The sequence below is a fragment of the Euleptes europaea genome, chromosome 10, assembly GCF_029931775.1.
Source record: "Euleptes europaea isolate rEulEur1 chromosome 10, rEulEur1.hap1, whole genome shotgun sequence".
Taxonomy (NCBI): Eukaryota; Metazoa; Chordata; class Lepidosauria; order Squamata; family Sphaerodactylidae; genus Euleptes; species Euleptes europaea.
In genome coordinates this window covers 54,534,671-54,606,759 of record NC_079321.1, presented here as the reverse complement: position 1 = coordinate 54,606,759, position 72,089 = coordinate 54,534,671, and the positions used below count along the sequence as shown (strand labels likewise).

At 41.5% G+C, this 72,089-nt stretch overlaps 1 protein-coding gene across 4 annotated transcripts; it reads left to right on the top strand.

Annotated features, from left to right (window-relative positions):
* The first annotated feature begins 13,994 nt into the window (after positions 1–13,994).
* On the top strand, positions 13,995–45,462 carry MAP3K7 (mitogen-activated protein kinase kinase kinase 7). 4 transcript variants are annotated; one of them, XM_056856483.1, is made up of 17 exons: positions 13,995–14,090; positions 16,625–16,735; positions 18,393–18,458; positions 19,058–19,103; positions 19,968–20,106; positions 20,606–20,730; positions 21,449–21,577; positions 22,581–22,711; positions 23,193–23,274; positions 24,213–24,364; positions 25,046–25,205; positions 28,712–28,792; positions 34,650–34,714; positions 38,589–38,703; positions 40,730–40,791; positions 41,500–41,615; positions 45,017–45,462. In XM_056856483.1, exons 1-17 carry the CDS (start codon positions 14,001–14,003, stop codon positions 45,195–45,197), a joined length of 1,851 nt encoding a protein of 616 aa, XP_056712461.1. In that variant the 5' UTR covers positions 13,995–14,000; the 3' UTR covers positions 45,198–45,462. The 4 variants fall into 4 exon arrangements, with proteins under 4 accessions (XP_056712461.1, XP_056712459.1, XP_056712463.1 ...); XM_056856481.1 differs by having other exon boundaries at positions 34,647–34,714; XM_056856485.1 differs by lacking the exon at positions 28,712–28,792.
* The last annotated feature ends 26,627 nt before the right edge of the window (positions 45,463–72,089 follow it).

Below are 72,089 nucleotides of genomic sequence, written 5' to 3'. Positions count from 1 at the left end.
GCAGGCAGGCACACAGTGCAGCATAGTAAGTCCCCTTCCCACTGATTCAGACTGTAAAAAAACACCGTTGCATTAAAACTATGGGAGTTTGTGTCCAAGCTACATGAGTTGTGGGGCTTATGTCATCGGTCTCATGATATGAAGGCCCACTTTGCTGCAACCTTGTTGAAACTAAGCAGATTTAGGTGGGGTTAGTGCTTGGATGGGTGAATGCCTGAGAAGCCTTTTATATAATGCTGCTTTGAGTTCTATGGATGAAAAATGCAGGATAAAAATGAAACTGATAATAATAATTAATAAAATGCTCTGAACTAAATAGTAGAATCGGTACTGTAGAGTGTAGGGTTGCCAGGTACCTTACCTCCTCCAGCGGGAGGCGCTTCTTGTTAAGTGTGTGTGCGCGGGCGCGCCGATGCGCTTGCGTCACTTCTGGTTTAGAACCGGAAGTGCCGCATCACAAAGGGCCTTTAACTCCTAGTTTGAGTGGTAAAGCGGCCCTTTACCACTCAAACGGAGAGGTAAAAGGCCCCTCGCAAGGTGGAACTGCCGGTGGTCGGCGGGCAGAGGGGGAAATTGCCAGGGGTTTGCCCCCCACCAGTGGGCACCTGGAAACCCTAGTAGAGTGCCACATTTTTTTGTTCACAGACTTGGTTAGGGGCACCATTTAGGGATGAGGAAGTTCAAACCCCATATAATTATTCAGTAGGCACACTTATAACTCTCTGGTTCACTGAACAGATCTACACTACTGAGCGGCTAGTGTTCTAAAATGGCCTCTGAACTTAGGTGTGTACCTCAAAATATACCTTTGCTTCCAAAAAAAGACTTCCCTATTGTTAAGATTAGTTCTAACATATACAAAAGAAATTATTGCAACAAATGCTCTTAAAATACACTGCTTTTATAATTTTTAATCTTAAATGTATCCTAGAGCAGGCCTTTGAAAGTGTATACATAAACACACGCCTAAAGAACCACCCACGCAGATAACTGAAGCCTGAAATAGGGTTGTGTCAGCCCAAGGTTGGCAACTGGAGTGAGACTTCCTCCAGGGGAGGGAGGGGCTTGCTGGCAACATCATGACATCACTTCTGGTGGGATCTGGAAGTGACATCACATGGGATCGACATTCGAATATTTGTGCAAAATTATGGTTGAGTTTGGGCAAATTCTAGAGCATTGCCCAACATGATGACATCTGGAGTGACCCAGAAGTGACTTCACTACGTCACCAGCAACATCAATCATTCCCTCATTTCTCCCAGAATTCCCCCCACCCACCTTAGTGGCAGAAGGCCAGAGCAGGACACCTGGCTGCCTTGGCCTGGAGTGACATCCATGGCATTGGGCTGATCCAATTTTTTATTTTAACAGTTGTAATAAGTTCACTTAGAAGACTGTCCAAGAAACAATTTCAGAATTTTATCCTAATTTCGCAACAAATGTTTTTAACACTTTTGTAGAAGAAGCATTTGTTTTTTCAAATCATTTGGCAAAAAGCAATCTCCAGATAAAAAGCTTCAAAAAGTGAGAAACATCTCAGAATGTTGTTGCTGAAGTTTAGCCTTGTAATAATATCTATAAATATTGTTTACAATGCAAAAGTTAGAAACACAAAAACATTGAAATCTGATTACACACAATCCTTTAAAAAAAACAAAAAACAGTAATTTCAAGTTTAGTGACTGACTCCAAAAAACTGTTTTGAAGAACTCTGGAGTTGGGGTTCAGAAAGAAAATGAGTATCACAAAAAGTAAAAGTTTGTATAACTGTGGTACCACAGTACCACCTTGTGGAAAAAAATATATTTGTTATTTCCTACGCAGTAACTTTTTAAAAAGGGAAATTATGCCTAAGCATATGAACACATCTTTCAGGCTCATACAATAGCTTTATTGGTATGTGACATATTTATGGAAAGGCCAAACCTATATATTCATATGGTGTGATTATTTATTGTTCAGCTGTAATAAATTCATTTTAGCAAACTGAGAGTTGCAGCCACTAATATAGTAAATAAGAACATAAGAAAGGCCCTGCTGGATCAGACCAAGGCCCATCAAGTCCAGAAGTCTGTTCACACAGTGGCCAACCAGGTGCCTCTGGGAAGCCACAAACAAGACAACTGCAGCAACATCCTTCCTGTGTTCCACAGCACCTAATACAATAGGCATACTCCTCTGATACTAGAGAGAATAGGCATGCAGCATGACTAGTATCCATTCTAACTAACAGCCATGAATACCCCTCTCCTCCATTAATATGTCCACTCCCCTCTGAAAGCCCTCCAAGCTGGCAGCCATCACCACATCCTGGGGCAGGGAGTTCCACAATTTAACTATGCGTTGTGTGAAAAAATACTTCCTTTTATCTGTTTTGAATCTCTCGCCCTCCAGCTTTAGCAGATGACCCCATGTTCTAGTATTATGGGAGAGGGAGAAAAACATCTCCCTGTCCACTCTCTCCAAACCATGCATAATTTTATAGACCTCTATCATGTCTCCCCTCAGCCGCCTTCTTTCCAAGCTAAACAGCCCTAAGCGTCCTAACCGCTCCCCATAGGACTAGTCCCCTAATCAATTATAATTTATTCTGATCTTTCCTGTCACATGTGGAAGATATTAATGTTCTAATCAGTACATCACTATAATGTGTTCTGTCTTGTTATAATATCTGAATGAAATTTTGTGACAAGCTAGTTAGCTGAATTATAACATTTTGATGTATTGTGTATATAATACTTATGTACATAGTATCTGCCTTCTTACATGTTTTTCTTCATTAACTTGGTATTCTCTTTTAGCTTCCCAGGGATGGATGGATACTTTATGTAGAAATATAGACCACTAACTAAGCAGGAGGAAAAAATTGTTAGCAATCTGGAACACTCTTCCTAAATTCCATCACACTGTTGAAGTGCCACATTTGGACTCTGTTGTAGAGTCAGCAAAATCTGTTCACAATCATTACCTGTAAATACCCACAGGTACACCAGGGTTGCAGGGGAAGATCCAGGGTTGCAGGGGAAGGAGCAGCATGTTTCCAAACCTCTTCATACGGAAAATATATATATATTGTAAAATCCCCAGTCCCCAACTACAATTATCTTGGGACATACAGAAGACCTCTATATTCAAAAAATTAACAAGGAATTAACAACCTTCCTCTTTTTAGGTCCAACAATGCAAATTACTTAATTTTGGAAAAACAAGAACACACCGCCGCAAGTGCTTGGCATAGATATTGGGAACTTTTAATGGCTGGCAAAATAGCTAAACAAATTACAGCTGTGTAAAAAAAAAACTCCTCTTCCATAAATAACTATGTAGGAAAATGGCTTCACCCTTTATCATTTGTTGATTCTAATGGAAAATTTGGCATGCCGCCTGAAAGACTGAGATCTATATTATACGGTATATTAAAAATAAGTGGTTTTCAAAAACACTATGTACAATTCTAGAGATGTAAGAGATAGATGATGTATTATATATTGTATGCTATTTTATTCTTGTTACATTTGACTTACCTGATACAAACATTTTCTTCTTGCTGTATTACAGTATCTTGAATAGTAACCAAGACATGAAATGTCCTCCTGTAACAACAATTTGCTTTGAAAAATCCCTCAAAAAAGGCCAGCAGAAGTCAGGGGGCATGGAAATGGCAGGCACCATCGGCACAACAGCATTACATCACTTCTGAAGAGATACAAGTGATGTTAGGCCTCTCTAGGAATCACCAAAAATCATAGATTTCCCCCTTTCCCTGCCGCAGATACCCAGCAACCTCATCAGAAACTGGGTTCAAGAAGGAAAAGGACAGAAGCACCCATAGGCGGCTTGGATGAACAAGGGGTAGTGAGGAATCAGTAGTAGTAGAATAACTAGGGGTAGTGATACAATTGGCATTTTAGCAGATGGAAAAAGAGTCCAGTCATGCTAGCTTCTGCATTTATGGATTTTGGATATCTTTCAAACCTGGATAAGTTGGGCAGGGGAAAGAATTCCCCATCCTGCCACCTTTCCTGGTACTACCCTGAATACCTGTAATTAGTAATAATATTATTATACCAGCCTCTGCTTGCCTTCATGTCTACAGAGTGCACAGATTATAAAAGCAGCTCTCATATTGAGTCCTTCAGATTAATAATATAAATAGATCATAATTAAAATGTTGAAAATTCTGTGCTCTGCAATAAATGTATTTTGTATCAAACGCTACTGTTTTTAAATACAGAATCAAAATCAGATAGTGGCCATTTCCGCATGGGTTCTTTGTCCCAGGCTCAATGCTGTCTGGAAGCAGGTTTATTTTCTGCTTCACCACAGCATCATGGCGCATTTGTGCACATTGTAGCTGCATGAACCACAGGGCAAGAACCTGAGTGAGTACCCTGTTCCTGATTTGCAAGCAAAAGGGAACACCACAGATAGAAACTGCTGGTTTTTAAAATAACAGGAAAGGAAAAACAGTGGTCGGGGTAGGTGGTCACCGCTGCCAGGAGACTCTGGCAGGGAAACCAGCAATGTGGAAGCCCTGTTTTCTCTGCACTGTATCAGCAGCCACATTGACAATGGGGAACCCACACAAGCCTGTCCCCATCTGGAACACATCACAATCATATGATATGTTTAATTCAACACATACAGCATGCTTGTTCAGACAATGAATACACAACAATAAATTTGTGGCAGTAAAGAAAGCAGATTCATGCAGTAGGCCCTTATTGTTGACCTCCAGATGTTGCGAAAAGAGAATGTGACTGTACAAATCCTTTGGAAATGCCTTTCAGAGGATGCCCACTAGTCTGTAGGAATCAGACTCCGCTCACACCTATCATCGACCATGGAAGGGTCTGCTGCTGCGATACCAACCCTCCTACTTCTGCGTGCTCAGTTTAAACTAGACATATTATGAAAGCAAGGAATAAGTGAGACTCTAAAATATAAAAACCTTAGTACAGTGTACAAAAATCAGGAATTTAAATGTATATTTTGACATTTCAAAACTCCATCAGAGGTTACATTAATGTTCTAAACCTTTTAATCTGTCCCTGTGTCTTCCCACAGATCAAGGTTGCCATCTGAATGATGGCAGGAAGATGGCAACCTGGATTCTGAATGTTAGCAGGAGAAAAATAAACAAAAAGAAACCCGTTTGGTCAACAGCAGGATGTCACTTCCAGGAAAAACCCAGAAGTGAGGTCAAACCTCTCTAGGAATCTTCAGAAATTTTACAGAGTTTTCCAGTGATTCCTAGAGAAGCATGATGTCACTTCCGGGTTTTCCCCAAGAGTAACCACTCTGTCACTGATGACACACCCCATATCCCTGCCCCCTTGGACTCCTTACTACAGACCCAGCACAATTATAGTTTTCTCCCTTTTCAGAGTTGTAGCCATATTCCAGAGTGTCCGTGTAGGAAGTCAGGGTTAGATCTGCCCACGTATCATTATGCAGCACCTTTACTGATCATACAATGCCATGGTGATCCTGGGACAACTAGTGTTTCACTGGTTTTGGACTGAGTCTGGCCTCAAACTCAGTGGGCTATGTTAGCATAAAAGGGGGGTGGAAGAAGGGTAGACCTGACTAAAAGGATAATTAATTTATTTAGAAAAATGTTATGCCACTTTTTCAGAACTTGCCTGAGTAGAGTTACCAACTTCCAGGTGAGGCTGGACTGTTCTCCCAGAATTAGAACTAATCTCTTGATAACCAACGTAAGTTCCCCAGGAGAAAATAGCAGCTTTGGAAAGCAAAAGTCCCGCCCCAGTCACTGCTCCCAAATTTCCAGGAATTTCCTAAGCCAGAATTATGCCTGAGGCACTGTTGTGCTGCAGGCAGAGAACTCTTTCCATTTCCAGCAAGAGGTTGGGGCTTCCTTTTCTCAGGTCATTGACTGGCATAATACTCTGGACCCCACAACAGAGGCATAGGTTCTGGGACTGCCTCCTGTTCTTTTCTGCCGGTGTTAGGCGGGGACGGGTTCACCATGGACCCCAGGCAAAGGCCCTGGCACAGGACTGCTGGGCCCGGTAGATAGGCTCCACTGGTTTCCAACCCACTGCTGTACCTCTCCTCAAACCTGTTTCCAGGCTTCCAATTGGCCATCAATTCAGAGAGACAGTCGCACCAGGGCTTGGAGGATTGTGGGGCAGTCTACCCATGCCACCTCATCCAGGATCTCACCTGACAATCCTTCTAAGTACTGGCCTATGAGCACTGCCTCATTCCATCTTGGGCCAGCAACTGGAATTCTGTGGTGTAGTCAGACACTCTTCCCTTGCCCTGTTTCAAGAGCCAAATCTCCTAGTTGGTTTCCTGTGCCTTCAGAGAGTTCGCAAAGGCATTCCTGATATGGGTCAGGAACCCAACAAAATTTCTCAGTAGTGGGGACTGGCTGAGCAGCAATGGTGTGGCCCATTTGGCTGCCTGCCCCTTTAAGAGACTTAAAATAAAGCAGACTTTGGTTGTATCATCAGGGAAATCCCAAACCCATAGCTCGATGTACAAATGGCATTGAGCAAGGAAAGCTGGGAACTCGTCCACATCTCCTCCAAACTTTTCTGGCGGACTCACCGGGCACTTCCTAGGCAGTAGAGGCACAAGTGGAGCTGCATGGGCAGACAGCTGCTGCTGTTGCAGGAGCTGAGTCAGGGCATTTAGCAACTGAGTAACTTGTTCCTTTAATGCCTGGTTCTGAGATGCCAGGCTGGCTACAACCACGTCTGCTTCCATCTGGCAGCTGCACATGCGTGGGGTGCAGGCAAACTGTCATTCTGCCAGCAGAAAGCGAGGGCCAGAGGCTCAAAGCATAGTCTGGGAAGCAATCCAAGGTTATACACGATTCAGATAGAGTCCAAGATACCAGTACAGACAAGGGCAGTTCAAGGCATGAGTCAGGGTCAGTCCAAGAAGTCAGGATACCAGGAACCCGACGTATAGCAGAGAGCCAATACACAGGGAGGTTGGTGACAAGTTGCTTGCACAACAGTCAAGCCTACTTGCTGACTTAAGTAGACCTGGGGGGAACCAGCTGTTGCTTGTTATCTCATCTCAGTATTCCCTGCCTGGTCAAGCTCATTAATCTCATCACTGTCAGCAGGGGGTGCTCCTCACTGGGCCTGCAGTCTAGTACTCCTTCTTTGCTCATGAAGCTGTGCTCTGATTCTCTTGTGTCTCTGCTCCCGCAGCTTTGGGGGACTCTCTGGTGGCACTGCCTGTGGCTGGACCTCTGACACAGGTGAGTCTCTTGTGCTGGGTGGCTTTAGACATGGGGAGGACCTGTCTGCCTGAGGCTCCTCTCCATGTAGCTGCAGACACAAGGAGGACTCATTTGCCTGAGGCTGCTCAGCCTGCTGCTCCTCCTCTCTTTCATAGCCTTCAGCTTCAAGGTCTTCATTGTCTGAGGAACCCTCAGCAGGCTAGCCCATGACACACAGCTTTAGGGTTGACAGCTCAGGTATGGGGAATTCCTGGAGATTTTGGGGGCGGAGCCTGGGAAGGATGGGGTTTGGGGAGGGACTTCAGCAGGGTATAATGCCACAGAGTCCACCCTCCAAAACAGCCATTTTCTCTAGGGAAACTAATCTCTGTCTAGGCCCTAGGGTTATCATACACCTGTGGGGATCCCCCACTTTGGGCCCCCTCCTCCTTGTGTCGTTCGGCTGGCCGGTGGCTGTCTTACCAGTGGCAAACTGGTAACTGAACAGTACCTGTTGTGATCATGAATCTTAAACTACTATGTATGGAAACCATTTTTCAACAAATTCATTGAAGCTGCAAGCACAGCCAGCTAGAGCAACATAAACAGCTCACAGCAACCGCACCTAGAAAAGGAAGAAGAGATATCACTTATGATTAATGACTTTATTCTACTTACCAACTGAGGAAATTTTCCATGAAACAGGACCAATACCGGATGCCTGTCTTGGTTTAAATCTCTATGAACTTTTATGTTTGGTAAAACAAATTAATTTGCTCTTTATATTTTGTCATACAATTTTGGTGCTGACTTCCCTTGTGACCTGAGACTATTATCAGTTCTATGTTTTGTGAGGCAACAGAGCTCTTTATTATTTGTACCTATGAATTAACGAAGCAGTTTTTGTTAAATGGGTCATGTTCAAATATAAATTCTTAAAAGCACTATACTAGTACTCATGTTTGTACTATAAGTGGCTATCACTGTTTGAAAAACCTTTCATTACAGCCTAAGTACTCATAGCACCTGGAGGTTGGCAACCCCATCTATAGCCCAATCAATAGAGCTCTTTACTACTTGCACCTGTGAGGTAACAAAGTGTTTTTTGTTAAGTGGCTTTAGTTTAAATTTGAGCTCTTAAAAACACGATACCAATATTTATATTTTTGCCGTAGTGGCTGTCTCTGTTTGAATAACCACATGGAGGTTGGCAACCCTAACTATAACTAACTTTTCTAGTTCTATCATCTTCACATGGTTACACTTCAAAGTTTCATTTCACTGTTGAAATGGAGAAAATATCAAAGGTTGCTTTAAAAATGTATTATGGCAAATGAAATAGAAAAGCATAGTTCCAGGAAGCTTGACCACACAATTGTGTGCGAATTGCTTAGACTACATCTTCATGGATTTCTTGGGCTTGGAACACAACTCATGAGGTGGCAACTCTGTTGGTTCAAACCGATCATCTCTTAGTGTGAAGCAAGTTGTTGAGATTTCTGTTCAATCTCCCAAAATGATTTTCTATTCACACAGCCAACAGAACACATTTCCGAGTAGTTAGTATCCCATTTGAGGCTATTTTTTTAAAGAGCTTAGCACCCAGTGGCTTTGATTGTGACTAATATATTGGGGGCAAGGGATATAAGAATCAACACATTGCATTCGCTGAAGACTGTGGACACTTGTTTTTATGATGAGAGATGAGCCCTGTTCTTTAAAAAAAAATGGTTTCGTTGGCCTTTTATGCATGGGTTGGATCTCCCTGCTTGGACCTGTATGCATTGGCTTGAATGATGAGGGAAGAAACTGTGTGCTAATAGAGCCATGAATACAGAAAAACAGTCTCCCAGGCTCAAATCAAGGCCCACCCCTTTCAATGCTGCTCTGTAATTGGCTTACTGTGAGAGATTTCCTTCCCCCCAAACCCAACTGCCGCATTAAAAAGCATTTTAAAAACAAAAAACAGAGCTACCTGAAAGAAGGGGGCGGGGGAGAAATCCAAGCCTCATTTTTAAAAAGCCTTTCTTTTGCTCAGAAAGAGCTCCGAGGTAGCAGGAAGCACTGCCTCTTTACACACTGCTTCATGATTGGCTGTGAGAGAAGCCAATCTTCTGGGTTTCCCCCTAATGCAGTATGCACACTCTGTGACTCCAGAATGAGCCAGGATCAATGGTTTAATTTGGGCCAGAAGAGGAATGGGAAAAGCCGGGTTCGTTTTGTGTCGAAACAGCGTTGAGCTTCCAAGGAATGAGATTTTTTCCAAGGAATGAGATACTGAAAAATTTGATCCTGGCTGAAACAGGGAATAAAGGAGGTTAAAGCGACCATGCATAAATGACCATTGTTTACAGCCCTTGCCCTTCCTCTTTTCACTTGTCAATTAAAAGGATGTGACACAGAATATAAGTTATTTATAGTACCCACTGAGAATAGAAGATGAAGCCCTGCACAAAAAATTATAAGTTATTTGCCCCTCAAAATTTGTCTACCCGATAATCTTCGTAAACTTTTTTTTAAAAGTTCGCTTTTCTAACCTTTGGTCTTTTATGCTTGGGTCTTTTGACTCATGTTCGGCCCCGGACTGACTCGGTTGTTCCTTGGAGTTATGCATGAGTTTTTCGACCCTCAGAGTCTCGTCCCTCAGAGACCTTGTGCCCACCCTGCACTTTTCTCGGGTTTTCCCAATGCTGTTTTGCCATGGATTTAAAATCTGCTCTGAAATCAACTCGGTTCAAATGGTAGCTATTTATGTGCACAAGGCATTTGGGTTTCCCCGTCCTCCTCCAGCCGAGAGCCGCTTGCGAATGTTTACATAATCAGGAACTGTGAGGGTCCTCCTTCCGTTTTTGAACCCTCACAAATTTTTCCTTCTGTTACCAATAACTGTGAGGGTTTTTAGTATTTCTTAAACCCCCGCACCTTGTCACCTTTGTTTGTGTGAGGAGAAAGCTTCCCTTTACTCCCCGCAGGTGAAACTGAGAGAGGCTGTAACTGATTTTATAATAAATAATATAAATTAACGTTTACTATTTACAGAGAGGTAGTTAGATTGATTTTCTTCAAGAGAGGCACAAAGCTTAGTTGGTTATGACAGTTCAAATCTTAAATGGTTACAGGCACAGTACTTAGTTCTCAGTACAGTTTCTTCAGGTTATTCAGTAAAATACTCAGATGTTGTTCAATATACTCAATATACTCAGTGTGGACTCAGTTTACCCTAGCATACAGAATACCAGAAAGAGGAGGTTTATGCACAACCTTTCCGACTTCTCAGATTTGCCAAACTCCTGTGGAAAACAAATCTTTCCCTCCAAACCAGTGAATCAGGAGTCTCCCTATTTCAGGAGCCACCTCCCACTTAGTGACTGAAGAAAGAGTTATCTCTCTCTACCACAGGGGTGGGAAACGTCAGGCCCGGGGGCCATTTAAGGCCCGCAAAATCATTTGGTCTGGCCCTTTGTGGGTCCTGGCAGATCTCTAGCTCAGAAGGATCTAAGACTGGGAATCCACCCCCTCCCATGGACAGGAATAGCCTCTATTCAAGGCGGATGTGAGTTTTGCTGTGAAAAGGAACCTTTTTTCCCCCTTGCAGAAGAGTCATTAGCTATGGAGCTGCTAGGACCTCCTAAGAAACTGTGTTAACCCTTACCCATCCAGGCTATGGAGAAACGTATTACCTCTGAACTACAAGAGGGCTGGGGGCAGAAGTGGCGGCAATGGAGGGGTTAAAGAGGGCAGGGCCAGAATGCACGGCGGGGGGTTCTTAGCCAGTGTATCCTCATTTCATCCCTGCAGGCGGAGGTAGCAGAGTTGGCTGTAGAATCCGGCCCTGACCATGCAGAGCAGGAGCAACTCCGGAGTGCGGCTGGACGGCTATGCCCAGCTGGTGCAACAGACCATCCTGTGCCACCAGTTGGATGCCTGCCTGCTTGCCCGTGCCGGGGGGGTCATTTGAGGCAGCTGCCTGCTTGGGGATTGGTCAGCTAATTTTTAAGTTGATAATTTTGTAAGGCCCATGAATGATGTTAGAAATATCCAAATGGCCCTTGGTGGAAAAAAGGTTCCCCACCCCTGCTCCACCACAATCTTCCCCCTCTGGGACTAGCGGAATGTTCTGGGACTGGAATGACAACCCCAGAGTGGAATGACGGTGCACTCTGGAGGCTGTAATTCCAGTGCCAGAGTTGTCTATCTGGGCCATGTGACCTTAATGGAAAATCCATTCCGCATTTTCTTTTCAACTGTTTTTGTGCTGTAATGTAGTTCAGTGGAGCCCATGCAAGTCAGTTGGCAATCCTGGTTCCCATGATCTTCAATGGGGCTTCCAGCTGGGTACTCATTTTACCGACCTCGGAAGGATGGAAGGCTGAGTAAACCTTGAGCTGGCGACCTGAAACCCACTTCCCTCGGGATCGCACTCAGGTCGTGAGCAGAGCTTTTTGACTGCAGTACTGCAGCTCACCACTCTGTGCCATGGGGCTCCACCTTGCCTAACGGCTGAACCTGTGTGTGTGTGTGTGTCGCTTCAAGTCGCTTCCGACTCATGGCGACCCTATGAATGAAAGTCCTCCAGAATGTCCTATCTTTTACAGCCTTGCTCAGATGTTACAAATTGAAGGCTGTGGCTTCCTAGTCAATCCATCTGTTGTTGGGTCGTCTTCTTTTCCTGCTGCCCTCAGCTTTTCCTAGCATGACTGTCTTTTCCAGTGACTCTTGTCGTCTCATGATGTGACCAAAATATGATAGCCTCAGTTTAGTCATTTTAGCTTCTAGGGTCAGTTCAGGCTTGATTTGATCTATAACCCACTGATTTGTTTTTTGGGGCCGTCCACGGTATCCGTAACCCTCTCCTCCAACACCACATTTCAAAGGAATCTATTTTCTTCCTTCACTGTCCAGCTTTCATACCCACACATAGTAATAGGGAATACGATGGCATGAATTAATCTAGTCTTGGTGGCCAGTGACACATTCTTACACTTCAAAATCTTTTCTAGCTCCTTCATGGCTGCCCTTCCCAGTCTCAATCTCCTTCTGATTTCTTGGCTGCAGTCTCCCTTTTGGTTGATGGTGGAGCCAAGGAATAGAAAGTCTTGAACCATTTCAATTTCCTCATTGTCAGCCTTAAAGTTGTGTAATTCTCCTGTAGTCTTTACTTTTGTTTTCTTGAGGTTCAGCTGTTGATGTTCAACGGCTGAACCTACACTTCCATGATAACAATATAGATACCCATGAGTGTTAGGGAGAAATGGAGGACTTACAAAATAATTAATTTTTAATGGACACAATTAAATGCTTTTTAATTATGCTAATCCATTTATTACTAGTGAGATTTACTATTTCTTTTTTATTTTATTCTTTTTTTTCTTTTTTCTTTCCTTTATATGATATTATTAACTATTAAAAAAAATTTCCCCTGGAAAAATATAAATGTCAAAGAGATCAATAAATATTAACAATAATATTAGGATTAGAATTTTGTGCAAAGGAGGTTACAAATTCATCACAAGACGAAGGGAGGTGTAGGGGAAGTCAACAGTTTTTTATTATATCTAAATTTTTTAACAATGCTACCTATTTGTTTGTTTTTTATTTTTTTACTGTTTGTGCCATTGTTAAACTATGATTAATAAGTTTGGAAAAATAATATTAAAAAATCAATAATAATGATGATGATGTTGGGAAAATAATAATAATAATAATAATAATTTTGGGAAAATAATAGAAAAAATTAATAATAATAATAATTTTGGAGAAATAATAATATAATAATAATAATAATAATAATAATAATAATAATAATAATAATAATAATAATAATAATTTTGGGAAAATAATAGAAAAATTATTTTTAAAAATATAATAATGATGATGGTGATGATGATGATAATTTTGGGGAAACAATAGAAAAAATTAATAATAATAATAATAATTTTGGGAAAATAATAAAAATATTTTTAAAAATATAATAACAACAACAATATAGATATCTTTGGTTCTTGTAGGTTACCCGGGCTGTGTACCCTTGGCTACGATGACCGCCGGCCGGCCCGCGACCCTTGCAGGCAATGGAGCCCGACCGCCCGTTCCCCTGGCGGCCTCTGGGGGGCAGCAAAGAAGGAAGGCGGCACCCGGCCGGGGAGCCCCGGAAGGAGAGAGGCGCCGGAGGGCGGAAGGAAAGAGGAGGAGCAGCTGGTCCTGCGGCGGCGGCTGCTTCTGCCAGGCCATGGCCGGGCTGCCTCAGTAGCCGGCGGGGGGTGGGGAGAGCGAGAGAGAGAGAGCGAGAGAGAGAGAGAGGCAGAGCCCGCCGGGGAGCGTCCCCTCGCTGCCCGCTCCCCCCATGCCCTCCGCGGCCAGCGCCGCTGCCTGGCCCAAGGCCGGGCTCTGAGCGCCTCTCCCCGGCCCCGCTCCTCCCGCCGCCGGAGGGGCGCCGACCCGGCTCCCAGGCTCCCAGGGCCCTGCGGAGGCCGCGGCCTGCACGCGCGGAGGAGGCGCGGGATGCCGAGGGGGGCCCCCGCCGGCCGGGCTTCCCGGCGGCCCCTCTGAAGCCCCGGCGGGGAGGGGAGCCTCGCATGAGGCCTTCCCGCGGCTCAGGGGGGGACCCCGCCAGGCCCTCCTGCCCCTGCTGCGGTTGAGGCCGGGGGCTGGGTGGGGGAGAGGAGCCCCGCGCGGGCTCGCCCCCAGCCTCGCCCCGCTCCTGGGGGCCCTTCCCCCCGCCCCTGTTCCAGGCGCTCCCCCCCCCCCCAACTCCCTTGCCCATACACGCGTACTCCCGTGGGCAAGCGGAGGGATGTCTTCGGCCAGCTCCGCTGACATGATCGAAACCTCCCCGGTGCTCAACTTCGAAGAAATCGACTACAAAGAGATCGAGGTGGAAGAGGTGAGTCCTGAACTCGTGGCTGGGGACGAAGTGAACTTCGGCCTTTGATGCACGGGAGGTTCTGCATGGGGACTTGCCGCTCTCTAGATGCACGTTCCCCCCATCCAAATTCTCAAAACTCAAAAATAAGCCCCTATGTATATGCATGGGAAGTTTTGCATTGGACTTGCCGCTCTCTAGATGCACATTTCCCCCATCCAAATTCTCAAAACTCAAAAATAAGCCCCTATGTATATGCATGGGAGGTTCTGCATTGGACTTGCCGCTCTCTAGATGCACATTTTCCCCATCCGAATTCTCAAAACTCTGCATGGGGGGCTTATTGTTGAGTTTTAAGAACTTGGACAGACAAGCTGTGCATCTGGAGAGCAGCAGATCCAAGGCAAAGCCTCCCGGGCATAAATGGCCTTCCAGGGAGGTGGTGTAGGGAAGGGTGACCTGGCAGCACGAGCCTAGATGTATTTATTCAGAAGGCCCTTGCTTCAGCAGAATTTGATTCCCACCTAGCATTGCAGCCTTGGTGCCCTCAGGTACAATCCATGAACATAATTATAAAGCCAAAAGTGACACCCTGGATGTCATACCCTGAGGATTGATTTCTAAGAGGCGCTGGGGTTCACGCTACTTGGAAGCTGTTGTGACCCTCCCCCTTACCTACAAATGTGTTTGCACTTATCCGTTGGTGTGAGAGGGGCTCTTGGGATATAATCAAAGTGCTTTTTTCTTAAGTGCCAAAACTTGTTTTTTTTAAAAAAAAATTATGGTACTGTGGCTAAACCCTATTGAGCCTTGGATCACATTAAGGTCTGATATCATACAAGGAATCTCGATCCACGCACACAACAAATTGCTCCCCGTTTAATGGGGGAATCGGTGTATTTGCAGGTTCAGTACTTTGCAATTTAAATATTATAGGCGTAATTGTTTTTTCCCTTCCCTATTTTTTAAAAAGTTGTAGCATTTAAAGCCCCATGTGCTATTTTGTGTTCCATTATACTACTGGAGGGGGGGGGCGCATCTTGGGATCAGGTGGATATAGCTGAGCTAGTCCCTAGTTCCCATAGATGTTTTAAGACTGCTTCATGCATTGTGTTTGTCCCACATGGGCAAGAAAGCATTGTGTCTAATTTGTTGCATGCGACAATCCTGCTTTTGTGTAATACGCATGTACATGCAGGGAAGCTGATTAACTACAGCTTTCCATTATCTGTGGTGAAGTGTGCACATGACTTCTCGCACATGACTTCTCACACATGATGATGTACATGTGCGTTTCACACATTCTATGAAGGAAAAAAACATACGCCATGAAGTTGCTCTGGGTTCATCTAGTATCTGTTATTGTCAACCACTTACCCATTTGTGAAGAAAGAAGTGTAGTTACTGTGGCTGTTAATTTATGTAGAACTATTTACATCTATAAAGCAGATTACTCTGCCATCCCAGAGGTTTGTAAAGTATCTAAATTCAGTTAGGGCTTCCAGTGAGGTAAGCTCCTGTGTGTGTGTTTCTTGGCAAGAGGTTTTGCTGTAAGAATGGTGTATGTTTAACACACTATTGAGGAAATTTTTGAGCATAAATGTAGTCTTTATCATCACACGATCACTAGAGTTAAATTTTTTTGCCAACATGCGAACGAGTTTAATGCCTCTTAGGCTTGGGTTCTTTATTGTTCTGATTGAATATACAGGTTGAGCATCCCTTATCCAGACTTCTTGGGACCTGAAGTGGTCCATATTTTGGATCTTTCCATATTTTAGAATTTTTGCCTATACATAATGAGATATCTTGGGGATGGAACCCAAGTCTAAACGCGGAATACATCTGTGATTTCTATATGTTTTATATATACTTTATACACTATATACTTTGTATACTATATACTTATAGCCTGAATGTAATTTTAAACAAAAATTTTAATGATTTTGTGTACATTGAACCATCAGTGGCACTTCTGAGGACCTGTGAGTAATGCCTGCATGCTGGCTCAAAAGGTCCATTATTCGGTTCAGTCCAGATATCGGATAAGGGATACTCAACCTGTATTCCTTAACTCGGTAATTGACTTACCATGCAGAATCTGCATGTGGTGTCAGTTCCCTTATATCGTTTTCTAGTATTACCAAGAAACACAAGATTGGACTGGGCAAGTAGGAACATAGAGAAAGTTTGGTCCAACTCTTGTGGATTCCTTTAATTTCTCCAAAATAAGGGAATGGTTCCTGTGGAGAAAAGAGGGATATTTGTATGTAGGATACTGATGATTTAAAATGGTGGTGTCAGTTATTCCAGACATAAAGCCTACTTGTATCCCCTACAGAGGTAAGAGAAGAGACAGAGTTGGGACCTCATGAGGGTTCTACACACTAAGCATTTTGACTGGGTGGTGGTCTGTGTTCGGTTTAGTAGATTACAAGTTGTGCACGCCTGTGTAATTTCACTATTTCCTTCTTAAAACAACAATAAAATAATGTTTTGGGCCCATGTAAATGGACTGAAGTATTTATCTCAGAGTTATAATTGTGTTGATCCAGGTTGTTGGAAGAGGAGCCTTTGGAGTGGTATGCAAAGCAAAATGGCGAGGAAAAGATGTGGCCATTAAACAAATAGAGAGTGAATCTGAACGAAAAGCCTTCATTGTAGAGGTATAGTTTTGCTTTACATTTTTTAATGCTGCCAAATTTTCTGTTTGACGGAGTAATAGTGTTTATGTTGTGTGGGAATATTTAATAGTACCATGCCCTTCACTTATTTTTTGTTGATTATCTTAGCATGTGTACTAGAAACAATCTGATGGAGTTGTTGGTGTTGGACTAGGATCTGGGAGTTCCACTTCAAATCTCTGTTGCTGGTTAACCTTGGGCTTGTCACATTCATCCTAACCTATCTCATAGTTGTTAGAATAAAATGGGGAAGGAAGAAGTTGGTATGCTACCCTGAACTCCTTAGAGGGGGGGTGGGCTAAAAATGTGGTAAAAAGATTCTTGGGTCTGTAAAGCTCTCCTACCATTGTTAGGATTTTGTAAAATTCAGTAAACAAAATAAAATTCTTCACTCAAGGCTACTAATCTAAAAACTTATAAGGATGCTTCCCTCGCCCTGGTTGTGTCATAACATGTACTTACATTTTTCCTTGATGTGATTTTTGAAACTCTTCAGACCTCTTTGAGTATATCTCACATGGATCCGTGCCATGGTAACGTCAAGATGAGTGGGTCTGTCCTTGAAAGTAAACCCAGAGGCTCCAGTTGGTACGAAATGTCACAGCTTGGTTATGATCAGGAGCTAGACAGGGCGTGCACATCACACCCCATCTTCCAGCACTGTTGGCTACCCATCAGCTACCGGGTTCAGTTCAGGGTACTGACTGTCATGTACAAAGCCCTGCATGGCCTTGGACCCTCATATCTGCAGGGCCACCTCTCCTCCTGAGTTCCACCATGACAGCTCCACTCATGTGTTCCAGACCTTCTGTAGTGCCACTCTGCAAACAGGCAAGATCAGCAACTGCCTGCATATGTGCTTTCTCGGTTGTGGCCCCCACCTTGTGGAATGGCTTGTCAGAGGTCAGAAAGGCCTCCCACAGTCCTGTCATTCTGCAAATTATGTTAAAACAGAATTGTTCAGGAAAACTTTTCTGTAAAGGTAATAGGGCTGTACTATAGTTTAGCAAGGCACTTTATAAAGGGAAAGGGTCTGTGGTGGAGTTTACCACTGTGTATAGGACATACCAGTTTGCTGTATGACGCTTACTCGCATTTCAGTAATCCTTGTCCTAGTACATTGCTCCTTCGATGTCTCCTCATATTAATTTTATTGCAATTCTATGCAAAGTCACTGCAGCATAAGCCCACTGAAATCAAATGTTGATTGGTCTTAAAGTCTTGCTAATTGAACACTATTTGTGGTCACCCCAGCCTTCTTGCTCTCTGGCATGCACAGAAAACTCAGGTTAGGGGTCAGTCTCTTCATGTCAGTGTGCATATCATGAGTCACTGTAGCAGTGTACCACTGAAAAGTTGCCCTTGAAGAGGGAAGGCACAATGACCATAGGTTTAGTTCTTTTTATTAAAGGTAATAATTGCATAGAATGTTGTTATACGTGCATCTCAGCAGCAGCTAAAGCAGAGATTCATACTGGGTTTCCACTATTTTTCCAGACCCATACCAAATATTACATAGTAGCATACCAATTTTGTACCTTTCAGAAATAGATTATACTTCTATATGGGGAAAATTTAAGAAACGGACCGTTATATCCAAGTATTTGGCCTTTAATAATTCTGACTTTTATTATTACAGCTTCGACAGTTGTCACGTGTGAACCATCCTAATATTGTCAAGTTATACGGAGCTTGTCTGAACCCAGTAAGTTGTACTTTTTCTAGATTTTGAGGTTTCAGTATTATTTTGGCTGTGGGACTCAGTCATAAGCTGTCAATTGATTTTACCAACGTTGTTTAAATTGGAGATTTGAACTCCCCCAAAAAAATTATGATACAAGTTTAGCTCTAATAGAAAATGACAGCACCTTGTGGTCAGAGGTGCTTAATGGCAAACATTATACAGTTCTTCTGTTTTGGCTATGGCCTTTTATTCAGGGGCGTTTCCCCGTGGTCACCTCGCTGACTGCTTTGGGGCTTCCTTTTGATTAGGCATGCCTTTTCCGCCCGTCAGAGGTAGCCTCGCTCTCCCCATGCATTTTGCCCGTGTTTTCCAGATGCTGTTTTAGCCAGAATCTGGAAAATGCGGGCAAAACGCTCAGGGAGAGCGAGGCGACCTCTGATGGGCGGAAAAGGTATGCATAATCAAAAGGAAGCCCTGAAGCAGTCAGCGGGGGTGACTGCGGGGAAACATCCCTGCATAAAAGGCCTATATTTGTGTAGCATGTTAGCTGTGAACTTTTAAGAAAAGGAAATGTATTATAAAAATATTTTTCTCACTTAAAGTACTCTTTCTCCACTCAGGTATGTCTTGTTATGGAATATGCTGAGGGAGGCTCTCTTTATAATGGTGAGTATCTCTTGAATGACATGCAGACTCTTCCCAAAGTGTGATGCTGCAATTATTTTATTTTTTTAGAAATATTTTAAGTCACCTGTCCAGGGTTCCTGCCCAATTTTGTTGGCGAAATTTACATATTCTCTAAAATCTGCCTTGTAAAATCAGAGTGCTGATGTGTGGCAAATGCTGGTGTTCTAGTGTAAGATTATGCCAAGTATTCTAGTTAGTTACAGGTTATAAAGTCCTTCCAGCTGATATATATCAGTTCAGATGGCGAGATTGTCCGACGAGTGAGCTAAGTTCAGGTGTTCTGTGATAAAATAGTTGTGTGCTTGTTTCCCCATGAGCCTGCATTTCACAGTTAGGTCAACATTTATCATGTTTCCATAAAGCTGCTGAAATGGTACTGAGTAGCCGGATTGCAAATGTAGGTTGAATTGTACTCATGGTAAGCAACAGTTTGTCTCTACCCACTAACACTGAGTAGGTCATATACATTGAGTGTCATTTTTCAGTTCTTAACACTTTGGAAGGATATCTATTCTCAGAGGAAAGTAAGCTTTCTGATAATCATATAAGTGGTGAACTTTATAAGAGCACGGGTCTTATTTTCGTGTCTAGTGTTTCTAGTTATTGCTTGTTTGCACTGAAAACAAATAGTGGTTGAGAGCAGTTTTGTTACTTGGATTGCAGTTTAGTTGGCTTCACATGGACTTAGATGACTTTCCGGTTCATAAGCCCTTTAGAAGGGCTAGGGCAAAGTCATAGCTTTTGTTACATATTTCACATATCGCTCACAAAAGTAGCATTGCCATTGTTTTATCTACTGTAATGTGCAATAAAGTTATTTTTATTTGTATCTTTGTTTTCCAGTCCTACATGGTGCGGAACCTCTGCCTTACTACACTGCTGCACATGCAATGAGCTGGTGCTTGCAGTGTTCCCAAGGAGTGGCATATCTTCACAGCATGAAACCGAAGGCTCTTATTCACAGGGACTTAAAACCACCAAAGTATGTTTTCAGCAATTATATAAGTCTCTGCCCTAAAAACTGTCACATTCTACTGTTACCAAGAAATTGAATCAAGGTGAAGATACACAGATGAAAAAAGAAAACTGGGTTTCTCCATATCTCTCATTAAGTTAAATAGGGCAATGTAAAGTGTAGTAATAAGTAAAGCTGGGGTAGGAGAGAGGCAAAACTTGGTCCCTCCAAATGCCAAAGGGTGTAAGGCACTGAAGGGTATAAGGGTGCTTCAGGTTATTAATCACGCATATTATTTAATAATTTTTCTCCGTTTACCCATAGATATTTAAACATTGAAGTACTTTCATTAGAAAGAATAAATATATCGGTACATGCCTTTCATAATGTTTGTAGGGGTAAATCTTTAGATATTAAGCCGGAATTATCTTAGATGGCTGCCTAAATTTCTTAACATTTTTAGTGTAGTAACTACTATTGCATAGTTTTAAATCTGCTAAACTGTTTTTGTTTTTTTCTTTGACAGTTTGCTCTTGGTAGCAGGGGGGACGGTTTTAAAAATCTGTGATTTTGGCACAGCTTGTGATATTCAGACGCACATGACCAACAATAAGGGAAGTGCTGCTTGGATGGCACCAGAAGTATTTGAAGGTAACAAAGTAATTATGAAATTTAATACAGTGTATTACTGTGCATTGTACAAGCATTATTTTCATTTTTATGGTAAATTCTGTGGTGGAATAAATACAGTCAGGCGAAGGATGCTTTATAATATACTTAGAATCATACCTTTTTATCCCTTTAAAATATAAATCTGAGGTTAGATGTGTGGTGATCAGGACTAGTGCCTTCTCAGTGGTTGATCTGTAGCTGTAGAACTGCGTGAATTTGAGACTCACCTGATAAAATTTTGTTGTTAGTAGAAGAGCCTGGGTTGTTAGCGTTCCCCCCCCCCCGCCCCCGATCATCATCTTGCCGTATTACCTTCTGAATTGTCCTATTCCCTCATACTCGTTTTGAAGACTGAAATTACTGCCATATATTTTGGGTTTTATATTGCCGCTGAGGGGGGGTAACTTGCTATAGTTCCATTTAACTACTTAAATAATGTGGACATACTTTATAATGGTCATGTTTAATATGTCTGTAAGCTTTTTTATACAGTAGGGGGAAATGAGGTATACATGAATACAGTCATCAGACTTTCAAATTACAATTTAAAACACTTTGGTGCAAAGTAAATCTTATTTACCATGACATCAATAAAGTAACCACCTCCAAAAAGTGGTTTTTCTAGTTCTGTTATTTTTTAATATTCACTGAATACAGCAACAAAAAACACACACTGTATCAATAATCTTTTTTCCAGGTAGCAATTACAGTGAAAAATGTGATGTATTCAGTTGGGGTATTATTCTGTGGGAAGTGATAACTCGTAGGAAACCTTTTGATGAGATTGGTGGTCCTGCTTTTCGAATCATGTGGGCAGTTCATAATGGTAAGTTGAAGTTTTGTGAGACCATACATATCTAAGAAGTATTTCTGAATATTCTGCCCTCCCCCCCCCCATACATATAGAAGTCCTTTTTATCACGAAAATGGGTGAGCAAGTAAGAAGCAGAGATTATCCATCAGTGGAGTAAGGCATCGTAAAATGAGAGGATTTTGCACTCCTCATCTACACAATTCTTTTTGCTGCTTACAAACAATTCCCCCAACTTTCTATGTGATTTGGAGAGGAAATGTGTTTAAAAACATGTATTGTTTTTACATCTCGTTTGGCTGTCATTTTTCAGAATGCAAGAAATGATGATGTATTTGTAACTTAGTCTTTGCCACTTATGCTAAAATGTTCATAATTTTATGTGATATCCATCTTTAACATGAACAATATTGTATTCGCTCAGAAATAGTTTTATGGTGAATAATCATTTGTAAATTAACAAGAGGTTGTTTTTTTTAAAAAAAGCACAGATTACTACTTTAAAACACTTAAATTTCTGAACCCAGCATAGAAAAGTAATCCTCTGTTCGATTTCTAGTTCTGTAGTATAAAGATGTGTCATGCTTCTGTCCTTCATCCATAGGCTGGGAAAGTAATGTTTGAATATTTTACAGGAGTGCTTGAGGAGTAATTTGACAGTCTAAAAGCACAGGTAAATATTGCATTGAGCATTTAGAGGATACATAACATTTTCCTCATGTTAAAGTGCCTTTACCATTCAGAATTCATTTTCTACTCCATAAACTGGCCATAGTTCTGCAACACAACATTGCAAATGGGCAAAATAATTCCTATATTCACTCCTGTGAAATCTTCCAATATAACAGGGTAGAACAGATGCAAGATTATAAAACTGTTATTGAGAGTAGCAGCATTTGTTTTTCTAATTCATCAAAGAGTATCTGTCCAGTGCAGTTGAGATGGTATAACAGATTTTAGAAATGTATATAATTCTTAAAACTATTTAAGTCACTGTTCTGTATGCTTTGGCTTGTAGGTACTCGGCCACCACTAATTAAAAATTTACCTAAGCCTATTGAGAGCTTAATGACTCGTTGTTGGTCAAAAGATCCTTCGCAACGACCTTCCATGGAGGAAATTGTCAAAATAATGACACATTTGATGCAGGTATAACTTTTAATCTTAGCTATGTCAGCATGCTATAATATACCCAAAAATGCCTTCTAGAGGCAAGAAAGAAGGTACAAGACATGAAAAGTACTGGGAAGGGAGAAAGGAAAATTGTGGAAGAGAAAATTAAGTGTAGACAATGTGAAAATGATAGTGGGTTTTATGTTTTTAGAAGAGGCTATAAAAAAGATTCAAAGTGAGAGAGAAACCAAAAGGGTTAAATCGCAGCTTGGGTATTGAGAAGACTTGCTTCCTATTGAATGATAAATACCAGTTAAAAAGGAGCTCGGTGGTGATTTTATGAAATGGAATTTGTCAGCCGGAGTTAGGAAAGAGAAAAGGTTCTTTTCAGTCACAAAGTATACCTCAGGTTTCTGGAATCACCTATGTGGGAGACAGAGGCTGTAGTGTACCTTTTTTTACTCTGTCATTCTCACTGGGATAAAATGTTCATTGTTCTTCCTTTCCCTTTTTGCAGTACTTTCCAGGAGCTGATGAACCTCTACAGTATCCTTGTCAATATTCTGATGAAGGCCAAAGCAACTCTGCTACTAGCACAGGTACATATAGGGTTGCTAGCTCAAGACTGGTAAATACCTGAAGATTTTGGGGGTGGAGCCTGAGGAGGGACCTCAGCAGTGTATAATGCCATCGTCTACCCTCCAAAGAGGCCATTTGCTCCTTGAGAACTGATCTTGGTCATCTGGAGATCAATTGTAATAGGGGGAGATCTCCAGGTGCCACCTGGAGGGTGGCAACCCTAGGTGCATAAGTAGTTAATTACTATGATGATGCATAATTTAAGATGCATGCTTCAGGCACAGTTATATCAGTAATTGTGCCAGAGAATAAGAGGTAAAGAGTGCTGTAAAATATAGCAATCAAACAGTTTTTAAATGCAGTAGTGTGCAACATTATCTTTGCAATAGCATGAAGGCAAGTTATTTCTTATCAGACTGTGTGTTTTTTCAGTCTCAATAGAATTGCCATTATGCTTAACACTTCGAAATGAATAGGTAGTATGGGGTTGTCACAAACTGGTAGCAGAGAAAGAACTTACGCTTTACACAAGAGAAAGGTTTAAATTAGGGAAGTAGTAACGTTAAGTTGTTTCAGCATTTATAAGGAGTGTAAATTCTCCCTTCTGTAGTTTCATCATGATAATTTCATCATCCTACAGAATTCATTTCGCTTAGCGCTATTATGAAATGGTTTTCTACAACATAAGTCTTAAATGCATCTACCCACCTGTTATCTATCATAAAAACTTTATTCTAAATTAACTGTCTTTACTGGTGGTTTATTTTTCAAAAATTGAGCATTATGATTTCCAAACACTAGGATAAATCTACATTAGACTACATTGTGGCTTTAACATATTTGCTAATGGGTATTTTTTAAATGTTTCTAAAACCAAAAGGCAATAGGATGTAACAAACAACAAATGAAATTCATGGCTGACTTCTCAACTAAAGTAATATACTCGTAATATTTATAGGTTCATTCATGGATATGACTTCAACGAACACCAGTAACAAGAGTGATGCTAACATGGAACCAAATGATTTTCAAGGAACTGCCACCAATGACACTATTAAACGCCTAGAATCAAAATTGGCCCAGCAGATGAAAAATTCAGCAAAGCAGTCGGTAAGAATGTTCACATAATGTTGTTAAGGAAACTCACTTTAGATGTGCATTAGAAATCAAATCATAAGATCTTCCTAACCTTTAAATGATTGTAACAGTACAATCCTGTGCAGAGTTACTTCAGTCTAAGCTGATTAATTTCAGTGGGTTTATGCTGGAGTAACTCTATATACAATTGCAATGTAAAAGTAGTTCAATTTCAAATTTTGAAACATCTAAGAATGCTGAGGAGTATCTGATGGAAGCTTGTGATGAAAATACAGTGTGTATTTGTAAAATTAGGTACTCGTGGTATTTTTATAAATCGTGTTAACATTTTTAAAAAATTGAATCCATATCTTATGTAATTTATTAAAGTTTTTTAATATATATTTTACAGAATTATATACCCTGCCTTTCTGCCCTCATGAAGGTCACCAAGATGGCTAACAAAACATACATAATAAAATCACACTTTAAAACCACTAAAACCCACAAAAGTGCATCATGAAAACAATTAAAACCAGAGCTAAAACATAAAAAACAACAATTAAAACATTGGGCAGGAATAAGAGATCACTGAGGGAATGCCAAACGAAACAAAAGAAAGTTAAAGCCCCAAAAGTATCATTATCCAAAAAAAAAGATTATCCTATTTCAGGAACTAGGTTTTTAAATATTCTAGATCTATTTTTTTAACAGGGAGAACCTGGCCGCTTGAGTTTACCTCCATCTCGTGGTAGCAGCGTGGAAAGTCTGTCAGATGTTCGCGGACGGCAACAGTCTACCCTTGTTTCAGGAGAAAGCAAGCGAATGAGTGCCGATATGTCTGAAATAGAAGCAAGAATTGCTGCTACCACAGGTAAAAAAAAAACCTATTAAGTTTGCAGTGAAAATTAGATGGAAGAAGGAAACATACTACCATACAAAGAAACAAAGTTTTAAAGTTAAATTTTAAAGGAAATCATAAGATCGGGTTGCATCCAGAGGACTGCAAGTGGAAAGGGCTTTTCTTGCCTTCCTCTGCCTGCTACTACATTTGGCACACTCTGAGAATTTGTCTCCTGGGGATTCACCAATACCGGGTGGGGTTAGAGCACTGCAGTAGAAAGAATTGATGGAAATGGCACCTTTCCTATTCTGCTTTCAGTAAAGGGAGTTTGTGTTCAGTCAAGAGACACTGGTATTTCCTGACACTCTACACCACTGGTTCCCAACCAGGGGTCCGTGGACCCCCAGGGGTCCGCGAGAACTAAATTAAGGTCCGCAAAACAAAGTTATAAACCCATAATAAATTAATATTTTCAATTAAAAGTTCTCTATTATAAAATATATATATTCAAATATTAATCTAACTTTAATATTTAACTAACAGTTATGATTAACGTTTATTTTCAAATTCTCGGAATTTTTATTTTGAACCTTGGGGTCCCTGCACCGAACAAAAAAGTTCTAGTGGTCCCTGGTCAAAAAAAGGTTGGGAACCACTGCTCTACACTGATGCAAAAGTAAGCTTGTCCTACGTCAACACAAAAGCACCCTAGATTAAAAATTGTACGCATTTGAGGTACTGTTCTTTTTTCTATTAAAAGTCTTATGCGAAGCATTATCTTACTGTCAGTTAAGTGGACATTGCTTGAAATTCTTTAAATTGTATATGTACTTAAATGAATATTTATTTTGTGTGATACGTTAGAAGGCTTCTCGCCCTTTTGGATAAGATCAAGTGGTGTTTTTTAACTATTAAGACATCCATTCTAATCTCTGGGGCTGAACACTAACTGTGACTCAAAATCATATCTGCATTTTAAGAACTGATTAAAACAGTGGCAATATTGTCACATGAGCCCATTTGAAAAGTATGTACGTTAAAGAAGAGTAGAGTCATGAAATGAGGTTTCACAAGACCCTCTACATTTTTTCACCTTTTAAATTTTATTTACAAGGCTTTCTTATTGGTTTAAAGGGAAAATGTAAGAATGTTAACAGTGAGATGAAGTATGATGTATGTACAGATTGTTAGCTAATTTTGTCTTCTAATCATAGGTAGTGTAAACTGGTGAAAGCGTTCTTTATGGTTTTATAATAGATTGCTAGTATGACTGCAAACAGTATAATTAACAATGAACCTGAGTACCCGCATTTGAAATTGACAGCTTCCTCCTATTGCATTCATCATTTCAAAAGAGCTATTGGGGTCGGACAGGAGAAAATGCTGGCAAGCAGACTGGGAGTTGATATCAGGTCTTAGTGTGGGACCCCTTGTGCCCACACACACACACACACACACACGTCAGTTCATAATAGGATACCATTGTTGTCCGGGTCCTCTGAATAAAGCCTTTCTATGAGATCTTGAGCTGTTAGATATGGTTAGGGCAGGGTCAGGAGGATGCTTGGAGCATCTGACAGTGCTAACCCTCTGTAGTGCAGAAGCAGGAGGAGATGTCTGAATGAGGTCCGAGTACCTGTTTCCGCCTATGAGAATGTGATGATTTCCTTCTTGCTGGGGTCAGGAAGTGAAAACATACATCGATGTTCCCATTTCAGAAGAAAACTTAGTACTTTTGTGTTTTGCGTATAGTTTTTCACATTTTACTGGTCTTGGGAAATACATGTGCTCTGCAAAGAATTACTTGAATTGCCTAGTAAGTTTTTTTACACTCACATACATACCTTGTCATGACTTAACTGAGATTATCAATGTGCAGATCAGGGTTACAGGCTACAGTCACAATCGTTTAGTTGTGCCTGGTCTAACTGAAGCTTTACTGTTCATCAGTCTGTATGTTATAGGTGATCACTTTCATATTATGAGGAGGGATTGATAGTCTGACTCTGTTATTTGCCACGACTCAACAGGCATTTAATTTATGAAACAACCTTGCTGTTGCTTATTTCTGATGAGATATTACCCAGATGCCTTCTATGTTCTAATCGAAACATAACAGTCATAACCCAAAATTTTGTCAATGTATGCAACTGTTGTTAAATGACTAAATGATTTTGACACTCCCACTCCTTAATGTATAGAATTATTTATTACTAAAAAGTATGGCTGTCATAGGGAGAAATACAACATACATCTGCACTGAGACTGACTAGGGTTCTCATTAATTTTATGACAGATTAGCTTCCTGACATCAGAAGAATATATATCAAGTGTAGAGGCAACGCGTTATTCTTAGTGTTTGGTGAGGGTATCTATTTCTTTTGGTCAAGGAAAACTAATGAAAATGTCAAGTACAGAAATCAGTAAAAAATAATTATGTTAAGGATAGGACTTCAATAACTATGATGGTGTAAATGTGGTAGGAGATTTTGCAAGCACTGGTTTCTTTAATAGCACCACTCATTCTGCTGCTGAGTAAATGAAAATCTGTTGGGCCTAGAATAAATGGCATATTTAAGCATAGATTTATTCCTTCTATCACTAGATTACCAGAACACCAAATGCTACTTGTACACTCTTATGCAAGTAGTTAAGAACAGGCTTTTTAAAAGTAAGCTTGCTAAAGCAACATCTTAAATCTGTTGTGGCTAGCTTCCTGGGAGTCTAACATCGTAGACCAGAAATAATTCTTTAAGAGGGTTACATTGGAATTGGTTAAAACAAATGCTTACAAAACATTGGAGGGTTTTCAGACACCATGTTGAAATTGCCCTAGAGCGGTAATATGTGCTGCATAAAGTATTCACAAAACAGTTCCTACTAAGGAATTTTAATTTGTTGACTCTTTACACCATCTTCCTCCTCCTTATATTAGTAATGACACTTGTAAAACTGTGCATTAAATATAATTACATTAAAATACATTTCTGTCAAATAGTTGTGTATTACCTTTAATCTCTTAATTTGTGTGACCGTGTGCTGGAAATTGGTTAATCTGGCTTCTTCTCAAAATGGTAACAAATCAAGTTTCAATTGAAGAGCAGGGGGGGGGAAACTTTGAAAATAGGGCTTTTTAGGGAACAGGCAGACCACGCCACTGGGTGTATATCTTGTTAACATACACTTTGTAACATACAGTGAACAATTCGGTCTCATCTGCAGGATTTAGTTTTTTCCTTCTTTTTTTCCCCTTTTTTTTTTGTTACCATTATACCTCTTGGTTTATATTTTGGTTTCTAACCAAAACTAATTGTGTTGTGCTGTGTTAACCCTGTTGACACTAGTTCTCTGTGTTGCTTTTAACAAATGCTTTACTGTTTGAAGCATGAATGGAAAGCTCTGCAGTACATTCTGCATGACTTGTTTTGCATGTACTGTGGTTTAACCAAATGAAGTAAGAAGGGCAGTTCTGAATAATTTCTGTGTTGCAATTGTAGTTGTTTGCATGTGTATTGTACGTGTGTGTGTTTTTTCAGCCTTTTCCAAACCCAAACGAGGCCATCGTAAAACTGCTTCATTTGGCACCATTCTGGATGTCCCAGAGATCATCATACCAGGTATCACAGACCAGCTAAGTGGGTCCATGCTGGAATAATGATCAGATGTTTAAATACTTCTTGCTCCTGTTAGTGCCAAATAACAAAATCATTTCATTATCGTGTTAGAAGAATGAGGAAATGTTTTGTTCCACATCTCCAGAATTCTAACAAACAGAAAGATCTAATACGGCTGGTTACTTTTTCAGAATACAAATAATTTGCTAGCATTCATTTTTTTCATGCAAAAGTAGCATTATTGTCTTTGTAATACAGAAGTTTTTTTCCCCTAAAGTTCCTTCTATTTAAGATGTGTCTGCTGAGCAAGTCTACGTTTGCAAGTGTTACATTTGCAAAAACTAAAAGTTTGATATAATATTGATTCACTCACAACAACAGTGGAGTCCCTCCAGGTAAAAATACGGTTAGCATAAATGCAACAAAAATATTTTAATTCCTAGGTTTTTAAGTAGTTCTGGGACGGTTGTCAGGATTGACTAAAGTTAGGACATATCAATGCATCTGTACAACTGGATGTTTTAATTAGAATTATATAGTTTGTGATTTTGAAGGGAAATTATCAAACAATGTAAGAATGCTGCAGTAATGGTGAACATTTTATAAACTGCTCACTAGGATATTACGGTTAGTGCTGCTAAATTAGCCATTGGACTGATGTTCTGGGTGTCTGCCCAGGAGAGGGAATCAAGCATTTCGCTTCTGGCCCAGCATGGCTAAAAGTTTTTTTCTGAGTTAAGAGACTAAAACGGCTTGACTTATCAACAGTTTGCACAATTTATGCTCTGTAGGGAAAATAAACTAGTGTTCCTCTTGATATTTCCACTATATATATACACAAATGCATACATGGCATTTGCATTCAGTAATGAATTTCATCATGTTGGTTGGTTATTTGTTTTTGTGAGCTTATACAAGACAATTCCCAGCAATACCCAGGTTACTTCATTATGAATAGCGGTTACTCAGATTGTTCAATAAAATCATATTGTAATTGAAACTCTACAGTGATCATTATTTAGACACTTATACATTGCACTGTGTATTATTTATTTTTATATTGTACACAAAAATGGCAGTGCAACCATTTCCATTAAGGTAACTTTTTAGAAGTGGGCTAAATACTTGTTAGTATTAAGAAGTAATAGAAGACACACAAACTCTTTTTTTAGGTCATATGTTGCCCTGTTCCTTAAATTGGAATGATGTGTTGTACGATTAAAAGTGATCTATGGAATATAAAAGTGATCAATGGAATAGATAACATTATCACCTTGTTTCTGTAGATTTGTCATCCAAAACAGTACTAATGAAAACCTTTCAGCTAGTAGTAATTTCTAGCCTAAAATATGATAGGCAGCATATAAAGCAGGGGTGGGGAACATCAGGCCCGCGGGCCATATAAGGCCCGCAAAATCATTTGGCCTGGCCCTTCATGGGTCCTGGCAGATCTCTAGCTCAGAAGGATGCTGCCCTGCCTGAATCTCTTGGGCCCAGCTGGGGACAGCAGAGCTCAAAAGCGAGTCACTCTAAGTGGCAAACACTCGGAGCCGTCTCCAGTCGTGCCCCTTGGCTAAAAGTTTGACCAAATATAGCAGGCTAATTTTTAAGTTGATAATTTTGTATGGCCCTCGAATGATGTTATAAACATCCAAATGGCCCTTGGCAGAAAAAAAGGTTCCCCACCCTAGATATAAAGCCTGGTCTATAACTTGGCCAGGATACAAGAGTAGCCATGTTTGCCATTGCCCATGCAATAAGGAATCTCTAGCAAAAAGATAGCACCTCCGGTAACAGAAATTTTTCTGAAACAATGAAGTGTACTGCAGCCTTTGAAAGAATGACAGCTGCATTGTCATTATTCAGCTTTTGTAGGCTGGGTCATACCTCCTCAGACACATGATAATAAAATACGAAGTTCTTAGACTCGGGCAGTATTGAGTCATCAGAGTTGAACACACACACTTGAACAGCTGAAGTTCTGCTAAAAAAAGGTTCCCGACCATTTATGGGTTTGGGTGGCATTGTAACTCTTGGGCCGCAATCCAAATGTCACTTTAGTTACAAGATTTGTGTGTGAGCACACCACAGAGTTTGCACATGTATGTTTCTTGCTTGTCTAATGAGGCTTTCTCATATTGTGTTTATGCCATTTCTGGAATTTAGGAGCAGCCTTTCTAGCAAGGCGGACTGTTTTTAAACATGACAAGTCACAAATTCTTTCTCGTGCATGGAATTCCTCACATGGCCTTTTGTCAGGGGTTGTATCTTTACCTTGAAAGTAACCCCTTAGAATATCTGTTTCCACATTCCATTTCAACCAGTTGAAACATGGAAAAAATAGGAAAGCCATCTTATGTTTCTTCACACAACAAGGGAAGTGTTCCTGAATGCTATGGGCTCAGATTCTATGCCGGTTTCCTGATAGCATATCTTTAAATTGTTGCTTGAAGCAGTTCTCATTTTATGCCTTTTTTCATAGCCTTGATGATCTAGTGCTTTGTTTTCTATGTATATCTAAAAGAATGTCAATTAGCAATTTACCATTGTGATGGATTTTATAAGAAGACTTAAGAGCCTTTGCCCTTATTCAGTGCTATTATTAGGCCCGAAGAGTGTCAAGAATAAGATCCTCCGTAAGTGACTCCAGATTTTTCTTACCCTTGGGCACCATTCAGAAAAAGTGAGGTGCATGTGATCTCAATAAGATGCTTAGGTAGGTCTCATTGATTTCATTAGGGCTTAGATGCACCAAATGTTCTCTGGCTTTCATGTGGGACATATTTATTTCAAATACTTACGGACTCAACAATTTGGGATCCAGACTTGCTAAAACAATAAGAGCAATACATTTAAAACCATGACCAGAAGACAAAATCAACAAATGTGAAAACTTCTATTAAAACTTCAGACTGATGCTCGTCTAAGAACTTCTGAATACCCTTCTAAGAAGCCTCTACAGAAACTGTAATTACTTTTTAGGAGTGCATTTCCTAGAAATGCCATGGTTTATGTTGTTAGTAGGCTCTTGTTTTTCTTATACTTTTCTTTTTCTGAGGTGTTTTGTCAGATGTCACAAACTTTCAAGGAACCAAATCACTTTGATTCTTTTCTATTGCCTTTCCCTTATTTTTACCCAGTGTTACACAATCACTGGAACTTGATGGAAGTCTGCACACGCTAGCTATCAGTTGTGCAGCAGATTATTCTCTAGTATTTTAATACCATGGGGTTTTTTCCCCTAAAGTTAAAAAAAAATCTAAAAGAAGTTGTAAAAATATAGTATGGAAAATTAAAGTTTACAGTGTGTACTTCTATGGCCAGATTCCTACTCATGTATTCATGTTAATACAGGAGCAACAAGTATTTATTCTGCTTTTTTGGCTGTGTTTGAGCTGCTTGCTAAATGCCTGCAAGAATTAACAGTGCTGAAAATATGTTCGCCTAATAGCTTGCTTTTGCCTTGTGTTGCTGGTTTGAAGGTTTCTGAATTTTAAAAGTTTGATCTCTACAGTGCTACTGAGCATAACCTTCCTGAATGAAAAAAATGATTCATGTTTAGTTCTGCTCCACACTGATTATTTTAACTTTTTTGATGACCATGATACAGTATTTTAGCCATGCATGTGCTGAGTTGTTTAGATTCACAAATGTTGCTAATCTGAAATCAGAATGAGTATTCCACATATTTTTTTGCAAGTTTATTTCAGCTGAACTTATTTTAGAATGGAACTGTTGAATGAAATGTGTACATAATTGTTATATCAGCCATGGGTGGATCATCTTGAGGGCCATGCTGAATTGTTAGTCGGGGGCAAGTTCATCAACAAAATAAACTTTGCTGTGAATGAACAGTTGAATTGAAAAACTAAATTGTTGCCTTCAGTGAAAAAACTTCAGATAATACGCTTTCTTTGTGGCATACTACTTTACATGTGTTAAGGGAGCAAATGAAGGACCAGCTGAGAACTTTCTCTCTTTGTATCTTGAATAGCTGGAAATGCTGAATTCTGTTGCATGTCAGAATATCAGCAACAAATCTGAGGCTTAGTTCCAAAGTAATACAAGGAAATCTTGGGGAGAGGAAAATGACTTGGCTGCTTCCCCTCTACTGCTACAGCCCACTGTGTCCCTGAAAACCTGCCTCCAGGAACAATACTATGGAAGTCTAGTTGGAGCAGGGTTTGCATCCAAGCTAAAGAATACAGTCCCATCTCAAATTTTGCCTACTTTCTAAAACTTTTAAATTACTCATTTCTCTGAAGTGCTTTTTAAAACTTACTAAATAAAATGCTTCTGTGAGAAAAAAAGATGTTGGTGAACACACAACTTCTAACAGTTTAACTCCAGGAAAGACAATGGGTTGGATCCAGCATGATATTTCTATGGGTGCAATGACCTTGGACCCACCCTTTGGTGGGAAGGAACCCAGAATGCCTCCTGAAATCCTGTTTCTTGGGGTTCCCCCTCTCCTTTAGGAGTAGGATTTTATATTGCATTTTAGGCTTCTATGGGAAGGAGAACTGAAAAAGTCATAGCATAAGATATAACAAGAAAAACCATCCTGGATCAGACAAAGGCCCATCAAGTCCAGCAGTCTGTTCACACAGTGGCCAATCAGGTGCCTCTAGGAAGCCACGAAACAAGACATGCTTTGCATTTATGGAAATGCTGTGCTGGACCCAACCCAAGATACTCACCAAAACAGTATTCAGAAGAATTGTTTCAAGAAGATCATTCATTTCTTACACTGCGTAGACTAGTCTTCTGTCACTTTCACCTCATCGAATGTGTGAACAAAATAGAATGACCCTATTTTGTAAAATCAGTCTGTCATTTTTACTAAGCCTTGAAAAAAATTCGAAGCTGAATTTGAGACATTCATAAAAAGCAAAATGTGTGGTGCAAACACAGAATGATCAATTGAGGGTCTCTGGGAAGTTTATGCATGAGCTTGTCATTGTTGGAGTGCTTGCTCTAAGTGCTGCTGCTGGTCTTGGGTTTTATTTTTGGTTTTTTAAGTTATGTAATGCAACCTTCAGAGACCGAGAATTCTGAGCATTTTGTCAGCTGTTAATCCTAACATGTTGGTGTTTCCCTTTGGATAGTTGAGCGAACTTCCCAGGACCACTATCTTTTTTTTTTTTTAATCATTGTAGTGAAAGAAGAAATTATACACATCAAACCATGTTGTCTTCTGTAAGTTTTTTGCTTGACTGTCTTGCAACTTCTACAGATGTGTGTTAGGAAAGAACCAATCACATCAATGGTTGGTCATTTTTAAACTTGGGAGGAAAAAGTCTTTACTAGGTTCAGACAAATAAGTACATTTGATTCTCAACAGAAAATAAGGAGAATGACTACTTGAATACTATTTGAGGGTTGTGTTTGCTAGGACAGGCAGGGAGGAAAGGCTTTTTAAAAATGGCACTGCTGATTACTAATTTCACTGATCAGTATAAAGAACAGAGATGGCTGGCAGTATCCCGTCTGAGAAGCCTTCTCTAGAAATCCCCATAACGTAACCTCCTTGAAATAGATGTCGTCATCAGTGCCAGCCCCCCAAGCGTTAAGCACATGTGACAGAAGATGGTGAAGGAAAGTGCAGAAGCTATTCATGGGGTAGGAGTGGTTATTGTATTAGGATACGCTTTCTGTTGACATGCCAGCGTGGGTTGTTGTTTTTTTTTACTTAAAACTTTGCAGCTGTCCCTCTGCTGTCCCCCTCCTGCCCATAGACAAACACGCTCTCTCTCCCCTCTCTGGATCCGTACAAATTCCAAGCTGTTTCTACAACAGTCACACCCGTCTTACTTTGTTTGACTGCATTTCAGCATTTTTTCCTTCCCCTTGTCAGCAGGCAACGGGCAACAGAGGCGCAGATCCATTCAGGACCTTAGCATTGCTGGAACAGAATCCAACCAGGTAAGAGTCTCTCCTTTTTATAAGTCCTAAAATGTTTTGAGCAACATTTTCATCATTCATTGATGCTCTCAGTTTTATAAATAATTTGGATGATATATTAACTACTCAAATGGGGGGTATCACAAAATTAAAGTTTTAAAGTTCTTGAACATTTCTGATACAAAGACATGAAATATTTGTGGAAGTGTGATGGGAAACTGAATGTGTTCTTTTGTAGCTCTATATTGTATTAGCGAGAAAAATCTCAACCTTGTATCTTAATTGTCTGCTGTTTTTCTTTTGCTTGTCTTGTCATTTTGTAGTTTTAGTAAACTACAATCCTTTGCACACTCATCTGGGAGCAGTCCCAGCTTTGTTTCAGATATCTGCAATTCTAGTCTTATTCATTGCTTATTAGAGACAACATCCTATTGATTGCATTGATCTACATTGTGTAGCATACCTTGAGTCCCAGTGACATAGGCAGACTATAAATAACATAAATAAATAAAATTGAGTTTGGTGGAAATTAATTCCAAGTGAACCATGCATAACAGGCAGCAGATTTTATTAATACTTCCCTTTTGTAATAGTCATTAAATGTTACACATGCAGTGGTGTGTCTGCCAGAGTCTTAAATTAAACTTCTCAGGCCAGTTATATGATGCTTGGGCTGTGCTTGATTTTTTGGTGGTTGGCTTCCTTGGTGGTTATTTAACAACTTCATTCCTTACTATGAATCTTTTCTGAATGGAACATTTCCCCAAAAGTTTTGTTTAGGAAACTTAGCTGCTGAGCCATAGATACACACTTGCAATTATCCAGACTTTCACTTCTATCTAAAGTGGTATGTTTGAAAAGTGCAGGTATATAAAAGTCATAATATCAGCATCCAAATGATGGTTCCTAGAGGAAGTGTTGGAGAGAGAAAAACTGCTCTTAAATTTTGTCTCTTTATTTTATTCAATTTGTACCCCACTCAATTTCCCAGCCAAGGCCAGGCTCATAGCAACTAACAATCGTTAAATAATACAACACATAAAATTCAACAGAACTATACACTAAAATCAATTAAAAATTATAAACAATGAGCCATTAAAACCTAATTATACTTATTGGCGCCATTAATAGAACACTAGGCCACAGAGAGTCCAGGGCGGCAATCAGGACCCCTGCCATAATCGATAAGTTGAAAACTGAGATGAAAAAAGTGGGGAGATAGGGAGGCCAGATATGATAGGGAGGCTGCCCTCAGCTGTAGGCCTGGCAGAACATCTTGATCTTACAGGCCCTGCAGAACTGCATCAGGTTCTGCAAGGCCTTGGTCTCACTAGAGAGAGAGTTACACCAGGCCGGGGCCGGGGCCAGCATGCAACAGTAGCTCAGTTATCACAAAATCATTCCTACACATACAAGGCATAAACAGACTTCTAGAAAAGCCCACGGTGTATCAAAATGTCCCTCCAGTGCACAGGAGGATGGCAACTGACACCTGCTTTCACTCTAACTCTGTTCAGATAATTGTTCAAACTTCCTTGCAATCCAAGCACAGACTGCAAATAGCCTCATTGAAGGGAAACATTTAGGTGCAACAAGGAAGGAAGAAATTAAGTTCTAGTCACAGTCCACCATCTCCATAGCTCTAGTGATTGTGAAGCTTGCATGTAAAACCTGTAGGCAACAAACCCGTCAGTTGTGGTACCAAAGAGTTTTGGTTCCTGCTTATTGTAAGTTGTTCTCCTTAGCCCGTTTTAATGCACTACCTTTAGTAGAGCTAACTGGTAGGTTTAAGGGCAGAGGTTATGTTCCTGTGGAGTTCAGGTTGTTGAACTGTTGAACCCATTATATATTGTTTGTTTTCCTGCAAGGTGCTTGCTGAGCAAAGAGCAATTATGTTAGTTAGCTCCCCTTATGGCTACCTATCCAGGCCATTCTGTGAATTATTTGTTAAACCTCCTTTCAGGGTCTGACAAGAACACTATAGAAACAGTAGCAAAATTCATCTCATGGGCACTAAAACATCATGTCCAAGTCTTAAAACTATCCTGACTGAGTCGATTCAGAGGAATAATCTAGTTTTGATAGTGGGCTTATTATCAAGTTAATTAAGCTCAGTTTATTAGTTTATGTCCATTCCAAAACTGCCTCCAGGTACCTGTTCAGGGCTTCTAAAGCCTTCACAGGATCAGCCAGAAGCTCAAGATAGATATGTCATCTGCATATTGATGGCAGCCCAGCCCAAATCTCCAGATGGCCTCACCCAGCAGTTTCACGTGGATGATAAAGAGCAATGTGAATAAGATAGAACCTTGTAGGGCCACAGGCCAAGGGGCTCAGCAGCAGCCCCCCAGCACCAACTTTTGAAATCTGCCTTTCGGGTAGGATCGAAACCACAGCATAACAGTGCCTCCCAATCTCAGCCCGGAAAGGCAGTCCAGAAGGAAGCCTCGATTGATTGTATGGAAAGCCACCGAGAGAGCAAGGAGAATCAACGAGTCACACTCCTGTCCATTTCCCAGAGAATCCAGCAGGGTGACCAAGACGGTTTCAGTCCTACAACCAGGCAGGGCCATGAGTGGGGGGGGGGGCAAGGAGGGCAGCTGCTGCCACTGTGGCAGGCAGAGAGGGCGGCAGAACTGCCTCTCCTACCCAGCACAGAGGCGCCTACAGGAAAGGCAGTTCTACCGCCCTCTCTGCATGCCATAGGGGCTGTGGCTGCCCTCCTGCCCCCACCCCATTACGGCCCTGCAACGAGGCCTAACACCAGACTGGAAAGAATTTAAACAGTTTGCCTCATCCAAAAAAGCTTGAATTTGTCCAGCCGCCACCCATTCAATCACCTTGCTTAGGAATGGAAATTTTAAGACTGGTCAGTAGTTACTGAGATTTCCTGGGTCTAGAGTAGTCTCTTTAGAAGTGGACACACCACAGCCTGTTTCACGCTGGGACAACTACCTCTTCCCAAGAAGGCGTCAACTACCTCTTGGACCCAGAAAGCCAGCCCCCCCCCCCCAAAGCAGCCAGGAAGATCAAGAGTCATACAAACAGGTAGTAGGCCTCAAACCTCCAAGGATCCTTTCCACATCCTCAGAGTGAACAAATTGAGGAGCATTCCAAGCAACTGAACATTTCAGCACCTTGATACCATCTGACTCTGTCACTGCTGATGTAGAGTTCAAGTTGAAATGGACATGAGAAATTTGATCCGCAAACTGCTGAGCGAAATGGTCACAGCAGGCCACCAAGTGATCTACCTCCTCCTGCAGGCCAGATTACATCAGGCCTCTGACCACCCAGAACAGCTCTGGATCCCTACACTGTGCGGGCACAATGATCTCTTGCTGGAGTAAGGCTCCTGCCTGTCTCTATATATCAGTCTAGTATATTTTGTCCTAGCCTACCTCCAAGGAGCTCTGGGTGCTGTACATCGTAGTCACCTTCACGCAATATAAAGGGAAGAGTATGGCTCTTTCCCTCAGTGGCCAGCTTGTCTTTGCATTGGTGATATACCACCTTCATTTTCCCCATGGAACTGCACACAGTCATAAATCAGTGTATAATCTGGATGTACCATTTTTGATCTTTAGAAAGGAAACGGTGGGATGTACGCTGCTCCGTGTTTCTCAGCACGAGGAAGAAGTCTGAATTCTCTCCTTAGTCATTATGCTGCGGGAACGGGCTAAAAGAGCAGAGGAAGCTTCCCAACACCAGCAGCTATAAATGAAGCTAGTTGGAATATTTAATTTCAAGCATTTGAGATTAACAACTTTTTATAGAATAAATATTTTATTACTGTAGCAGGACGTTTTGAAAAGTACTCTGAAAGCAAGTTCCTGTTGGGGGCGAGGTAGAGTGGGCATCATCCGTGTAATGGTTTTAAAATGTATTCCTACAGGAGAGTAGAAACAGCAGTAGATCATCTAGTCCTAGTGTGAGAATGATCACTACCTCGGGACCAACCTCTGAAAAGCCAGCTCGTAGTCTTCCGTGGACTCCCGATGATTCTACGGGTAAGTTCTTACGGATGCTTGGGTTTTTCATCAATAATTTGATGTTATGATAAGGAGCTATGTGTAACTCTAAAATTAAACCTTTAGACATAAAGTTTAGATGTAGACAGTGCTCTTACTTGCTTGCCTTACTAGGGAGCCAGCATGGTGTAGAGGTTAAGAGCCGTGGTTTGGAGCAGTGGACTAATCTGGAGAACCGGGTTTGAGTCCCCACTCCTCCACGTGAGCAGTTGACACCAATCTGGAGAACCAGATTGGCTTCCCCACTCTTACACATGCAGCCAGCTGGGTGACCTTGGCCTAGTCATACTCTCTCAGCCCCACCTACCTCACAGGGTGTCTGTTGCAGGGAGGGGAAGGGAAGGTGATTGTAAGCCGGTTTGATTCTCCCATAAGTGGTAGAGAAAGTCGGCATATAAAAACCAACTCTTCTTCTTACGTGCCCACCCTCCAGAACATGATCCAGCATCAGTAGCAGCCAGAGGAGTATGTCCTCATGCTTGGTCTCCCTCTGTCACTAGTGGGAAGCAAGCAAACATCAGCAGCCTTGTTGTTTTCTCTCCCTCCTTCATTTGAGGTCATAATATAAAACGAGCACATGCTGGGGTGGGGGGACACATTTACCTTAAAGGTACCTATTGCACATGTATTGCCAGTGCTTCTTACAAAGCTTGTGCTATTAGGCTTTAGAGTGTCAGTTTTGTTACAAAACAAGTACTTGGAGAAAAACTTCCATACATGAGATGGTTTGTAAAATATTTTAATATAAAACAGTAAGCAGTGTGTATATGTCAAATGGGATACCTTTGTATGACCTTCAGACTTAAAGGGACAATACTTCTCACTGAAACAGCTGCTTAAATTGGCCTGCAGCAAAAAGTAGCGTTTGTGAGACCACCAGTGCAGCATGAAAAAGTTACTCTGGCTTTATAGGCTGAATCATGTGGTAGAAATTGACCACAATAAAGCAGAGCTCAACCAAGAGGAGCCCCGTGGCACAGAGTGGTAAGCTGCAGTACTGCAGTCCAAGCTTGCTCACAACCTGAGTTCGATCCCGATGGAAGTTGGTTTCATGTAGCCGGCTCAAGGTTGACTCAGCCTTCCATCCTTCCAAGGTCGGTAAAATGAGTACCCAGCTTGCTGGGGGTAAAGGGAAGATGACTGGGGAAAGCACTGGCAAACAACCCCGTAAACAAAGTCTGCCTAGTAAATGTCAGGATGTGACATCACCCCATGGGTCAGGAATGACCCATTGCTTGCACAGGGGACCTTTACCTTTTACATCCACTACACTCCACCTGCCTTCCTACATATTTTTCATCCAACAGTAATCCACCATAGGAGTGTACACTTGTATTCAGTGTGCTATAATAATAAGTTATAATACTTCATAAATAGGACTGGAAAATTAAACCTAGAAACAGACTAGCCGGGAGGAACAACTTAACAACAGTAGCACAGTGGTTGTTGCATTCATAGTCCAACAAATGCTGTTATTTTGTTTAATTCTTTAGGGGACAGTATCCTGCATGATTCCACAGAGCCCTCAAGGCAGTTTTCAGTATAGCATAAAGCAACAATAAAAACATGGTACAACACAGTACCCAGCATTAATTGTTAGAATTGTTAACTGTCTTAAAATTGTTAACTGTCTTAAAACCAAAGCAGCATATTGGCTTAACCTCGGATATTAAAATTCAGTAGCCTCAAACAGCTACTAGAATAAAAATACAGAGACCATTCACATACTGAACCTGACATAGTTACATTTCCACTATCTAGCAGTTACGTGCGGCTGATCGGTCATAAATTGCTTTATCCCATGACCAGTTAGCATAGACAACCAGCTTTTTCCATTTGTAAACAATAACAGATAAGCAGGTGCCACACAATACTTAAATCATGTCAAACTATCCTTTACAACCTCCTAATGGCATCATTGTTGAAGTGGGCCCTTGCAAAGATCCAGCATATTTAAGATCACTTTGAATAGTTGAAGCTCAGAATCTGTGTATTTTCATAACAGATACGAATGGGTCTGATAACTCCATCCCAATGGCGTATCTTACATTAGACCACCAGTTGCAGGTAAATAATTGTATGCTTTATTTATATGTCTCAATTTGGTATGCACTGTGCTATGATGTTTTTGGTCATTTCTTTGAAGGGAGGTATTGGTTTGTCTTTTACACTCGCCTGTTTCTGTGACAGTGTGCGAGAGGAAAAAAGAGGCTTGGCTGACCCTATTTGATGTAAGAACAAGGTGTAGAAACTGTAGTCCACAACCTTTACATCTGAATTTATTAACCTGATGCTATCATTAGCTGTTCTGATACAGTATCTCAGAAAATCAAGTGGTAGTTCTCTAGCATGTCTTCAGAAGTACATCTTGCTTGTGAGCCCCCAATCCCTTGTTTAGCACTGAGGAAATAGCCAACTACCAAAACCTTGGCATGAATACCTCTGAGTCATCACAGAGACCTGGGGGAGTTAGGATGCCCATCTTGAAACATTTTGCTCAGGATTGATGGGTCCCTATTGCTTTGTTTATTTGCCAGCATGTATTTGTTCTGCAGATTACCTAGAATAATGTGAAATTCATTTTTTATGGCAAAGGCTTTCTTTTAGCAAGACAGGCAAATGTCAGGCTTAAATCAGTACACTATCACGGTTTTCCAGGGCATAGGATAACTTGTTTCTAAAAGCTGGTATAAAAACACTGCAGATAAATTTTGAAAACCTGGATACTTGAGATATCACATTATTTGTTTCTAACATGCCTGATATTATTTCCAGCCTCTAGCACCATGCCCAAACTCAAAAGAATCTATGGCTGTGTTTGAACAACATTGTAAAATGGCACAAGAATACATGAAAGTTCAGACAGAAATTGCGCTGCTGCTGCAAAGAAAGTAAGTAAAATGTTTGTTTTTTTCTTTTAAGTGGTTAGCTTTTAGGCTGTATAATCTGTGTTCAATAAAACATGGCACACAGCTGTAATTTCATAAAGAAGTTATTGTCTTTCTGCAATCCTTGAAGACTGGGTGATAGCAGTATATCTAAACTCAACATGGTCCCATCTGTGGATACCTATATTGGGGCTGTGGACAGAAAAGGCAAAGCTTTCTACAATCCTGAGAAAAGTATCAAGTTTGCAGACAAATCTGAAATCTTAGAAAAAACATTGGTGGGGTTAAAACCCCATAAAATGAAGAAAGGAATGCCTGTTGCTTTCAGAAATAAATGTCTTCAGTAGCCATTACTAAGCAACCACAATAGTATTGCCAACTTTCAAGCCTTGGTTTCTGACAGGAAAAGGGGAAAGAAACAGAGCCTGTTTTAGCTTTTGAGAGAGGATTCATCAGGGCCAGGCTGGTGGCAAATCACTGGTCAACTTGCATGATTCACCTAGCTGCTCACTACTATTCAACAGCAGCTACTCAACAAAAGCCAGTGTGGTGAGTAGTTTCTGACTAGGATTTGAGAGACCCAGGTTCAGGTCCTCACTCTGCTGTGGAAGCTCACTGGGTGACTTTGGGCCTAGTCATACACTCTCATCCCATCCTACCACATAGTGAGAATTAAATGAAGGAGAAGATAATGGTGTAAGCAGCTTTGAGTTCCTATCTTGGAGAAACACAGGATATCAATTAAGTAAACAAATATAGCTGACTAGGGGAGACAGATAAAAGGTGGGTTGGTTGGTAGGTGGGAAGGAGAGAAGGAAGCAGAGAAAAGTGGGTATATGAGGGCTGCCAGAATGAGGGAAAGAGAAATTATGGGTGAGGTGATACAGGAGAAAGTGAAGTACCCTCTGCAAGTCTTTGCCGGCTTCCCATCGCATATCTGGGCTCAGCCAGAGTTTTTGCAGGGAGGGGTTGCCGGAGGGGGGAAGGAGGGGAACCTGAAGATGTGAGGGTAGAGAAAAGTAGGTTGGGTGAAAAGGAATCAGGAGAGGCCATAGGGGCTTTCAGGGAAGGAAAAGGAGGGGACAATGAGATGCCTTGGCAAGTCCTTGCAGGTTCCCTGCTAGTATCTGTATATTTAATTCTCAATATGGCCCCAACTATGGATACTGAAATCTGGAGATTGGGGCCATGAATAGACAAGGCATATTTTTCTACGAACCTGAAAAGCCCCAAGTGCACAGAAAAATCTGAAATCTTAAAAAAAAACAACCTGGGGGGGATTAACCCCCCCCCAAATAATAATAAAAGCAGCACCTGCAACTCAGTGACCATTGACAGGCAACCGCATCAGTTTTGCCAGCCTTCAAGACTTGGTTTCTGTTAGTAAAACTCAGTGGAGAAGGGGTCAGTGTGTTTGGGACTTTGAGGGAGGACTCATTGGGGCTGGGGCTGGCAGCAATCACCAACAACTTGCTATTGCTGACTCACCCAGGCCCAGCTGCTCACTACTGTTCAACAGCAGCTACTGTGCAAAAAGCCAGTAAGGTGTAGTGGTTAGAGTTTCAGACTAGGATCTGGGAGACCCAGATATTCCATGGGAGAGGTAAACAGCGGATTAAAAACATGCTGTCCTATTTGACCCACCTTTGTTTTTCAATTGCTTAGAATCATACCGTGCTGATAGTTGGTAGCGCTTAATCTATTCCAGGCACTGGAGACACTGCTTCTGCAACAGGAGTGCTTCTGTTTCATATCAGACAAGATACTATATGTTATGTTTTAGGGTCACAGCACCCGGTTACAACTCAGCAGTACGCTTCAGGTGTGAGTGGGGGGTGGTATTAAAGAACATCCTAAAGAAGCCTTTCCAACCTACTGTGGGACCATGATTAGTTTCTTCACTCAGGCTCTGGTGTATTATTCCTATTATCAGTGATCAAGAGTCCCCTTCACCTCCAAGGACGCTGCTTCACTCAGGCTCTGGTATATTAATCCTGTTATCAGTGATCTAGTGTTCCCTTCACCTCCAAGGATGCTACTACAATTCTACAATCAGCCTCTCATCCTGATGCTACCTCTTCTTTTCCCAGTGCCTTGGCTTTCCACAATAGTGGAACACGTAGTTGGAACCTTCTGCCAGGTGTCTAGCAGCAGTTCTCCTGATTACCGCAGCAGCATTTTCTGTACTTTCCTGCTTTATTCATGGGTTCAAGTAGGAAAGGAAGCAACTAGGAAGATTGATATGGAGCAGTCCCATTGTTTCTTCACTAGTAGATATCAAAGGAGTACTTCAGTCAGCTGAACTATAGAACCTCTTCCCTGTAATTAACCGGGGTCTTTGGGCCCATATGAAAAATAATTCATTGCAAGACTGCTTGGGATATTCAGTCATCTAAAATTAGAGGTCAAAAGTGTTTTGAATGCTTACTTCATCAATTAAATCAAGTGACAGTTGAGAAAATAGTCTGTGTGACTCTTGCCTCTGCTATTTTAACAAGAGTTCATCTCAACATAGAAGACAAGCTATTTTGAGAATGGTGTAAAAATGGTGAAAACTTAAACAATTTTCAACTTTGTGAGCCAGGAAAGTCTTCCAAGTCTACGTTTAGCTGGTCTTTAAAAAAAGTTGTAGATGAGTAGTAATGGAATGGGTGATAGCAGCATAGACTCGTCGACTTTCTTCTCCGAAGAGAGTTGCATTTCTGTAGCAGATTGTTTGCCTTTGTATAAATTAGATGCAACTGGTTGTTTCAGGGCCAAGTTATGTATTGCGGCAGACCTAACCTTGTGACATAAAACCTGACCGTTACACGCATTCCTCTTTGTCCATGTCTTATGAAGTTTCTTTTACGTCATCTCAGGCCATGTATTTCCTCTCCCCTTCACCACCTCGTTGGATGTTGCTGCAAGAACTGAGGGACACACTACTGTAGCAGGAAGGCACACTGGCTAGGTGGTTTTCTCTGGCAACCCCAGTTTTGCCACAGTGTCAGTTTGGCCCTAATGAGGGAACTTAACGCTAATTCCTCTTTTTAGTTTATAAGCATGTGCATAAGTTGAACACAGCAATTATCCAACATTCAGGGCTCTTAAGCATATGATGGATGGGGTCAGCTAATGAATGGATTCCCAGCAATGGATCTATTCTGGGGAGCATTCACGGAGGCATAAAAGAAGCCCTAACTGCTATGTTGGGGTACAGATCTACCAGCTAGATCACTAATTATTAATTGGTTATTGTGATTCCCCTGGACACGCAGGGTCTCCTGATGTTCACTTCATTCCTGCCTGAAGTGTGATGCATTGTGTTAATAAGTAATGGTAAAAGGTTGCTTCTAGCTATTTGTCCATGTACATCATGGAGTTTTCTTTCGGAATTCTAATTTCAACCGTTTTTGTTTCAGGCAAGAACTAATAGCAGAACTGGACCAGGATGAAAAAGACCAGCAAAACACATCACGTCTGGTACAAGAACATAAAAAGCTTTTAGATGAAAACAAAAGCCTTTCCACGTATTACCAGCAATGCAAAAAACAATTAGAAGTCATCCGAAATCAGCAACAAAAACGTCAAGGGACATCATGATTCAATGGGACTTCAAATTGACAATGATGCACAGAAAACTTTTTTCTTTCTTTTTTTTAAATTATCCTATAATATGACAACTCCTGAGTGTTTCCTTATTGGTGTGTGCTGAATGTGTAGACTTACCTGCTGCTCTTCCAGCATCAGTTCAATATTCTTTTTATTTGGGTGAACATTGAGTTGTTTGAGAAAGGTAAGAACAGCAACCTGAATGATCAGCAGCACTAAACATAAAGCAAAATGCAATGAACTCTGGCTGTTTGCATGCCTTTGTGTGATGGCTAGCCTTGAAAAGTGACTAAGTGGCTGCTACCTTGTAAGAACTTTTGGTGTTAATGCAATAAGAGCAATGTAGAAATCTTCCATTTTTTAAGAAAGTTTTTTGTTCTTCTTCCATGTCAGGCCATTGGCACAATTCAGTCATTTGGGGGGAATTCTACCTTCCACCAGGCTCAAGAGGTGTCTAAACAACACCTTCTCTCCTTTTGAATAGTCCCATCTTCCACAGTAAAAGAAATTAAAATCTAAGCTGATGCCATCATGTTTGATAATTCTGTGCATTAACTAAAATTCTCTGCATTTTCTTTATTTTGAGGCCCAGGGAAATATGATAAAAACTTTATTCAGGTGATGTGAGCAAATTGGCCCTAAAGATTGATAAAGGAAAATGGGGCTCTTTCATATAGGAGATTATGAAAAAATTGGCCCTTCTCTGTCTTAGTGTCCCCCTTGTAACACAGATATGTTCTTTTAAATCTCATGATATTACAGGAGAGAGAATAAAGCTGTAGCTCCAGACACTCCTCCCAGTCAGTCCTGTTGTACAACCATCCGGTCTCAATTGCTATAGAAACCAGCATTTTAGGTGTATAGCACATTACATGCGGGAGGCGGCAGAGAATAGGAGCCGGTGGAAGGACACCAGCTGTCTTCTCTCCCACTGTACTGGAAGATGTAAATAAATTTGCCAGGGTTATGGCATAATTGTACCTCTTTTGGAAGAAATAATGAGAATATTGTTAGCTTTCTTTCAAAATTAAAATTTGATAGTGAGGCTTCAAAAATACATTATGAATGCCAGTTAGTTCTTCTGCTATCATCTTTTTTCTTTTATGAGAACATGGCCTACAATCCTCAGGCATGTTTTGGTGCTTGCATCTGCCCAATGGGTTTTTTTTTAACTTACAATAACAGGCCTCATTATATCTGAAAGTGCTTTTAAAACTACTTAAAATTTCAAATTTGGTTTTCTACATAGGTTCAGGGACTGCTCTTCTGGAAATACAGAATAAAATGATGAAATGGCTGCTGTTCTTGAAAAATGCATAAAATGCTTACTTGATGCAGGAGGACAGTAACAATAAAGCAGAGAATATATTATGTAGGTACTTAGAACCACTGAGGATAAATCTTGACTTAGTAAAATAGGGAAAGATAAAAACATGGAGATCTTTCTATGTCTGCATCATGGTTTCCACATAGGCTCATTTATGTAAATATATTTTTTTAAATACCAATAGCCATGGTTTGAAATTAGTCTACAAGCAATACATGCAAATTCACACATCTCCTATTTCCATAATTCTATAGGAAGAATTTTTTTTTAACACTGACAGGTTGTGTAAATTGTGGTACTGAGTAGGGGTGTGTATTCAGATATGCCGAAACAAAAAAGTGCCATTTGACTGGAGCCGGAAAAAAGCCTTATTCGAAAAAGTTGAAAACTTTCAGCTTTTTCAGCTGCTGTCAAAAAGGGCTCTTTAAATTTCAAAGAACTGCCAACCACCACCCCGCCACCCAATTCAGTCAGTCAGTCAATCTTTATTGCCGTGCGTAACCAGCATAAGTCAAGTGAAACCATTATAGCCCCACTCGCCACCCAATTCGTGGTTGGGTGGCGGGTTTGGCAGATCTTTAAATTTAAAGAGCACGGCTCCATTGAAGCCTATGGGGAATCTTTGCAGGGCTCTAGGGGGGCTGTTTTTTCTCCATTTGGGGGCCAATAAAATTGCTCCCCTGACACAATCTTTACCAAACTCGGGGTTCTTGTAAGGAGAGTCCTAAGCAGCTATGCTGCAAATTTTGTGCCTCTACAATTTAAAAAAAACAGCCCCCCAGAGCCCCACAAAGATTCCCCTTAGGCTTCAATGAACCTATATCAGACCGGAGAATCTCGCCATAAATGACTACCCACCCCCCAAAGCCGATAATGGAGAGGATGTGGGGAAAATCTTGGCCATTATAGTCTACGGGGGATCTATGGGGGGGTGGTTAAGGTAGAGGCACCAAATTAAGGTAGAGTTGCTGATGACTCTCCTTTATGAACCCTCGAGTTTGGTAAAGATTGGGTCAGGGGGCTATTTTATTGGGCTTCATTTTTTTCCTCCATTTGGGGGTCAATAAAATTGGACCCCATGACCCAATCTTTACCAAACTCTGGGGTTTGTGTAAGAAGAGTCACTAACAGTTCCTCTGCAAATTTGGTGCCTCTACCTTAAAAAAAACTGCCCCCCTCAAACCCATAAAGATTCCCTATAGAGTATAACAGAGCTGAAAATTTTCAGTAAATCCACAAAAGCTGGGGGAAATCCCATATTGGCATGGGGATTCAGCTTTTTTGGGTTTACCGAAAATGTTGGGGTCTATTATACCTGAATCCAAAAAATACCGACTTTTTTGTGTGTGTGTATTTGATAACATGCAATATGCTTGCAGTGCCACTTGATATAAGCAGCCTGTACTAGCAAGTTAAGACTGACTGTGTTCAGTTTGGTGTACTCCCAGGGAAGAGTGTGTGGGATTGCAGCCTTAGTATGGTCGTATGTTTCTAAGCACTTCCAAAAGTGTCAAGTTATTGAAAAACAACCTTTTCCTAAAAGAATACTGCCTGTCATCAAAATATACACATTGAAACCCTTGAGCTGATATACTTGGCCGTTTTTTTCAAGATCATGTTGCAAAAAAACAGCTACCATGTAGAGACTTCTTGAAAGTGCTGCAGCTATTCCGTATAGCTAGCCAGGTGGAATGGTTGTCTCTCCCCCCACCCCCATGCATTTTGGCTGCATATACTACTGCAAAGCATTTGCAAAGGCATGGAAGAAACGTGGTGGATTCAATGTGAGCCACTGTGCATGGATGCTCTTTCATGTGAAAATACGGCCTTATAAGCTAGCTTGTTCAGGAGCCATTCCAAAGTGTTGAGAACTCCCTTGCATTAATCTCCAAATTTTACCCTTGCCTTCCTGTTTTTTGTTTTTGTTTTGTTTTTTAACCTCTTTGATTTTGCTGACTTGTGCGCAACGTTTATCAAAGCTAAAGGTCTGTGTTCTGAAAACAGTATTTTCGACTTTAAAATAAATCTATTCTTGGCAAGTTCTGAGAGTTAAAAGCCATCTCATTTTTTTTTTTAAATAAAGGGAGGGTTATAATTCCTGAACCCTTAGCAGATAATTTGATTAGTTAGCTGAAACTGATATTGGGATCAACTTAAGGGCACGCATATTTATAGCGAAATGTAATTGGCAGGGAAAATAACTATAGTATTAGGAATAGCACAAGTTATCTAAAGCACTGCTATTTGCATGCATCTGTCAGATTAGCCAGATGGGATGTGGTACGCCCACATTTCTGAGCCAGTTCTGCCATGAGAATGCACAGCAGCATGAAGAGCGTTAACATGTTAACTTTTTACATGCATAGGCTGCAATCACAACTGAGAACCTATGACAATCCTGTTCTAATGTGACTACTGTGAAATAAATGGTTTCTGGTTGTAGTCACAATTAATTACCGCATTTTATAGATAACTGCAAGTACATAACTTTCCAGGTAATGGCGTAAACAAATTATTTTACTCAACGAGCCGGCTTTTTCTTACATGCTGCGGTACAGAAGTTAGTGATAGGAATGGCTTTTCCTTGGGAGCTGTCCTGGGTCCCAAGACATACAGGGAACAGGATAGGTCAAGGGTATGATTGTTACTTGTTGATTAGCAGAGCGACTCTAGATTACCAACACCAGCCAGCATTAGGGTTTAAGGAGATTTGCAGTCTGATGAAGAGGGAATTCTGAAAGACTTAAAATGGCAAGCTGTGCTTGATACCCTTGAGCTCAGCAGGGGGTATAGGTAAAGGACACACATGTCGATTAAAGCGGGAAAGGGAGACAAAAGGTGTGATGTCCTGAACCCACCCATCTCGTCCCTACGGTCTATTTTAGCCTGTCAGGGTACACTAACGGAAGCAGGTCTCACTGGGAGAGACGTTCCTTGGACGGCAATGCAAAGGGAAGGGTGGTCAGAGGAAAGGCTGTACACCTCTTTTGTACTTTTAAATCACATTTGCGATCCCGTGTGCATAGAGCTGAGCCACAACACATCTCTGCTGCTGCCATGTGAATGTCCTTTAAACAAGCATTACATGACCCTGGTTTTGTAGTTTATACTGCATTGCTGAAATCTTCCTTAGGTCAGTGGTCTCGGGGGTGGGGATGAGAGAATGGAAATAAAACTACATTTCTCATTGTGGGGTTGGGTTTTTTGTTTATTTTTTGGCATAAGAAGCCTAAACTACATAAGAAAGAAAACGCTGAAATGCTGGGTCTGAAAAAGTGGGAAACTGAGTTGGCTACAGTTTGCCTGGCCAAATAATAATGTAACAAACATATTAATCGGTAGTCTGGAAAAGTAACACAAGGTAAAAAATTAGGCTTGTCAGGCAAAAGGCACCCAGCAAAACTGTTGGCGGTCTATGTTGCTATTTCAGCTTCTGACATCAATTCTAACCATGTGCTGTGTGGTTCATTTAGGGGTGACACCATACACTAAAGCGACAAATCTCACTGGGAGCTGTGTTGGCTGCACCTCAAGAATGGTACTAAGAATTTATTTTTGTCTATAAATTAAGCAGATAAGAGGAGTGCAAACATGAGCAAGATGCCATTTTTATACAGGTTTCTGTCAACACCTGTGCTTTAAATGACCACATAGTGCAACAGCTGATGGTTAAGAAGTTGCCTTTATGGAGGATCTCACAACATCTTATTCAAAGGAAGCGTCCAGAATTTTAAAGTAGTCTGGATCTGTTATCAAGCTTTCTGGCTTAAATCCGACATGTATGTTCTCCACCTGATGATATTCCATAACCCAGTGACTTATCACTTGATGACTCTGCTGAGGGCCTGTACTGAAAAGTACAGTGATGTGAAAGATCTGGCTGTGTCAAATTATCACTCATTGCAGCTGATTGGTGGACAGGAATAAGTGAATTTGCCTCAAGAGAAATATGGGCAAGAGAATAGGAGGTGACTATTGTTTAAGACAGTAAAGTCAACATGGTGAAAAGAAATAGCCCCATATTGTTTCTACCAGTAGCTACCTTAGTGATCTGTCTTCCATCATACTTCAAATAAAAAATATAAAGAAGGGGAAGAGAGTCAGAAGCACACAAATAGTTATTTGTTTCCTAGTGACTTATCTAGTGAACAGTTGTGGCTTTCTCTACCATTTCAGGAAGAATCAAACTAGCTTACAATCACCTTCCCCTCCCCACAACAGACACCCTGTGAGATAGGTGGGACTGAGAGAGCTCTAAGAGAACTGTGACTGGCCCAAGGTCACCCAGCTGGCTTCATGTGTAGGAGTGGGGAAACCAACCTGGTTCACCAGATTAGTGTCCGCCACTCATGTGGAGGAGTGGGGAATCAATCCCGGTTCTCCAGATTAGAGTCCAATGCTCCAAACCACCGCTCTTAACCACTACACCATGCTTGCTCTCCCAACTTAAACACGCTGAAATGGAGATTGAATAACAGCTTTAATTTTCTTTCTCCAAAGTAGCATCCTGCCATTTTCTTGTATTCAGGCCAGCCATGTACATTCCTAGAAAGTAGAAACAATGTACATGTACACCATTTAAGAAAGATTTTTCTTAAATCTATACATATGGTAATTTCAGTGTGAAAAATATTTTTCTTAAACTATACATATGGTAATTTCAGTGTGTGTCCCTGCTACTCTGCTGCAGAAAAATTGAACAGGAGTCTCGCGACAGCTTAAAGAACAAAATGTATTTCAACATAAGCTTTTGTGAGTCCAAGCCACTGTTTAATGTGTCAATGGACGCGTGTTTAGTGTTGTCATGTCTTTCACCCATTGGGTGAATCCTATGTTTCTGGCCTGCATGCTTGTGCTGTATGTTGATACATTACTATTTATTATGTACTAGACACACGTGCGAAAAGCACAAATCATTTTTTAAGGTGTTTGATCCAAATGCCTACCATTGTCGTATCTATCATGTAATGCAGTAACCCACTACAAATGTTCTTCAAATGTGCCGCTATTTTGTAATTTAATCTAGGATAGCTAGAAAACGGACTCTTACGCCTGGCGGTTACTGTCTTTCCTGTTTCCTCTCCGCAAATATGAAACGGTGTCCTGATCTAACCATTCCAAAAGACCACCAAGGACAAGTGGAAAGATGCATGCTGATGGAAAGTAAAATCTCAAGCACGCCTTGGGCACTTAGACGAGCAACTCAGAGACTGGGCTGTGAAGTGAACAGCCTGGCTTCATCATTAATGAAGCCAGAGTGAAGCTAGAATTGTCTAACTATTGCTGTCAATGATGCTACTCCAAGCTAAGTGGGTTGAGAACTGTATTCACACATACTCCAAGTTAAGTGGGTTAAGGACTGTATTCGTCTTGTTTGTGGGCTTCCTAGAGGCACCTGGTTGGCCACTGTGAACAGACTGCTGGACTTGATGGGCCTTGGTCTGATCCAGCAGGGCCTTTCTTATGTTCTTATGTTCTTAATACCGATAAAGATATATTTCTGCTAACAAACATACAGTACATTAGAGCTGAGAAAGTGGGGGGGAATGAAGTCAGAACCTGAGAGGCCAGGAGTTGAGCCAACTTAGACACTTTCTCAGCAAAGAGATGATGTTATGTGAGCGGCCAAATGGTTTTCCTATAACAGGGATAACAGTGACAATGTCTGGTCTTATTGCCTTTGGCTGGGAGGGAGAGAAGCAGCTGCTGCTGCTCCCACATATGTGTCAAACGTTTAACATAACACACTTGCCCTGAAACACTGCAGTTGTTGTTTTCACATGAAAATAGACTGATCCTTTATTTGCATGCAATGTGAAACTCCTAATTTGGATAGAATTAACTTGAAACTGCTGTATTCGTTTAGAGGTTTCACACACTCTCCCCAGGTTGAACTGGGATTTTTATCTTACTGTGCAAACTATCTCAGCAAAAACTGGGACTCCCAGTTTATTGCAGGTGTTAACTAACTTGACATTACTAGGTAATGGTTTCTCTAGTTATGATCAGATCTGAATTTTACACAATGATATTTCACCGTGTACTTCCAGCATTTCATGGCCCCTGGAGCCTGCTAATGTTTAAAAAAAAACCTCTTATGATAACTAGGGTTGCCAGCTCTGGGTTGGGAAATACGTGGAGATTTTTGAGGTGGAGCCTGAAAAGGGCCGAGTTTGGGGAGGGGAGGGACTTCAATGCCATAGAGTCCAATTGCCTAGGCAGCCATTTTCTCCAGGTGAACTGATCTCTATCAGCAGGAGATCAGTTGGAATAGCAGGAGATCTCCAGCTAGTACCTGGAGGTTGGCAACCCTAATGATAACAGTAAAATAACCAGTCACTGCATGTGAAGTATGCTAGAGTCCATGAAAGCTTATCTTTGGGTGGGGGGTTAGACTTTAAAGAGCCACAAGACACCTGATTATGTTTGCTGCAGCAGCCTGACCCAGTGACCTCTCTGGAAGTTGCAAAGCAAGTAATTTGCTAATATGTTATGAACCTCCACTTGTTCTACAAGCAAGCACATCCTATGAACCCTTCTGTTGCTGAATGACTCATGCAGGGCTGATACATATCACATGACACTTTACCCAGTGATTTCTCCCAAGTACCCTGTAAGGATTTTGACAGCATGCCTACTCTTAAGGTCATTCAGTAAGCTTCACGGGTGGATGAGGATTTGAACTGAGTTATCCAGGTCTCAGACCTGATCTACACATACAGCAAAATGTGGTGGTAGGATCCTCAGGAGAAGTAGTAGAGGTTGTTATGTCAGTCTGCATGTGAAAAATGCCATATTCAAATGCTACTTCATTCAAATGCTACTTCATGAAAATCTCTGCCAATAAAAATCCTTATATCAGGAAGAAGGGTCTGCTCCCTGCAGTTCTAATTTTCTACTTCCAAGGAGATTTTCTCTTCCAAAATTTGATTCCTCTTCCAAAATTTGATTTCTCTTCCAAAATTTGATTCCTCGCTGCAATCTGAAATTACACAATCCATTGCTCCTCTTTGGACTCTACCACCTTCTTAGCATCTCATGCAGACCAGGCCAGGGTTCTATAGCACTCTTCCACTTATGATTTCAAGAAGTCACATTTTAAGCAAGTGCTTATTTCTACCACTGAAATATGAACTTTTTAATGAATTTCAAAATGAGATTGAACACTTTTTCATTTACAGTTGGAGCTGTGGGAATGTGTTCTGTAAATGAAGTAGGGCTGTCAAGCCCACAGGGCAGGGCCTGTTGCCTACCACCACTCTAAACTGTGGCAGGAGATTTTTTTTTAATCCAGCATTGGACATCTTTTCTGTAAGTGACAAAGTGTAGCTCTAGAAATTGTCAGAAACCAAACCATAGTTTCTAGCAATTCCTACAGCTACCTTTTGTCACCTGCAAGGTAGCTCTAGGAATCACTAAAAAGTTAGCGTTTCTGGCTATGACTAGAACTAAGGTTGCCAACCTCCAGGCAGTAGCTCCCACTATTACAACTGACCCCTAGCTGATACAGACCAGTTCACCTGGAGAAAATGGCTGTTTTGGCAATTGGACTCTATGGCATTGAAGCCTCCCCCTCCCCAAACCCCACCCTCCTCAAGCTCTGCCCCAAAAACCTCCCGCCGGTGGTGAAGAGGAACCTAGCAACACTACCTAGAACTGCCGTTCGTCATGCTGTGCCCCCCATGGCCCCATCCACAACGCTCCTGCCAATTGACAACTTTATAATGGAGGGTTTGTTTGTTATTTCAATTTACTACCCCACTCTCCCTGGCCAAGGCCAGGCTCAGAGCGGCTTATAAAGAACCTAACATCCCATTAAATCAATAAAACCAGTAAAACAGCATTTAGAATAGCCCTAGAAAAGTCATATAAAACAATATCCCAAATTTCCTAAGGTGCCTCTGGAGTGTAAAACATAAACTACAACTAGATGAGCAGATGAAAATAAAGTCCCAGTTTGATATGGTGACAAAATAAATAGCAATGGGGGTTAGGAGTGGGGGTTAGGTCAGAAATCCACAGACTGTCAATGTGTCCTTAATGCTTCAGCAGCATCAGCTTCCAGAAAGCATTGTTATATGAGAATAGTTTTGCAAGCTGAAGGTTTGAAATAGAAAACCCCCCTGAAATTCTTAAATCGAGTCAAATGGCTCAGAAGACAAAACTTGAGCTTTGCAATCAATGAATGCCTGCCTCATCTATTAGCGTGGAGATGAACTTTTAATTGTCATTGTGACAGAGAAACACATTCCAAGAGCTGAAATATATTCTGCACTTCTTGAGGAGTCACTTATTGCATCCCTGGGCATGGGGAGGGTCGGGCAAGAGAGGAAATCAATATGCCACACACAACCAATTGAGGAAAATTAGGCCACAGTGCTAATGAACACAACTGCAGGAGCATTGTCGCAGCATGGGGATGGATCTAACATCGGGCAACCCGTCTGCCACTTGATATACTCATTCCCCACCCCCCGTCCTCCTGCTGTGGGGAAAACCATGGAGTGGCAAGCCCCGCCCCTGGGAACCCACATGGGTACAAGCCACTGTGTGGTTCCTTTGCCACCTAGCGGTGAGAGGCAGCCGACAGCCCCCATTTAGGCATGCTGCTGAATGGCTCCACCTCCCCAGACCCCATAAAGGAGTCCCCGAAACAGAGGAGGGGGGCTTGCAGGCACAGCTTCCCCCCACCAATGAATCTGCCCAATGCCCAATCTGCCATTCCAGCTATGACAGAAACAGAGAAACATAGAGCTGGAAGGGACCTCAAAGTCATCTAGTCCAACCCCCTGCATAAGGCAGGGCATTCACAACTACCTTCCCCCACCCCCACTCTCCCAGTGAACCCTGCTCTATGCCCAGAGGAAAGCAAAAATCCTCCAGGAAGCAAATAAACCAAAAACACACCCCATAATTGAGATGAAAAGTTGGTGGGTGGGAGAGCTGTAGCCAAGTGAGGGGAAGGACTCGGCTACAACCTGACTAAGTAAGGGAGGGGTGGGTAAGGACATGCACGGCCAGCACCAAGCTGGCAGAAGCAGCTTCCCCTGGCCCACTCCCAGACACTGAAAGCCTGGACAATTCTACCAACTATTTTGTCAGATTGCACAGAGAAGCCATTGAAATTCATAAACATCAGCACAACTTTAACAGAAAAGAAGAGAGTTTAAGAATGAATAAGGCTTGGCTTCCTGTCCTGAAAACCTCCAGACTAACAAAGACTACAGTCAACAATAGCCATGCAGATTAGCTTTGGATTCACACATTAACAGATCACTTCAGGATACAATGGTTCCATATTAACATACCACACCCTCATTAGCACATTACCTTGATACTTACAGGACAATGATTAGCACATTACCTTTGATACTTTTTGCAGGACAATGATTCAGCTCAAACCCAACCCCTTTCTGACTATATATTACTCTTCCTACACCCTTGACACTGAGAGACACTGTCCTTCAGTGTTACTCCTCTGAAGATGCCTGCCACAGCAGCTGGCGAAACGTCAGGAAAGAAAATACCAAGACCACGGTCACACAGCCTGGATAACCTACGAGAACCAAAAGACAAAACAATACTTTCCAAACAGGCAACACTTTCATTATCCCTCATAGATATACCCTTGAAAACTGCCAATAAGGGGGGAAAGATATCTCAATGCTGATGACAATATTTGGAAAATCTCATCCCCTTTCAGCCCTAGACCCCTCCCCCCCTCCCCGCGCCCAGGCTTTCTTTTGCGGATCTTAAAACACTCTATGTATCCTTCTAGGTTTTTCCTGGTTTGCCTGTTATCACGTTGTTGCCATCCATTTCCCTTCCACCTAGAAATTGTGGCAAGCCAAGCCAAGAAATTGTGGCACTCCCTCCTTCAGCACTGCTACTGTTGATACAACCACGCCCTTTTAGGAGGTTTACCGGCACAAAGGACTGCCTTGCACAATCCTGAACAGGTCATCATATGATACTCAGCTAATCGTTATCAGGAAAAACTGTCTAGACACTACAACTCACAGTAAATGTTAACTTAAAAGAATCACTCCCTTCTAATCAATGTGCTGACGGTCTACTAAGTGTCCATTAAATATTGTGATGCCTGTTGACTATATGTCAGTGAGAGGCTTGAGTGTATGAAAAATGTATGAAAAATACAATTTCAGATTGCATATGCTGTTCAGAAACATTTCGTTAAGACTTTAGTTTTAAGAAGTTTTAAGAAGACAATTTTGATAATAGGGACTAGAGGGGAACAAGTGGGGACTCACAAGAAACTTGTGGGGACAGCTACCCCATTCCCCCCCACACCTTTGCTCACTCTCCTCTTCCCCTACTTCTCTCTCTGTCACTCTTTCTCCCTGCCCCTCCTTTTCTCACTCTCACTCTCTTCCTGCCTTCCACCCCATCACTCTCCCTTTCTGCCCCTATCACCTCCCAGCCGTCCACCTGCTTCCTCCCCTTCCCCAAACAGAGGCTGCTCTCCTGGAAGCACAACAGATCTCCCAACGACAAAGATCAGATTTGGGAGTGGAGCCTTGGAAGGGTGAGGTTTGGGGAGGGAAGCAACCTCAGCAGGGTATAATGCCATAGACTCCACCCTCCAAAGCAGCCATTTTCTCTAGGGGAACCGATCTCTATCATCTCAAAAGCCATTGCAATTCTGGATGATCTCCAGCTCCCACCTGGAGGTTGGTAACTCTAGTTTCCCTGGAGGAAATGGCTGCTTTGGAGGGTGGAATCTATAGCATTATACCTCCCCGAGGTCCCTCCTCTCCTTAAACCCCTAATCTACTATAGACCCCTGTAGTAGATTAGTCCCACTAATGCCCTCCAATGCCTTTTCATGGGTCACAGAGGATTGCTGTGGGAAGGAAAATGTAGGGAAAAGTCTGCCATTACGAGCACCTTCCATTCACTGTATGATCCAACCCACTAGAAAAACCCTGGTGAATTAAACCTAAGGTCCATCTATTTTATTATCCTGGTTCCCAAAGTAACCAGCAGGATTAAATTAATTACAGTTATTTCTATGTCACCTCTCAACCATGAAGTCTCAATGTAGCGTACATGGAAATCAATGGACCTAGAGTGGTGTAACTTTGTCTGAGATGGCACTGTCAGATGCCTTACCCTTAAAAAAGTCAGAATCTGTCAATCATTAGAAGCGAAAGCCTGTGCAGAGAACTCACGTTATCCCCACCACCACCACCTTTAATATGTTTTCAAACTTCTGCCATCTAATTGCCTCCTTTTTCGTGTTTTTTGTTTTGTTTTGTTTTTACTTTTGGTGTGCTGGAAAAAAATATTTTTAAAATCTTTTTACCAATGTGGTCTCAGTTTGTTTTTTTCTTGCCATTGTATATTTTGCCAGAGTTCATGCTCTCTCTCTCTCTCTCTCTCTCTCTCTCTCTCTCTCTTTTTTGGCTCTTGTTTGTTACTTTTCCTTTTTTGTTCCCCAAAGAAGCTTTCTTGCCTTTTATTGCTTCCTCAGTCCTTTTGGAGTCTTATACATTTATTAATTTGTGATATACATTTTAGATGCACTTTAATTCTCACTAACTTTCAAGCTTCATTTGACCCACTTGACTTCTCTTTAGCACTCCTTTGGGGTTTCCTCCTTTAAAATTAAATGTGGTCCACAACGGACTTTCTAGACAACCTTTCCCTTAAAAAATGTTGATTTTGATACTTACTGTCTGCAATCATTTCAACAATACCTACCCACTCATACCATATCCTGGGCACCATTCCTTCATTATGTTTATGGCCCCATTGTTCCAAGACACAGTCATTCATTATAACCAAGTGTTGTCTCCTTTATCATGTCCCAAATTTTTATTTACCTAGTCTGCAATAGGGTAGTCAACATACTGGTGCTTTACAAAGGAATATGAGCAAAAGATTGCAGATCATAGTCTACATTTCAACAGAAGGGAAACAAGGGGCGATGGAAATCTAGGGTTGCCAACCTCCAAGTACTTAAGGAAATAATTTCAGTACACAGCCACTAATTGTTTTAACTTATGCAAATTTACTTATATTTTTTCACAATATGCACATGTATATGCGTAGCACTCTTCTCACTAAAGTTCTGAGCTGCAAATAGCCTAAACGTGTTGAAAATTATAGGCTTAAAACTCTATGTACATAAACAATTTTCTTCAAATAATACATTCATCTCAGAACATACAAACCCCTGGGGGAATCATTCTTACAACCAGCAGTCGGGTCGCAAAGTCTTATTGGATATATTTCAATTCGCCACAACTCAGGCAGTATAAATCAAGATTGTTTCCAATCGCGGTCAGCTGATCCCGCGTAAACCAATCCGGTGGCTCCAATCCCGTTCCTGCTGGTAAGCCGGTTTCAAACGCTAGCTTCTGTAACTTTGCGTTGTTGTTGTTATGGTAATTATGGCACAAAATATGGTTACAAGTTCCCGGTTGTCTTATCCTTGTTTCGCAGAGTAAACTTTGCTTCATCAGACTGTGCCCTTATTCATTTCTGACTGCAGCCTTGCAGTTCACAGGCATGACCCATAGTCTCTATTTCTGGTTACCCTAACTCTATTATACATAGCGCTGAAGCACGAGCAGCCAGCGCAGTCACTCCTAAGAAAACGAACGGAAACACCACAGCAAAATGCTCGGATTTTTGCTTCTTTACCATTTAATCATTTCACTTATGACATAAAAAGAATAGTGCACCGACACTGGCATATTTTACATAACATACCAGGTTGCGAACAACCCCCACTTATTGGTCTTAGAAAACTGAATCCTTCAGGAACCACTTAGTCAGAACTGATTTTTTGAAAGGGAGACAAGGGGTCAACATACCCGGTCACCACAAATGTGGCGCATGCTTAGTCTGCGCATTGATTCTTCCAGTGAAACAAGTGAGCTCCACCTCATCCAGTTTCAAATTTAAACTTACACAATTTAGCAATTGTACATCATCCAACGTGGTTTACACCATTTTATGCCCCGTTCACAGATGTACACAGGTTCCACAGTTAGACCTGTGAAATTATGCATTGGCAAACATAGGGCGCGTATTCGCGCTAAAGTCATGGACGTGCCCCTCATAGCACACTATCTTGAGAAGGGGCATACTGAAAATGACATGCATTTTTTCATAATTTGGCAATACAGACCACGTCCGTTCTGTCGGCAGGACATACGGAAGATCCTTCTGAGACAGGAAATGAAATATATCTTCCTTTTTAAAACTTCAGTGCCCGCCAGTCTGAACACTGATTTTCACTTGTCATGTTTTCTCTAACTTTAACTTCCTTCTGGTTTTCCTTAAATTTCTTTAAACTCCTTAAGAATTTCCTTAAAACTCCTTAAGAGTATCCTCATCCCCGTTGAGAAGATTGTTGTCAAAATCAGGTGTCTGTCCCTAGCATCCCATAAGCAAACTCATCCAGACAGGTAGATCTGAAGCAGTAGTACTTTATTAGGAGCAAAAGGACAGATTAAAGAACTGACTGCCTACAGGCAGGTGAGGCTGGTAAAGGCGAACACAGGCAAGTTATATGTTTAAAGGCACTACGGGCTAAAAGATAAACATCCCTAGGCAACCCCGAGATAAGCGGTTCCCAGGAAGACAGACTAAACAATTCCACAGCTGCAGAAAACAGGGCGAGCGAAACTGTACACAGACGTTTACAGGCATGAGAACCAAGGACTCGATGTATAGCCAGAACCTGGCCTAACTCCTGTCAAGAGCCTTACTCCAGCTAAAAGGCAAAAGGCCTGACAATTGTAAATAATAATTTTGTAAACAATAACTTTCTAAATTAATCAGAATAGAATGAAGGTACTGTTGGCATGCTGAATGGCTGTTCCTTTAAATGAAATAACCTGACTCATGCATTAGGTGTGTGACTGCAGCTGACGGTGGTTTGCCACCAACAGCATTAAATTGGATCCATAGCAATGAGACCACTGACCCTTAGGGCAAAGAAAGGGAACCCATTGAGGTAAGCATGATGATTTGCTTTTCTGATGCTCCTTTAATAATAATAATTTAAGAGGGACTTATAGTAAAAAATGTTATTTTTTGTAGAGGTGCTTCTCACTCTTTGAAGTGGTTGAATACTGGCAATTTGCCGTGAAAACTGCGTTGCATGTTGGCAATTTGTCGGGAAATTATACGGAGACCAACTTACTGATGAAGCAGTCTCTTTGGCGAAACGCACACTAATCTAGAGGTGGCGTTTGGATGTTGGACTCCTCTGATTCTATCCAAGTCTTCTCTTTTCAACATACCATCTTGGCGGGGACACGGGGCTCCGTGCTCCTTAATTAAGCCATACGAGAATTTTTCCTGCATTAAGTTTTGCAGTTATTTCATATTGTGTTCGGAGAGATTTGATTATACGTGTGTATTGAATCTTGTTTGTACATAGTCATCAATTGTATATTATTTCATGCAAAGGAGTGTAATGAATTACATGTAAAATTGTGGACTACTCAAGAGTAAAGATAAGACTAATGTAAATTTTTTGGTCTACTCAAGAGTAAAGAATTGTGGTGTACTCAAGAGTAAAGACTAACACTGCATATGAGCCTCGTGCTGTTGTTTCTTACTGAAAATATCCATTGTACAGCATAGGTAATTTTTTGTATATTTTAGGGTCGCCAAACTAAACCTCCAAGTACTAGCTGGAGATCTCCTGCTATTACAACTGATCTCCAGCCGATAGAGATCAGTTCACCTGGAGAAAATGGCCGCTTTGGCAATTGGACTCTATGGCATTGAAGTCCCTCCCCTCTCCAAACCCTGCCCTCCTCAGGCTCTGCCCCAAAAACCTCCCACCGGTAGTGAAGAGGGACCTGGCAACCTTATGGGAATCAGGAAAATGTGCAAAAGTATTTACACACAGAGGCTTGGGGTAAGGTTTGGATTCTTATGTTTCTCCATTGTCACGAGAACCCCAGTGGTACTGCTCTTTCCTATACCCTCCCAAGCACTTTGAATACTCTGAAGTGCAATGTAAATTCTTAAGTATTAACATTATTATTGCAGGGACTCCACAATACAGCAGGTGGAAAACCTTAAGGGTGCAATCAGTGTTTAAAATTGTTTAAACAACAAGAATGCCTAGGAGCACATTAACTCTAGACAACTAGAAATTTTCCAGAGCGGGCTGTTCAATGAGAGTCATTCAGTTCTTTGAAATGTAAGCTATTTTCAAGTCATTTAGTGCAACAAATGGGACCGGTCCCAATCTGTTTCCTCAGATTTTCCGTAATTTAGAAGGGACATAAGTGCATTTTTATTCTAATGATCATTGCAAACTCATGTAGAAAATGTAAATGCACAATTCAAAGTGATCTTGCCACGCAAGGCATAGCCTCTATTAATGCATTCCAATTTGTAATTCTTTACACAGTGTGAGATTAGAAAGCTGTGATTAAAATTAATTAGGTTAAGTAAAGTTTATCCCCCCTGAGCACTGCTGTTTGAAGAAAGAAATGGTAAAATACTAGCTACATCTGGCCCTGCAGGAAGCAAAGGCGTCACGCATGCAAGCAGTGCTGCTTAGTTAGACGTTCCATGCTGCTTATTTGGCACACCTCAAGCACCATGTGCTCCCTTTCTAGGAGTTAATTGAGCCTATACTACATGCTGACACCTTGCAAAAAATATAACCCCCATCTGCAGCTATGGACATTGCAGGGACTGATCGGTGAAAAGCAACGTATAAACAACTGTTGTGTCCTTAATGCTAAGCATCAGAATAAGGAGGCAATGGCAGCATAGTTTCTAACAGGAGCACAGTTTAATAAGTCCACTTCTTTCTTTGTGTAAGAGCTGCAGTGACTACAACTTCTTTCTCCCTGCACAAAGTCCTAGAGGCGACTCAGGCAGTCTAAAACACTGGCCTGGATTAAAGGAACAGACTTGTCAAAAACACAGCAACCATTTGAGGCAACATATATTTGTTCATTAAAAAAAAAAAAGACCTTGCCATGGTGAATTGTTTTTTTCTCTCTACCCTTGTTATTAAGGGTACCATTCAAAAATGTTAGAATACAGCATATCAGAATAACAGGGGGAAAACAATTTGTAATGTATGCAAATGTGGGGAAAAAACTATCAGAAAACATACTGTTCTGAGTTGTCACTATGCATTACAGTTTTGAAAAAGATCAGTATTCCCACACAGGGCGAAAACACGTGGTCGCTTTATCCTCCTTTAATCCCTGTTTCAGCCAGGATTCAGCCAGGATCGAACGCATGCGTTTCTCCTAATGTGCGTTCGATCCTGGCTAAAACAGGGATTAAAGGAAGATAAAGTGACCATGCGTTTTCACCCATAGTGTCACACTAGCACACTGGACTTGAGAAGCACATATGCATTTCATTTGCAAATTTCACCATCAAAGTCATGTAGAACAAATAATGGAGCGAACAAATAATGGAGCAAACACACCTCTATTTCAATCTCAGTATGGTTGCAGATTGTGAATATGCATATACATGAAGAAGCAATTAATTATTTTTCAAAATTGGGTCACAAAAGTTTTACACACATGCATTTTCAGTTTCCCTGCTGCTGTCCCGGTTCCCCTCTCCCATATTCCCTCTACCCAACCTGCTTGATAGGAAAAAGAATCAACTTTCTCAGATCATTAAAGTCTGCTGAGTTAAGCAGGAGGGAGGAAGGAAGGAAGCTGCATAGCTTAACTGCCTAGTATTCCAGGCTAGCCCATTTTGTCTTCCTGTAGAAGCTAAGCATGTTTATGTTTATCAGCTGTTCCAAATTAGATCACAAACTCTTTCCACATTCTTGCACTGCTGCCTGAGAACTGAAGTTCATTCCAGTAAGTTCTAAGCAAACACCAACATAGTAACTGCCACCAACTTGACTAATACCATCCACAGCACAAAAGCAGCATATACATTTGAAATGTAGCTGACTGCTGACCCAGCACCAGGTGGGGGTGGAGAAGGCTAGAAAGGGAACCCCCAACCCCCAGCATAAATGAGACCAAGCCATGGTGTTGGGGTGTAAATGGCCACAGCGTTTCATGGTTACAGCTGATAGAGCATTGGCATAGCATAGGAGCTGGATCCAGGTTACTGGCTGACCTGCCTGCCGACCGATGCATGACCTCCTACTTCCAGCCTGTCTGCTGGAGAGTAGCCTGGAAGGCAGTATGTGGGACTCCACTTGGGTTTGAGCCACTACATGATTCCCCTGCCACTTGGCGGGAGGCTGCCCTGACAGCCCCCTGCAAAGGGGCATGTCCCCTGCAAAGCCTCCCTCCAAATCCCTTATTGGGATTGGCTTTTCCCCCAAACTGGATCCTGCCCCATGCAAACGCCACCAAAAGTTGTGATGAAGAAACTGAATAAACAGTAATCAAAACTAAAAAAAAAAACAAAAAAAACCCGAGAACCACCGGATACAGGGAAGGTGGACAGGACAAAGTCGAAAGGCTGAATGACTCGGGTGGTGAGACTGGGGCCCAACCAAATCCCCTGCTGGCGGACCAGAATGAAGACAGCCAAGCTGCTGCCCACCAGCCAAGCCTCACCCCTCCCGGCCTTGTCAAGATAAACTTGATTGGCTCAAGCAAGGAAGGCTGAAGCCAGGACAGGGGAACAGCCTGGCAGGAAAAGTTCTCACCGGGAAGTCCCACGCAGCCGCGCAATCTCGCCCCAGCTGCCATTAAGCACCCTGCTGCCGCCTAGATCCAAATCACCCCTGGAGCCCTCCTCCAACCCACCCCGCCCCCCGGCATGGGCCATCAAACAGGGCTCAGGGTAAGTCCCGCGCTTTTAAATGATGTATGGCTCTCCCTTGATGATCTTCCTATACATAAGCCCAGAAACCCAGTAAATGGAGAGTATGTTCCAGTAGTGGCTGTCCAGCACCTGCCATGCTGAATGGAGCTACTATACAGGTGCAAAGCTGCTTGAAATACAGCTTATTTAAAATGGCAAAGAATTCATCAATGCAATCCACAAGATGTTCACCTTGAGAGAAAACAGGCACATTTTAACACATTTGCACCTGTACTATTTTAGGGGGCCCTAATAGGTTGTCCGTATTTTCCAGTTCTTTAACCAGAGTGTTCCATTTTTTAATTTAACTCAGTGGCCCTTGTGATGGAAAATAACACCTTAGTGCAGGGGTAGGGAACCTTTTTTCGGCCAAGGGCCATTTGGATATTTATAACATCATTTGCGGGCCATACAAAATTATCAACTTAAAAATTACCCTGCTATATTTGGTCAAACATTTAGCCAAGAGGCATGACCGGAGATGGCTCTGAGTGTCTGCCACATAGAAGGACTCGCTTTTAAGCTCTGCTGTCCCCAGCTGGGCCCAAGAGATTCAGGCAGGGCAGCATCCTTCTGAGCTAGAGATCTGCCAGGACCCATGAAGGGCCAGAACAAATGATTTTTCAGGCCTTATACGGCCCCCGGGCCTGACGTTCCCCACCCTTGCCTTAGTGGTTAAGAGCTGTGGTTTGGAGTGGTGGACTCTGATCTGAAGAACTGGGTTTGATTCCCCACTCCTCCACATGAGCGGTGGACGCTAATCTGGTGAACCGGGTGGGTTTCCCCACTCCTACACATGAAGCCAGCTGAGTGACCTTGGGCTAGTCACAGCTCTCTTAGAGCTCTCTCAGCCCCACCTACCTCACAGGGTGTCTGTTGTGGGGAGGGGAAGGGAAGGTGACTGTAAGCCAGTTTGATTCTTCCTTAAGCGGTAGAGAAAGTCGACATATAAAAACCAGCTCTTCTTCTTCTCAGTATAAAGGAACAAAAACACTCTCTGATTTCTGGTAAGGATGGAAGGGGGAGACAAGGGAAACCTACAATAACTTGTTCGTTCCTGTGTTTCTATTTATTCTATGTTGTTTTCTTTGAACAAATTGGCAGGCTATAACTAAAAAGGGGAAATAGATTAGCAAAAAAAAATTTTTTTTTAATTACTGGAAGAACAAACAAAAAGCTGCCAGTGGCCAGCAATAGCAGGGAGGGATCCTGTAGAGACATAAAAGTCCCTAACTATGTTGCTGCTATTCCTTAAGTACCCTGTCTTTAAATAAACACTAGATGGCAATATAAGCATTACTTTACGCAAGCAACATACTGCTACACATTGGGAAATGCATACAGTGAAAGTGTAGAAATCTTTGGCATGTGGAAATAATTAGGTATAACATATCATCTATGTTTTAATTCTATACATTTCTTGAATGTCTTGAATAGATTTGCACTCCCTAGACCTAGAGTAGGCCACTGTAATAATTTCTCACTCTGTCTTAACCATGCTTACTCAGGGATAATGCTCATTAATTTAATTGGGGCTTACTCCCTAGTAAATATGTGTAGGACTCAGTGGATGCAATGTATGTCTTTAAGTAAGATGCTTTATCCACAGCTGCTTACGGGAAAGGACCATAGCTCTGTGGTAAAGTATGTATTTTGTATGCACCAGGTCACAGGTTCAAGACCCAATCTATTTAAGACTATCTTAGGTAGAAAGGCTATGAAAGACACCCACCTGATATTTGACTCAGCTGCCACCACTCAGTGCAGACAATTGCCCAAACAGATCAACAGTCTCTAGCCAATCTGTATGGTGTATTTATGAAAGGGAAATAGAAATTCTAATGCAATGGTTCATGTTTGGACTCCCATGCCTTCAAAGGTTGAATAGAATCAGAAATAGCAACTGGTGCCGTGCTCATAATTTGACAGTGACTTCTCGCCCTGTGCCCTTTACAGCTGCCTGAGAGGCAGAAATTAAGAAGGGAGGCAAAGCAGAAATTTCAGCTACATCAGTTACGCAAGCCAGGCAGTTGTTAAACGCATGAAGGCAAGAAAACAACATTATTAGCACTCCTTTTACCAGTGTTTCCTTTCTGACATACAAGCTTCATCAACTTCCAGCCTGGAAGGCATATCTGAATGGATTTAATATGAAAGAGCTGTGTGACATAGAGAATGGTAAATTCACATGCTTCCGTCTGGGCCCAATTTTATCCCTTGCCATGTTAGGCAAGAAGAAGAAGAAGAAGAAGAAGAAGAAAAGTTGGTTTTTATATGCCGACTTTCTCTACCACTTAAGGAAGAATCAAAACAGCTTACAATCACTTTCCCTTCCCCTCCCCACCACAGACACCCTGTGATGTAGGTGGGGCTGAGAGAGTGTGACTAGCCCAAGATCACTCAGCTGGCTTCATGTGTAGGAGTGGGGAAACAAATCCAGTTCACCAGATTAGCCTCTGCCACTCATGTGGAGGAGTGGGGAATCAGTATAACTCCCTTTCACATGTTGGATAACCAAATGTTAATTCATAAGCTACAGAATTGACCCCCAAGATGCCCACGTGAGCAGAAGATATTTCTACTCACACAAGGATGGAATCTGTAACTATATCCCACACTAAAGAGCATCATTTTTGAGTGGCATGTGAAAGGGGAAAACTGCTCAAAACAGGGAGGCAGTAAAAATCAATCCTGAAAGCGGAGTTCTTCGCATGGTCCTTTGGATCCTACCTACAATGTCTATTTTATTCAGCTGAATGGCAATTCAGAGACTCCATGAGCGCACCACCACATTGCTGGCTACATTGATCTAATATTGACTGGAAAGTCTCTCACTAGGGTATAATAGAAAAGGCTTTATTTGTATATGACTGTATTGTCGAAGGCTTTCATGGTCAGAGTTCATTGGTTCTTGTAGGTTATCCGGGCTGTGTAACCGTGGTCTTGGAATTTTCTTTCCTGACGTTTCGCCAGCAACTGTGGCAGGCATCTTCAGAGTAGTAACACTGAAGGACAGTGTTACTACTCTGAAGATGCCTGCCACAGTTGCTGGCGAAACGTCAGGAAAGAAAATTCCAAGACCATGGTTACACAGCCCGGATAACCTACAAGAACCAATGTATATGACTGTGTTTTGCTCAGAAAATATAGACTTGTCGTTGATGTGCAGTTGGTCTAGTAATTATTAAGTGCTTCCAAGTTTCTCAACTTCTCTACAGGTGTTCCTTTATCTTTTATGATCCTTTAAAATGTGGTAACTGGAGACCAAAGTACAGGACAACGTTACATTCCATTGTGCTGTTTCCACCTGGTAAGTCACTTCAGGACATACCTTCATGTTCTTTTTTACGTTCAAGGAGAAACTGCAAGTATTTCAAACTATCAGAAACATTTTGGATGGTTGACACAAGAGCTGTCTTTTAATACAGAAATTCTATTTTTGTCCGTTTCCATTTAAACTGTCCTGACCTCCCCACCTCCCAAAAAAATATATGATTGCCAAGATTCTTTGGCAGAACTTCTGCGCCTTTGATAGCAGCATCACAAATAAAAAATTTGCAGGTGAAACTTTCCCCAGCTGTTAGCTCTAGTATTATTGTCAACTAATGTCCATCACTTTGCTGGCTGAGTGGATTTAGTTGGCTAGCTGGTTGGTTTATAGTTCACTTTTCTTTCTTTTCTTTTTAAGTTTGATTTTATTAGCATTTCATAATACATAATCAGAACCAGTATACAGAGCAAACAACAAATCCATTTCACCAATTAAAAGCAAATGTAGGAAGAGAATGTACATAGTTGTAGTTATTCCTTTCTCACAGCTTAATTATTTTTTTAAAAAAACGCAGCCAATTGTTGCCAAATTTTGCCATCTAAAATATTCTTAGAATTTTCAATTGCTATTACTTTGACTATTGATAGCAATTCCCATATCTTTAAGAACCATTCTTATTTGCCAGGCAATGTCGGTTGTTTCCAATACTGTGCAAATACCATCCTCACAGACGCCAGAGCATATAGCAGTACCTCTCTTGGATCCGTAGTTACACAGTTAAAGAGATAAATTTTAGTTTCAAATTAAGGACCAATAGCCATATCTCATAAACTGTCCACTTTTCAACTATTACAGTCCCCAAAACTGTTTACAACACAAAACAATACAATAAATAATACACATATTTTTAAAATACATTTTTTTAAACCAATGCAATCATTTCAGCCATCAATAGTGCCACAAACAATCTGCGCATCTCCTGCATTTCCACTTTACTCAATGGTCTCGTTGTAGAAAACACTTTGATGATGGACTATATGAAGAGTAGTGACTGTGGAACTACTTGCTACATGGTGTATCCACTTGAGTTTTCCTTTTGTTGTTGTCCATATCTTACTATGTGTTCATTATGCCTATAAAGATTGTATACAGTAGCTACTTAATTTCCATTGTATGAGGACCAATGAGGAATAGTCCTGGATTAATCCCCTTATTTTCTCAGTCTAGCAGAGTGGGAACACGATTGTCATCATGTTCCCAATAATATCCCCCATTTTTTGCATCGTTTCCCTGAGTAATATTATTTCTCCTAGTGAGGGATAAGCTTTCCAGGGAACCTGAGTTCATTTAGGCTGCATCCTTTCTCTCAAGCCATGCCTTCAGCCAACGGTGACTGAGATTCTTTGTTGTGCCAGAGGTGGGAATACCCTTCTTCTCCGAGGCTCATCCCTTGCCATTGGTCATTCTTCCCAGAGGTGGGATCTGGAAATTACACATGAAAGGATGAAAAGTGGTAACTCAGCAAGCACAAATACAGCATGTTTACAACCTCATCAGACAGGAAATCTCTTGCATTTCCCATGGATCTTGAAAGGGATCCCCCCCCCCAGGGGTGTAAGAGTTTTGTTCAAATGGACTTTCCACAACCTGAAACTGCTGCCGGTGACTGAAGGTAGCTTTCTGACTTACTTCTTAGGAGATCTGCCCAGGATTGCTCCCCAAAGGTCTAGTCAGTTCTGTACCCTTTAATCTGCTAGGGATCTGTACCTTAACCCATATCAGAGACACACACAGGGGCTGCTCAGGCGATTATTTGCAGGGCCACTTCAATTTCCCACTCCATTCCTGAACATCTCTTCCCCTCTGCCCCCTTATTTAATGCTTGCCACCCAGGTTTACATTTGGGACTGAAGTTGTCCAGCTGTGATTCACACAGAGTAAATCTGCCTGATCTACACATACTCCTCACTTTGCCAGGTCCCTCTTCACACATACACACACCCCAGGGATACATAGCCTGTCAGATGAGCCAGTGTGGTGTAGTGGTTAAGAGCAGTGGACTCTAATCTGGAGAACTGGCTTTGTTTCCCCACTCCTACACATGAAGCCTGCTGGGTGACCTTGGGCTAGTCACAATTCTCTCAGAACTCTCTCAGCCCCACCTGCCTCACAAGGTGTCTGTTGTGGGGAGAGGAAGGGAAGGCAATTGTAAGCCAGTTTGAGACTCCTTAAAGGTAGAGAAAATCAGGGTTTAAAACCCAACTCTTCTTCTTCTTGCTGTTCATCATGCATCATCTTCTCACTGGGGTTGTGAGGGATACTGTCTGCTAGGAGCAGCAAATGGAAAAGATGCCGGCAAACTTCTCCTAACGTCCAGCCTGCCTCCAGCCCCCTTCTTTTAAATACACAATGTGGACCAAATTGGAACCTGACCATTGGGAATGCAGCCCTCCCACCGCCCACAATGTATATCTGTATATATCAGTCGTAATAGTTGTAATAGCAGGCAATCTCCAGCTAACACCTGAAGGTTGGCAACCCTAGCCACCAGAGGTAATAGCCCTGCCACTTATAGAATTACTTAACCACGGTATTAAAATCAGGCATGTCAGGAGCTTGCCAGGAGTTGCTAACTCAGTGTCAACCTCTTGTACATGTAAATAAATAGAAATAAGTTCAAGGATTCCTAGCCCAGGAAAAACTAATGAAGGACAGAGTTAAAAGGTCTCTCTTCAGACGTCATGGTACAAAGTATTTTACATCCTTCTTCCAGGACACACGCCCATTCACTCTTAGAAACGAGTGTTGAAGATAAGCAGGTATCAGAACTTGAAACAAAGAATGGTCTCCCAAACATACACAGCAACGCTCATTCTTATGTCTTGCGTTACAGTGCATTTTATATCTTTCCTGGCCTCCTTGAGAATGGGTGCAAGATCCACCTGTGAATCTGGAGTTGCCAACCTCCAGGTACTAGATGGAGATCGCCTGCTATTACAACTGATCTCCAGCCGATAGAGATCAGTTCACCTGGAGAAAATGGCTGCTTTGGCAATTGGACTCTATGGCACTGAAGCTTACCAACTCATGCCATATTCTGGGCACCATTCCTTCATTATGTTTAGGGACCCATTGTTCCAAGTCATAGTCATTCATTATAACCAAGTGTTGTCTCCTTTATCATGTCCCAAATGTTTATTTAGCCAGTCTGTATTAGGGTAGTCAACATACTGGTGCTTTACAAAAGAATATAAGCAAAAGACTGCAGATCATGATCTACATTTCAACAGAAGGGAAACAAGGGGTGGTGGAAATCTAGGGTTGCCAACTTCCAGGTACTGCAGGAATCTTAGGCTATAGTTACTACAACACAAATGAGTGAGACATCAAAGTGTAATCAATGCATACAATAGTGGAAAGGGACAAACATACAACTATATACAATGGTATTTCAATAATCCACAAAGGTATGTATAAATGTGTTTTTTTCAATAGTCCATAAGGGTACATAGATCCAAGAAGATTCCAATAGTTGGTCACAAGACCTCAGCAGATGTGTAAAAGACTATTATGAAAGGAAGACGATCGTTTCATTCTTCATCAGTTCCATTCAATTCATGCAATTCAAAAGGTATACAAGGTTCAAAAATTCATTTCTTCCCCTTAGGGATAAATCTTATAACTATATCCATTGGCAAATGTAATAGTCCATATGGCTTAAAATCTATAGAGGATATAGTTGGAATAAACAGAAGTCATTGCAAATGTAACAGTTCCACAAGGGATACACAAGGTAAAAAACCCCAAACCCCGCCCTCCTCAGGCTCCATCCAGAAAACCTCCCGCCAGTGGCAAAGAGGGACCTGGCAACCCTATGTGAATCTAACTTGGAACATCGAATGATGTTATGTGCACTGACTTTATTCTGCTCTCAGTGTTGAGTTTCTATCGTGCTAGGAACAAAGAAATGGAACGCCGAACGGGCTGGTTAGTGAGGAACACACGTCACTCCACTAATTATCATGTTAACAGGTCCTTGGGGAACAAAATCAGTCAGATAACTCACCTTTGGTTAACAGCAATTATGACTCTCTGAGCACTTGTACAGATCTGACACTGCTGATTCATAAGCCAGAGTTCATAGGTGGTAGGAGTTGTTCAGCTGCCTTTGCACGGCGTTTGAAGATCTCTTGTCCAGGTAAATATTACAGTGAGTTAGGAACCAATTGGTTAAAGTAGGATTTTGAAAAAAACTACAGTGGAACTTTCTTCAGTGCATTGTTTGTGTTAATGAGAATTAAATGAAGGAAACGCTTTTAGCATAAGACGAATCTGTTTTCCTCCACACTAGTGATTTACAATTATGCCAAATGATAATCAAGTACTATAAAATGCTACCAATTTTGCACAAGCGAGCCGATCATGTGACATGACAGGTATAGCCAGATCCATAAAAACTGGAGTTACTACTCATGTT

Coding starts and splice junctions, on each gene's coding strand:
- MAP3K7 (XM_056856481.1), top strand. CDS start 14,001: ATGTCTTCGGCCAGCTCCGCTGACATGATCGAAACCTCCCCGGTGCTC. Junction 16,736..18,392: donor GAAAAGCCTTCATTGTAGAG/GTATAGTTTTGC, acceptor TTATTATTACAG/CTTCGACAGTTGTCACGTGT. Junction 21,578..22,580: donor CATGTGGGCAGTTCATAATG/GTAAGTTGAAGT, acceptor TTTGGCTTGTAG/GTACTCGGCCACCACTAATT.